Below are 70,974 nucleotides of genomic sequence, written 5' to 3' on the forward strand. Positions count from 1 at the left end.
AGTGCTGCCCAGACAAACCAAAATGTTGGACACCTTTTGATCTAAAACATCAGCAGACATCTACTACTGATTGAACTGTACTTTCTTAAATTTACCTTTGCTTATTTTATGTTCATCAAGAACAGGCTTTCCATTTCTGGAAACTTAAAAACAAGACAAATTAATATTTATTTGTAGAATAGTGTGAGATATACGATAATGTGCCGTATCTACCGAAAGCAGAAATGCTTTCACAGTAATTCTTTCAATTAATGTGGAGATGCAGTAAATAAGCATGCATTTTAAACAGTATTTACTTGTTTCTGTTTATTGCTTTTTGTCTACAAACATGGAGTAAAACATACACTAATATTTAACATTAGTAAGACTCTGTTGTTACTTCTGTGAAAGTAAAAACAATCAAAAAAAAAAGACCCCAGTCTTTATCTCACAATTGAGCTGAACAAGAGAATATAATGCTAACTGTGAATGATGCAATCATTTGACTTGTTAAATGGTTTATCTGATTACAATATAATGTTTTGCAGTCTACTCATAAAATCTTAAATGTATCACAAGACAATATGTCCATTTAGCATGTTGTTAACATCTTTGTGATACAGACAAATTTGCTCTTTGCTTGCAGCATGTAAAAATGCAGCTTTCTTATCTATAGCCTCATCTGCTATACACAGCAACATGCCCAGACAACAGCAGAGTAAAAATTCTTTTGCTAAACATGTCTAATAATCCACATTTCAAACATGACCACTTGAAGTCCACTGCTGAAATAAAATTTACTTTACTTTCAGAAGTTCCTCTTCTTATGCCGGAGAAAGTTATGGATAGAAGTGTTAAATTCCTTTAATTCTGGTCCTTCTGTTGTCTGCCTTCAAGTTTGTGCAGCTGTTAACATACACTTCTCAGTGAGCACAGTACACATACAAAAAAGATTTGCTTTGATTCCTAAACTGCCTACTAACAACAAACTAATGGATCTGTCTAGTCCTTCCTCTGAAGCAGATAAGAAATCCAAAGATCTGTGTTCTAAATGGAAAAGCAAAAATAGCAAGGACAAAGAAAATACTGTATTTGTCTATCTAGCTTCCCTAGAAGATGCTGAATTTGGTTCTCTCTTTTTTTTTTTTTTTTTTTTTCCCCACTCTAGTAGTACAGAAGCAAATGTCACATATTGAGGTTCCCAAAACTCAATTGTTTAAAAGTCACAACAAACAAAGCCATATTATGAAGTAAGCAGTTATCTTAATTTCACAAATAGGCTATAACAACTATTTTGCAAATAAGAATTATTTTTGGTAAGGGGGGGCAGGAGGAAAAATAAAACTTTTATCTCATACAATAAGACTTTTAAATAATAAGACTTTCAAATATCATTAAAAAAAATCTTTGACATTTCTTTCAAATAATAAATTTGTCTTGAGGCATCAATTTTGATCTCAGGCATGGTTTGCATGAAATGTATTTAGGAAAAAAGCTTAAAGAAGTCAGTCATTATCAATACTGGGCAAGATTCTGGAAACTGTATATTCTAGCTATATCTTGAAATAAATTAAGAAATTCACTATTGTTTCTGACACGAGAGTAGAATGTTGCTCTAGGAAACCTAAATTACACAAGTACAGTGCACTTCACAGTGCAGTTTTTGAAAAAAAAAAAAGTTTTTTATTTTCCAAATCAGTGAAAAAAAACCCAGAATCATATAATTTCTACAATGTTAAAAGGACTTCAAATGATAAGCCTATAGATACCATGTAGTTAAAATCTAATATTCACTGAAACTGTGTGAACATCACAAGTACCTACTAGCCAGAAGAACCAAAGCAGACTTGTTTGTCCATGGCTACTATGTAACAAGATCATCAACAAGGAAATCTAGCAACATTGCTCCAGAAGCAACTGATATTAAAAATTCAATAAAGAGTAACTATGTCTTAGTGATACTACTTTTTGTCCATTTCAATGGAATCTGGAGCAATAAAACTGACACCAGCTCCAAGGCCTGAACGCCTCAAAGATAATTCAGAGGGAGGGATATGACGTAACTCTCTCCGAGATAGTTTTACAGGGGTTACTCCTTGAAACTGTGTTACAGTCTCTCTTCTCTGGATGACAGAAGGTAGAAGAGAATGAGGCTTCGAAAGCTGAGTTTCATCTTCTCCTAGTCTGTCATTAGCAATGCTTGACAAGCATTCTTTGTTGCATCCAAATTCTGATATGTCTTCTCCAAGCTTGTACAAATTCTGCTGTGCTCTTAAAATGTTTGTTCTCTCTGCTTCTTTTATTTTTCCTGCTTGACTATTGGTTTTCAGCTTGAATTCTTCAGATGCAACTTCTGCTTCATCTTGACTGGATGCCTTGTCACCAGCATTGTTATCTAAAACCAAATTTATCAGGAGATATGTAAGTACAAGTCTGACTCTTCCGAGTACCTGACATCAGGAAAAGTTAGTGAACTGGTATGGTTTTACACTATGTGTAACCTGTAGCATGAAGGTCATCTAAAGTCATATTAATCTCACTTTTTGTCACAGAATAACAGCAGTGCAGAAGTGGAAAGGACCTCAAGAGATCACTGAGTCCAACCCTCCTGCTAAAGCATACATAGGTCACACAAATAGGTGTCCAGATGGGTCTTTAATATCTCCATAGAAGGAGGCTCCACAGCCTCTCTGAGCAACCTGTTCCTGTGCTCTGAAGCTGTTCTGCATATTTTTATGGAACTTTCTCTGTTCAAGTTTTAGGCCTTTGCTCCTTGTCCTAGGTGACACATCACCGAGAAGAGCCTGGCCACCTGTACCTGCCTCCCATCTACCTTTAGGTATCTATAGGCATTGATAAGAACCCCCCCCCCCCCTCAGTCTTCTCTACCCCAGGCTGAACAGACCCAGGTTATTCAGTCTTTTCTCATACAGGAGATGCTTCCATCTCTTTATCATCTTTGTGGCCCTCTACTGGACTCCTCCTAGGAGATCCCTGTCTTTTTTGAACTGGGGAGCCCAGAACTGGACACAATATTCTAAATGTGGCCTCATCAAGGCAGAGTAGAGGCTAGCCACGACCTGCTGGCCATGTTCTTTTTAATGCATCCCAGGATGCCATCTTGGTCACAAGGGCATACTGCTGGCTCATGGCCAACCTGTTGTCCACCAGAACACCCAGGTCCTTCTCTGCACATCTCAACTCCAGCAGTTCATTCCCTAACTTATACAGATCATGTAGTTAATGCTCCCTAGGTGCAAGAGTCTACATTTGCTCTTGTTAAACCTCATCGGCTCCTTTTTCTTTAAAAGCTTGTCATCTACAAAAACATCAGAGGGAATTGCTTTCCTCTCACTCCATTACTTTTCTCTGACTCAGTGCCTGTAATACAAGCTTTCATGATTCTAACTTGCAATGTAGGCAGTCTTAAAACAACTCAACTATGACAGTAAAATAAAAAAAACTATTTGTGTTTTCAAAAGCAGTATGCAATTAGACTAATAGAACATAGAAAATATATTCTGCGAATATGACTTTAAGGTAGACATGGAAGTTTTAAATTATTTTTAAAGTTCATCAACAATTTTTTAAAATTACAATGTATAATGGCTCAAAATGTACTCATATAAAAAGTAACTAAAAATAATTACACAAAAATACAGATCACTCCTTACAAATGTTGCAAACATAAGTATTTGTAAAAGTTGGAAGTTCAAAGGGATCTTCCCTTTCCTTTTGCACTTTGCAACAATTTGGCTAGGATGTGTGTCTCTCCTCAGAGAAACATGTCTAGAACTACATGCTTCTTTGTGAATTAAATACAGAATGATATTTCTCATGCTCAGTTATAATCTAGCCTCAAGAACACTCGTGTTCACACCATCACAGTGTACTTCAGAGTAATTAACCTTATTTTGCCTTGGGGGCTGAACCTGAGAGCAACATGTGATCAATATCTGTGGGCTAGAAGACATAGCATTATCTCAAGTGGAAAGCAACAGAAGCATCAGCTGAGAGGAAGACCCAGTTATACTGAGCTTTGAAAAGAAATACAGAGCCCTTGTGCATATGAGGTGTTGGTGGTACCATTGTGAGGTGTGAAATATCTAAATTGAATCTTTTTTTCCTCATCCTCTCAAACAATGTTATTGCTAGTCAGGTTTTTTTTTTGTTGCTTTTGTTTTGTTTTGTTTTTTACAAAGCATAGAAATCACATTAGAAAGGTTATCTTTTTATTACAAAGGTTTTTTAGCCTTTATAAAGAGTACTTTTTAAGTTACTTTTGAAAGTATGGAGATCCTCACCGACAATCTCCCAATAAGTAACTTCTGTGAAATCAAGTGCTAGCAGCAGAATTAAGTTAATTAAGGTCTTAAAATACTGACATCTGAGGTGTAGCATGCTACAAAGCTGTTAACTACCATGTCATTCACAGCCATCCGGGTAGCAAAATACCATTTTCTTCATCACAACAGTGATTAATATATATTAATATGTATAACTGCTGAAATTATACTAGAATACAGAGAAAAGCAAACAAGAATGTAGAACACTGATTGATAAATACCATTACTGCATTTACAAGCCAGAGTTGTCTCTCCTTTGAAACTGGAGGAGATAGAGTATATTCCTGGAGAACAGTAAGTTCAGTGAAAATACAGTTTTTATGTCTATCTGATGTATATCGTGTTTTCACAATGGACAATTGCAAAAGCATTTTAAGATAACGTACTTACATTTAGAGGGTGCGAGTAGTTGGTGGGATGACTCTCCAAGGAAGCTTTTCAATTTTTTCTTCAGCTCTCTGCTGGTTTTCTTGTAGAAAAATAACTCCTTTTCCAGTTGCTGGACTTTCATTTCATACTCTTTCAAGGTTTCTGCAATACCTTCACCATCTTGTTCTAGGACAAGTAAAATTAGTTTCAGAATGAAACACCTATTCCTCTGTGACAAAAATCAAGATGCCCAGCTAGATAGAATATGTCCTGCATCTTGCTGATACATTTCTTTCTGTGTGTGCATGTAAACTAGCATGACACATGATAAAAAGGCCACGTCAACCTGATTTGTAATTTTAATAGGAGTATTTAGAAAACAAAGATAGATGGATAAACTTTCCAATATCAGCAAATTCCATACGAAAATATGACAATTCTGATATTCTTTTTTAAATACTGTTTTTTCTTTTATGCAGGCACCGTGTGTCAGTTCAGCAGCATACTATATAATATCAGAATAGTAACAGACAAAATGTATCCTTGTACCTCAGATAGGGTTTTTTGTTGTTGTTTTTGTTTTGTCTTTTTTTTTTTCTAGTGAAAATACAGTATTTCTCAATAGCAGCTAAAGATAATGCTTACTGTACCATCCCTTTTTGAAACCAAACAAGCAAACACACACCTCTGAAATGATGCAGTATCAATTGTAGTTTTTTCTCATGTTCTCTGTGTTGTAGAGTCAGCTGCCTATCACACTGCAACTTGATGTGTTCAAGTGCAGATTCTAATTCACGTATTATGTTTTCCTGTTCTATGACCTTCATTTCCTGTTCTTCAGTCTGCATTTGTAACTTACGTTCAGTCTCACGCAGGCAAACAATCTAAGAAAGAAATACATTTCATTTCTCTAACCATTTTAAGAAAAGCATTTATAGTCCTGCTTAACAGGCTAGTGCATAAAAAAGCAATTGTCTCTATGAGCTGTGATCTTATACTGGAAACAGATTTACCTGTTGCTACAAGTTCATTCTTTAGAAAGAAGCTCAGCACATTTTGATCACATGGACTAATGGATTTTTTAATGCTCTGTGCAGAATTTAAACTGTTATAAAAATGATTTCCTCTTTCTGGAAAACTTCCAACTTGTGTACCACCCTTGGACAATTTCACAAAACCACCTAAAGTTCATCCAATATCACAAAGACACACCATGTCCTAGTGTATTTCATTTTATTTCCAAATTCCTGGGTCTGTGCACATGTCTGCAAATAACATGGTGTTTGCAGAGATTTAATACCGAATTTGGAAAAAAAAAAAAAAAAATCCATTCCAAAACTAGCTTGACCTTTACATAGCCTACAAGTGGGAATAATTTTAACATAACACCAATATTTAAGCATATTCATGCTTGAAAAGTTAGCAATACAGAACAGTGGAAAGGAGCAAGGAAATTTCCAGATTTTAAAGATCTTTTAATCTGGTGACCTCAAAACAAGATATATGAAATTAACACACAAGCATCCTATTTATGTTAATGTAAGGATTCGAAATACCTTGAGATGATAACAAATGTATGTAACCTGAGTGGACTTTCTCAAAAAGCTTGTTAAATTGATTTTTGCTAATTGACACCATTTCATTTCATTAGCTAGAACAGCAACAGATAATCAGATAAAATATTACTCATTAGCCAGTGCATACCTTATTAAAATATCTGAAAAGGATAGCTCTAAGTTCAGCAGCAGACAAGGAAACTAGTTTTCCTATTATGTTATCCTCACTCTGTGTAAGGATTTGTGAAGAAGACCTAAGCAAGTGCTGTCGACTCTGAATACTTTCATTCTTGTAATCAATAGCAGCCTCCAGAGCTTCAATTCCTTCTTCTAACTGGAAAAGGATATGCTCTTCCTGCAGAGAAACATGGAGTTAAATCTTCTCAAAAAGTGTAAATTTAATCTTTGTATACATAAGACATTAACTTCATTCTTAAAAGTGAAACGAAATTTAAGAGCAAGGCAAACTAGTAGCAGTAGTACAGAGAATGGAATGGGAAAAGTAAGAGGAAGAATAGAAATCTAGAAATTGTTTTTACTTCTGCCCTCCAGAACAAATATTTCAAACAATTGATTTATCACCATAAAAGCATAAATTTTATCCTCTCTTCCTTCTCCCTCTCCACAGTCTGACTTCCACTAATATTTTTTCGGTTGCAGCAGTTTTCTGTCAGATTCATAAATGAATCAGATAAGTTAGGAGTTTTGTGACCATGAACTGTTCAGAGAAGTGATAGAATCGAATAGCCCGAAGTACTGCCGAAGATTCTGTGGAGTGAGATGAATAGGATTCTTTTTAATTCATCATCAGCTCATATACAGGCCCACACTGCTTTTCAAGACATAAACCAAATCTGTATATTTTATATAAATGTACGCTATACCTTCAACTTAATTATACTGATAACTCTAGTGTGGAACATCCACACAATAAGATTTATTTTCAATGTGATTCTATGGAGGCCTTCAGGTGAAGTTTGCTTTTTCACAAAATTCTTTTAAGAGAATCAGGGAATATCACAATTGGAATTCTTTACTTTGTCTGTGTCCTGACATTATAATCATTGCTTAGGATAAACATGTATGTCCAGTTTCATTACTTCTAGTTTGATAATCCTTAGGGTAGTGGAATTTATCAAAGCACTAGGTAAAGTCTCTTTGAATATAAACTTTTTTAACTTGTATGAAAATAGAACTACATAGCAGTATTTCAGCATTATTATTAACCAAAATAGCCAACTTAAGTTCCCTGGTTCTAGCTTACCTACTGCTGGGAGATTTAGGCCATGACTGGAACATTTTATTACCGTCTAAAACCTATAAATTTATTTCAAGGTTGCCTACTTACTTCAGCTGACAACACTTTACCCTCTTTCAATTTCTCATCCACACTATTTCTTCTTGTGAGCAGCTGATCTCTTTCCTTCTGAAGAACCTGGATTTTTTCCAGAATGTCTGTCCTGTCTTCAGTAGTGCTGCCCTGAAGCTGCATACTTTTATCACACAATTCCTGGTCCAGCATACTTAAGCGAGAAGACAATTTCAGACTATCTTTATTTAAAGCCTAAAAAATACCCAGAAACAATAGATATAAAATTGAGACACTCCTTCCAGAGGAAACAAGATGAGTCACTTTCCACAGTGAAAGACTTGCTTCTTGCAATGGGACCCCATACAAACTGAGTAGACAGTTATAATAAAATTTACCAAGAAGGTGAAACAGAACCACTCAAATGCGCAGTTTTCTACATACATTAAATAAGTTTGATAATTATACTTCAATTACTATTTCTTTTGCTACAGATAAATAAATAACGTGAAATTTATCTACCATGTTCTCTAGTTTGCACAAAGATTAAATCATTTTTAGATATCATTATTTAATGATCTGCAATAACAGTATTCCAGTATTCAATTTTTTGTTTTATTGTTGGAATCTGGGGACAAAATGTGAATAAAAGTGATTGTTCTGTATTATTCACATTTAAAATGTTGATTTCCTCAAGCCACACCATAATTTAATGTCACTACTAGAAGCTCAAGCCACATGGCTTAAATCTCTCCTATTATCTGGTTGACCTCCTTCTATAGTCTTTCAGTAAGTGCTACAATTGTGACGAGTTTCATGTCTTTTTCTTATAATTACCTGGCTAGATCTCAGTTTCCTGATTTCTAGGTGGCTTTTCTCTTGCAATAGTGCTTCTTTTTTTGCTACAATGGCTTCTCTTTTCTTTAAATCTTCTTCTAGTTCTGCTAATTGTCGGTGCTGTTGGAGAATTCTTTCCATTTCTTCGTCCAGCCATTTCTTTTGCTCTTCTAATTTCTGTAATTTAAATAGGGATACAGAGAGCATTAATGAGGACTTCTTGGATCAGAATTTTATGATTCTGTTTTTTCATCTTTTAGAATAACCAATAAACTATATAAGGAAATGACATTTCTAATTTTAACATTATATCTGCAACAAAATTTTGATTCTGGATAATACAAAAATTGGGCTGATTTAAAAGGAGGCTCAGCAGTGTTATATTGCTACATCTTATTTAAACATTTTTTTTACCAGATGCCTTTAATGAAAAATACCCTTTTCCTGTGATCTGGTATATAAATAAGTGCCATATATATAAAGAGACCAACTAGGTTTGGAAGGTACCACGAGAATTCTGCTAGCCCTTCCTCACTCCATTATAGTTGCCCCTAGGACCAAATATTTGAGGAAAGACATTTAGTGAAGAATCTAAAATGCTGAAAGACAGAAAAATGAGAGTTCTGATCCTGCTCAGAGAAGTTCCTTCTGAAGTAATAGTCTATCAGTGGGTATAATACATGTATGTTTAACAAGCTACCATTATTTCACTTTGTTTTAAAATTTATTTTCATCTTCAAAGACTTTTGATAATTCATGAAATTCTCATATCCCAATGTCCAGATCTGAAATTATGCAGGTACCACTGTTACAGAGAACACCTACTTTACCAGAATGACTAGGGATGAATAATTTGTTTGTTTGTTTTTAATTTTCGGCACCCACACTGGCTTACAGAATATTAGCTACCTCTGACTTCTGTGAAGCTCCTGCAGAGTTGTTATTCTTTTTAAATGCAGCAATCTCTTTATCTTTAAGTGTAAGAATCTTCTGTTGTTGCTCCATCTTAAGCTGCAGTTCCTATAAATAAACAAATAAAAATAAACAAAAAAACCCCCACCACCAACAAAAAGAAACGCAAAAAAATTCTTTCTGCCTCAGTCAGCCTGTTTTTAAATACATTCTATGGTAGAATCTACACAAGTATGTAAACTGAAATATCAACCCTAATTTACATGTAAAACTGCAACTCAAGACTAGACATCACACAATAGCATTTCTTTAAAGAAGCTGAGGAAAAGGGTGAATAGAACATTTCTGTCAAAATATTTATACACAATTTCTTCAGTGAATTTGTCAATGAAGTGATTATGTAGAACTACTTAAAATTTGGCAGCATAGTGCATTGTTTTGGGGAAAAAAGAGGCAAAATTGGCTAATCTCATTCTTTGTTACACATAAATAGTCCTACTTTAATTTGTTGCTGGTCTCGCTGAATCTCTGTTTCTAGTTGCTTCTTTTTTTCACTCTCTTCATGCAGTCTTTTCTCTAGCAAGGTCTGCTGATGCTTCATCTGAACGATGTTCTGCTCAAGTTCTGTTGCTTGTTTTTCACTTTGGTTAGATAACGAAGCCAGTTTCTTAGAGTCTTGCTTCTTTTTCTGTAAGGCCTGAATGTTCATGGCAAATTTCATCTTAGTAGCAAGAAAATTTAAAACTGTAATGTGACTCAGGTTTATTCTTTATTTCACTGAGTTCAGACAGTCACCAAAACCTACTAAATTTTACCACAATAATCACTCATTATTTCTGTGGTTTCTAAGCCTTCGGGTAAAATCAGGAAAGGCAGAACTAATCTGAAGCAGCATGAAAAGGCACAGATACAGTTCATACTTGGTAACACAGTGAAGGTAGTGAACTCTTCCAGAAGCAACAGCTCAGGATAATGTGCAGAGATAAGAAGGTTTATTAAGGTTCTGATCCTGAACTCAAGTAAATAAGTCAGAATTTGATGTTCAGTGCTTGTCTGGCCCATCATTCTAGGACCAAGAGACATGGAGTACTTAAGCTGGCCCACAAGAGAACTTAAAATTAGTTACTGGCTGGTATCGAATCTTGTATTACAAACACATAATCACAAATGATCATGATGACTTGCTCAAAGATAGAACTTATACACTTTATACATTTCCAGAAAATAGAAATTTTATTTACAGCAGCTAATAAACTTGAAGTAACCTACTTGTGTACATTCTTGTACGATAGAGTTGTATCTAAGTATTTAATATTATCCAACTCTTTTTACCGGGAGTGTATCTAACTACATATTTGTTAAGTAGCATTAAATATAATTGTGCTAACATTTTCATTGGCTACTTTAATCCAATCAACTTTAGCTGTGTAAGGTTGGTGAGAATTTCACAAGCAGTAAAGATTTTAAAGACGATATTTAAACAGGCATTTGTAAATCCTAACGGTCACGTCAAAAATACCTGCGCTTTCAACTTAGCTGCATCCATCTTTTTCCGGAACTCTTTTTGTAACCTTGCTTTCTCTTGAATGTCTCTCACCTCCTTACTTTCCAGCTCTTGAAGCTGCTTTTGTGTTTCAGCCAGTTCCATTTTGGCCTGCTCAGATTCTTGCTCCAGCTCAGATATCTTCAGAGTATATTGTCTACTTACAGACTGTGCATCCTTACCTTGAACCATATCCAAATAGTTCAAAAACAGCAAGATCATCAGTTGAAATTTCTTAATTAAACACATAGTTAATCATTATTTACTTCATTCTGGTTAAACTGAAAATTTATGAGATATTTTTCCAACCCAAATCAAACAATTCCTTTATAATTCTGAGACAGAGATAAACCAAGGAATCTTAAAACTGATTTCTTCAATGAGTCATCTGATGTGACCAAATAAAGCACCATTTAAGTGCCAAATAAAGTTCTTCTGCCTATTTCAGTCTTTGACAAAATGTCTACCTTGTATTTCATAGATTATCAATTTTCTTTTTCACAGAAGATTACACTGTTTATTTATTACTCAACTTCCAACTTGGTAATCAGTAAACAACTTTGGATTGTATTTCTGCCCTCTAATTTTCCGTGTTTGGGCAATCTTCCTCATGGTATGATTTTCTGGGGGTACAGAATCTTCCTGAATGCCAAAAGACAGCCTTGAGAGAATCTGTACACAGAAGAAGACTGTGATTAAAAGTAGTAAGGAAAGACCTTTAGAGTTTTCATAATGCTAGCTTCTACCAGGTCAGAGGCTTAATGGTATAAGCTAAAAGGGACACTAACCTTTTCCACTTCTGATTCCTGCATCTCTACTACTGTGATTGGAATGCATGCATTCCCTACACAGTGTCATGTCTTCTTTCCTATCCCAGACACCATGTAACAAATACATGCCCACAAAGCAATCAGCAATTCTAAGCTTACAAGGAAAATTACACTGTTAGTGCATAAACTGAATAAGCGGCAAAGCACAACAAATATTCAACAAAGACATCTGCATATCATAGCAGAGTAGGCCATAATAAAAAATTACAGCCTTCAATGCAGTCATAGCAAGTAATCTATGTAAGTCACGAATTTTCAAGTTACCAGAAGTATTCTTGCATAGGAAGGTTATATACAAACTATGACATACAGGATGTCAGAATTTTTTTCTTCTTTTCTCTTTCTTATTTCTGAATGTCTTCATTTCATTTTGTCCACTAGTAGCCACTTACCTGTTCTTACCAATTCCTTAATTAGTTCCTCCTTCATTTTGATATTAAGTGCAAGTTCTCTAATTTTCTGCTGGGCCTCAGTGAGTCTTATCTCTGAATTCTTTAACTTCTGCATGTTAAAAACATGACTTTTCTGGAGACTGTCAATCTCTTCACCTTGAAATATACAAAGCAATGTGGAAATGAAGGATGAAATGGAACACACTATTTTTCAAAAAGAGAGTGCTTTGGAATACTGTATGTGTAGACATCTAGCATATGAAGTGAAAGAACGAAATGGAAAGAACAGTGCAAATAGCCTTTTCCCTACCATAATCCTAAACAGAGAAAGAAACAATAGGATGCATGAGCATTTCAAGACCCTGATTAGAAAATAGAATAGTATTTAAACCTTTTCAGTGCATCTGATAAAATAACAGCATCCATTTCCTTTCCTTGAATGAGCACTAGAGATTTATATCTAAATAGCTCTTGAACGTGAAACACTTTCTGACCATTGACAATTATTCAAACATTAAGGCAACTGCTGTCAGTTTCAGAAAGAAAAAAAAATATGTTTATGTTCAGCTATAACAAAAAATATTTGTATCAGACATATTTTATGGGAAAAATAGTTAAATGTGATAAACACAATTTTGCATATTATGATGTTATAATATCTAATTTGATTTACTCTCATAACTTCCATTTTACCTGTGTGAGTGTCATTCTGTAGTGCAGATTTGTTGGATAAACTTGAATTTTCTACTTGACATTTCATGTCAATTAAGTCAAAGGGAAAGCACAGAGAAGCTTGTTTTCGTGTCCATGTGCGGTTTATTGTACGCCTAAGGAACAATGGAAAGCATTTCAAACACAAAGGATTATTTTTTTCTGTTAGCTCCATGCTAAGTACCCAACCTTAAAAGAGAATACCAAACTGAGAAAGCTCACAGAAGTATTTGTACCTTCCTCCTCCCCCTCTAGATATTTTTGGTGAATTCTGGCCCAAAATAGAATACATGCAATCTTTATTACATTAAAAAATACATATATTTCTTAAACTAATCTTTCTAACATGCCCAGCTCATCTCATAAGTTCACTTTAAGTAGCCACAAAGATGGCTTCACATTCTAGTAGGATTAGGCAGTAGTGTTTCCTCTGTTGTACAGTGGTCTGTAACAAAAAATAAAGAACAAAAAATTACTTAAACGAGCTTTTCTTTTTACTATGTGTATTTTCTTCCTCTCCATCACTCTCATCAGAGAGGTGGCAGCGAAGGACTTCATCTTGATCTTCTATGCAGCTCAGCATCATCTGGCTGCGAGCACGGAATCCCGCCATCATCCGAGCCAAGGAGAAAGCAGGGGGACTGGTATACACCTGCCAAAAACCACCCAAGTAATACTTGTAATAATTTAGTAACTCATTACTGATATTCCAATAGTTTTTCATTTCGGCAGTCTGACTGCCTGAGTTTGTGAGCAAGATTACGGATGTTTTCAATAGCATTTCTGAATTACTTTGTAACAGAAGGTTCTTCAAGAGTTTAGAAAAATTGCTCTAAGTGCAGAAGAAGATGCCAATATCAACTAATTATTCCAAATATTCAATGAATAAATGCAGAATAATCATTCAGTTCTGCTTAGGTTTCATATGTGAAGCCTCAAAAATCCCAGGAAAAGACCAGAAAAGACAATAGTTTTACCACTCTGACAAATTTTGAAAGTTTTCAAAATCAGTTTAGATGGGCTCTGAGCAACCTGAAGTTCTGAAAGATGTCCCTGCCAATGGCAGGGGGTTGGACTAGGCGATTTTTAAAGGTCCCTTTCAACTCTAGCCATTCATGATTCTAAATACTAGCCCATACATTTTGGACAATTGTGGCATACAATCTGTTGCAATGTTAAAAGTAATTGTTCAGAGTCTTCAGTATCGGAAACTGAACAGCAGTTGACTGTTACGTCTAATCTAACTATTGAACTATAACCATTAAAAAAAATGTAACATTTAGGTAGATCTTACCTTTCGGGTCTCTGTCCCTGAAGTTGGGTGAAGTGAGTGCAGCAGACTCTTTGTAAGTGGGACACTGTATGGCCTCCTTGCAGATGCCACAACAGCAGGCTCATCTTCACAAGCACTTGAGATGTCCAGTGTTTTCACAACTGTAAACTTCTCCAGTTTTTCTTTTAGCTGATCAATAAGGATCTGCTGTTCCACCATTTTCTCATTCTCATTAGAAAATAAAAGCAAACAAACAACAACAAAGAAAAGCAAAACTGTTGAGCTGTTGCTGATCATCAGGTTACATCATACTCACCTTTTCAAAATTCATTACAAAGGTCAAGAATCCTGTAAATTGTTTATTGACCTTAAATTCTTCTGTAGTGCATAGCCAAATTCTGCAACAAGCTGAAAATTATCTGGCATATCATTAATGTTACCTACTCCCAAACTCCAGTAAATGCTATTAGAGACATTTTTGTTTAGAAGGACCCTATCCTAGTTAAATTAGTTTATCCAGTCATCTAGTGAGAAGGTGATGACATGCTTATTAGACGCAGATTGCTTTATTTATACGTTTATGAAGAAATAAAATGGTAATTCAAGAAACATGCTCAAAAGAAACATATGGTTCAAGTTTAAATAATTAATCACGCACAGGCTTCCTCTTCAAGCAGTCTTACTTTAAAGATCATTTTTATTAGTAAACAAAAGCATACATAACCCAAGAGACCAACTACTTCATTCTTTCCTACTCAACTTCAAATGTTTGGTAATGTTACTTTGAAAAACTTACTCATCTGCCTTTCCTACACCAGTATCTGCACACTGTTCAAAATTACTTATCTCCACTGAAATAATTCATTCAAGAAGGCCAACACTGTATCGATTTTCAACTCCCTTTGTTCCTTTTAGAATACCTCTAAAGTCTGGCCTGCCAAAAACAGGGAATCTGAAGAACAGCTGGTGGTAGTCAACCACATGTATGCGTTCTCCTACTTTGAATCATGTGTTTTTTGTATTACCATTTACATCTGGTTGTCTTAGACTGCAAGTTCTTTCCACATACATAAACAATACTCTACAAGTTGACATTGGAATACAACGCATAATGTTCTTGTGTCATAAAAAATAGAATATACATACAAATACCACGCATTTTATGATTCTGGATGAAGTAAACACCAATTCCACCTTGCAGAGTTTTTTTTTTGTTTGTTTGTTTGCTTGTTTGTTTTTAACTCTTTTAAGATCCTTTATCCCTGCTACCCTTGTACCGTCTCAACACATCATGTTATATAAATACGTGTGTGTATAAACATTTACAACATGCTACATTCAGTACTCCGTGTATCACCAAAATGCACGTTCCCGTGAATACAATTCTAAACCATTTGCCTCAAACACTTGCTTTTAATTATAACACTGTTTTTTCATATGTTTTTAAATAAAAACATCAATTTAGTGCATTGAGTACATAAAACTGGTGGCTGGGAGTTCTCAGCGTCTCTCGTCTCTAGTACTGAAACAGCTGTGATTTTTTGCCTAAAATGCAGCTGTTTCTATACATAAATTATATCTTGCATAATCGAGAATTAATATTATAAGCATTGTCGTGGTGCAATACACTGACACTGTGTTGAGTGGGATAAAAAAAACAACAAACCTATTCAGAGATGACAGAACAAAAAAAGTAACAAATGGTAGAAAAAATGATGATTAGTATACTTACCTTTCATTAGTCTACTCTCCCCAAGTCATGAGTAAGGAAGAGGAAAAAGGAGAAAAAGAAGAATAAGGAGAAGAGCACTAGCCATATTTATGTTGTTCCCTTTCAAAAAATCAGATCTATCATCCACATGACAGGCAATGCTAGGAGAATATCACGGAATCACAGAATGGTCAGGGTTGGAAGGGACCTCAAGGATCATTTATCTCCAGCCCCCCTGCCACAGGCAGGGCCATCAACCTCCCCATTTAATACTAGACCAGGTTGCCCAGGGCCCCATCCAATCTGGCCCTGAACGCCTCCAGGGATGGAGCATCCACAACCTCTCTGGGCAGCCTGTTCCAGCACCTCACCACTCTGTAAAGAACTTCCCCCTGACATCCAACCTAAATCTTCCCTCCCTCAACTTAAAACCATTTCCCCTTGTCCTGCAGTTATCTACCCTTTCAAAGAGTTGATTCCCCTCCTGTCTGTAGGCTCCCTTTAGGTAATGAAAGGCTGCAATGAAGTTACCCTGCAGCCCTCTCTTCTCCAGGCTGAACAAGCCCAGCTCCCTCAGTCTGTCTTTACATGGGAGGTGCTCCAGCCTCCTGGTCATCTTTGTGGCTCTCCTCTGGACCCTCTCCAACAGCTGTCTTTCTTGTACTGGGGCCTCCAGACCAGGACGCAGCACTCCATATGGGGCCTCAAAAGAGCAGAGTATAGGGGGATCAAATGTTCTTTTTATGGTCTCCTAGATCTTGAAGTACTCTGAACTTCCTACCCATTACAATTTTTTTAGCAAGTGAGGTCAAGAGAGGGAAAGAGGAAAGCAGTGTTTCCACTATGTTACTCAGTTTTTGATAATAGTAAACTCAGAAAATAAAGACGAAATTCTGTCTTAGTAAGTAAAAAAGCAATAATACTTTACTCTGACACTTAAAGACATCACAAAATATGTTTCTATGCAGCCTTTCAGCTAAAGTACTCAGAAGGTACTTTGTAAGTCTTTTTCATATTCTAAAGAATTTTTGAAGGTCTTTCAAAACCTACTTCATGAATTGTCCAGAAACAGTTTATCAGCAATACACATCCAGAGAGAGATGTACGTGGTATGTTTTAAGAAGCACAGAGAAAGTAAACGATTAATGTAATGTTCTACAGAAAGGCTATGGCACAGCTAGGCTGATATATAAACTTTAGGAATCACAATATTGGGCTTCATCCACCAGTTGACTTGCCTCATTAAGGTATACAGCTCTGATTCAAACAAAGTGCTCATAAGATTTGTAGACATATATGCCCCCAAAATATCCTGAAGGGTCTGTCTTAAAATAATCATTCATTCATACCATGGAAAGATGGTTCAATATGGATATATGTAATATGTACGAGAGGAAAAATACCTGTAATCTTTGTGTTTCTACAGCCTTCTTTAAAGATCTCAGGTGTTCTTTATTTTCCCGTATTAATGCCTTTATCTGATTCTGTAGTATCATTAATTCATGATCCTTCTGGCTAAATACTTCTTCATCCATGACTAAAGCCTGCTAGATAATAAAAGGAAAGTTCAGCTTGGAAAAAGGAAACATATATACATATTCATTTTTTGTTCAAAGATGTGATTAGAACTGCAAAGCTTTTTATGTATGTACAGGAACTTCTCCAACCACAGGATCACAGAATGAGTAAGGTTGGCAGAGACCTCTGTAGTCCATCTGGTCCAGCCTCTCTGCCCAAGCAGAGACACCCAAAGAAGGGAGCCCAGGCCCATATTAAGGCAGTTTTTGAAGATCTCCAAGAAGATTCCACAACTTTCCTAAGCAACTTGTGCCAGTGCTCTGTCACCCGCACAGTACAAAAGTGCTTCCTGGTGTTCAGAGGGAATGTCCCATGCTCCTGTTTGTGCCCACTATCTCTTGTCCTGGCATCAGGTACTACTGAAAGGAGCCTAGCTCTATGTCCTTTGCACTTTTCTTTCAGGTATTTACAGACATTGATGAGAACCCCCTTCAGCCTCCTCCTTTCTAGGCTGAAAAGTCCCATCTCTCTCAGCCTCTCTTCAGAGAAGAGGTAGGTGTTAGTCCCTTCATCATCTTTGTGTTTCTACATGGGACTCCTTACAGTAGCTCCATATCTCTCAAGTACTGTTGGCTTCAGAATTGAACAGAAGACAAAATGAATAGAAAAGTTCATTTGAAAGGGACCTTCAAAGACCTAGTCCAACTGCCTGACCACTACAAGGCTATCCAACAGTTTAAGCATATTTTTGAGGGACTTAATCAAACACTCCCCAAATCCTTCCTCATAGGGCATCAGTCATCTCTCTAGGAATCCTGTGACAGTATTTAACCATCTTCACAATACAGAAATGTTTCCTAATATCCAGATTGGGCCTCTCTTTCCACAGCTTTGTGCTGTTCCCACATCCTGCCACGGGTTCCCAGGAGCAGATCCTGGCACCTCCCCCTGCTTCCACTCCTCAGGGAGCTGCAAAGAGCCATGCAGTCACCTTCTGACCTCCTCTTCTCCAGGCTGCACAATCCTCTATCCTCAGTCATCACTGGACATGTCTCCCAGCCCTGTTAGCAGCTGTGTTACCCTCTAAATACTTGCAAGGATCTTAACACCCTTTTTATATTAAGAGGCCCAGAACTACATACAATATTCACAGTATGTGAATGCTACATACAGCAAGAGAATCACCTCTTTTGGCCGTCTGGCTACGCTGTATTTAATGTCCCCCACAATATGGCTTGCAAACACAACTAAACACAGTCCTCCAGATACAGTCCCATCAAAAAGGATTGCTTGCCTTGACATACTGGCATTGCAGGCAAGGATACCATTGGCTTTCTCAGCAACAATGGCACACTACTGGCTCATGTTCATAGGTGTCCACCAGGAGCCTCAGTTCCTTTTCTGCAGAACTGCTTTTCTGCAGAACAGCTGTCAAGATCCCTCTGGTTATGATACCATGGCCCTCTGGTGAAAAAGCTGCTCACCTATAGCATCTGTGTTTTTTTACCAACTATTTCTTCACTTCTTGTTTCGTATCTATTGATTTTCTCCAGACAAATTTCTTTCTCCCAAAGGAAATAATAATTTTATTAGTTTATTTAATAATTTATTAACATTATGACACGCATATTTAAATCCAACTATTTTCTTCAGTGTGCTGTGAGATGTGGCCACAAGTCTCAGCATCAAAGATTAAAATGCTTCTTGAATGAAAAAATAAGGCCCCCTCATTTTTATATTCAGAAGTCTGCCTACAGATTAAAGAAACTGTAAGAATATTCCTTCAGGTGTTTTTATGAGAAGATAATTCAATACTGATTGAAGGAGAGTTGTAATATAGTTAGTCCACGAGAAAACTTGCAGAAACTAAAGATAAAGTATGGAAATATCATATCTCACCATTCTAAAACTGGATATATCTGCACAACTAGCTTACCTACATCTTTCTTCCACAAAAAGAGAACTCTATTTTTAAGAGCTTTTTAAGTGCTTCTAAGAAAGCACTGAAGAACCTGAATTCTCTTTAGGGGATAGAACTTTATCCAAAGTACGTGTACCCATACAAATATTTCTACTAAGCTTAGTTGACAAGTATATCCTGTCTGACAATGGGGCTGTATCATTACTCAGAACTGAGACAACTACAGAAGAAAAAAATAAAGGTAGTAGTAAAGATTATACAGATGATGGTAAGAGTGAGGCAGAATTAAATGACAGAAAAGTAAGCAGCTGTTGTGATTTAACACTGGCAGTACCATGCGACTGCTCTTCACTCGCCCTCCTCCAAAGGATGGTGGGATAGAAAATGAAGTGGAGGAAAACTTGAAGAGTTGTTTATTTGTTTGTTTTGTTGTTCAGTGAAAGAATAGCAAACGCCACATGCAGAAGCAAAAAGAGAAAAAAAATATTCTCTACTTCCCATAAGCAAGTAGTGTTCAGCCACCACTTGGAAAGCCAGGCCTTGATACATGAAACAATTGCTCTAGAAGACATGCTTTCATAATGAGTTCCCCCTGTTCTCCTTCTACTCCAGTTCTACCCAGCTTTTAATGCTTATATGACATCATATGGTGTGGCATATCCCTTTTGTTGATTTAGGTCAGCCCCTTCTCATCTCTTACCCATCCCCAGGCTACTGGCCTTCGGCAAGGGGGGGAGTGGAAACAGCCTTGATACACTGCCTAGCAAATAGCCAAAACATTGGTGCTGTTCAACGTTCAATGCTGTTATAGCCACAAGTGCAAAGCACAGCACAACAAGGGCTGCTGTGGGGAAAGTTAACTTCATCCCAGCCAAAGACAGCACAGAGGCATAAATGCCATTTATTTACTTGCTACCTTACACATTTGGCTGCCATAAAGTAGTATATCTGCATGCAATATATAGCATTATGCAAAGTGCATGACAGTGACTTTAAACAAGGAAAGTGAATTCACCTACAGCCTTTGTCATGCACAAACATTCAAAGTAATTTCTGATGGAGAAAAACATTCCAGGGCACAGCTGAGACTGCTGTCTACTGAGCTGCTGTCATCTCTGTGATAACATATTTAAGCAAGGGCAAGAAGATCAAGGAATAAAATGAAGTAAGAATGACCAGAAAAAACACCAAAGTCAGAGAAAGAGGTGCTCCATGGCAGAGCTGATAACTAAACTATACTGCAACACAGGAAAACCCATGCTGGAGTAAGCGGATATTCCTGGAAGAACTTTTGCCTATGGAGACCCCATACCCAAATCAGAAAGCGTGAAGAGGAGCAACAGAGAAAAACTGCTATGTACTGACCATAAACCATCCCTCAATACCCTAGCATTACTTAGCAGTGTGACAGAGAAATCTGGAGTGAAAGCACAAAGTGAAACCTGGAAAAAGGTGGGGGAAAGGTGTTTTCTTAATCTTTATCTTTTTGTATCCCACTTCCCAAATGAGTGATCAAATGTTTATTTACAATAAATTGTATTTTCTTGTCTGTTTGGTAAGCAACCTTCTTGACTTTATGCCAAGCTGCCTCATTCCTGTTCGTGCTATTTTCTCTTCCCTAGTCCCACTGATGGAGTAGCTGTGAGTGCAAGGTTGGGTGTGAGTTTGGTTGTTACCTAAGGCTACACAGTACTTTCATTTTGCTCAGCATTATTCAGGCAGTCACACCTGTGAGCAGAGAAATACATTTACACACACAAGAATAGGTCAACTATTTGCTACTACATCAAATAGTATATAGGAAAGCCCTAGTCAAGAGTCTTTACTGTCTATTTTAGTTTCTCTCTAACCATCTCTTCTAAGCTGCAGATGGCATACTCACCTATGAACCCTCCGGTTTCAACCCAGCCCTTATACTGTTTTGAACATGAGAATCAGAGATTTGAAATAAGCTACAGAAGAAATAAAACAGCTGTAAGTTAGAATGATGGGAGTCAAGAAAAGACAGAAGTTGTGTATGCAATTGGTAGATAACAATCCACAGGCCTACCAGAACTCAGTGTGAAAACTGCAAGTGTGTTGATTATATAACATTCTAACTTCGGGGAGCACCATCTCCTTCTATGAGACAGAATCAAATCACCTGTTCAGAAGGAGCTCGCCTTAGAACTTCACTATGTTTCAAATTAGCGTACGGATATTTTAAGTCACAAAACTAATTTTCAGTTGAGGATGTATTTATTGTACTCCTCATATCTGCATGATTTAAAATGTTTTGTTATTCACAGTTAACACTTCAACTCAGTACATCCAAAATACACACTTCCTGAATGTATATGGGGATGTTAAAATATTATTTTTGTTTGATCATTTGTTAGTTCTGTGAGGAGATACTATCATGTTTGAGAAGGCTGAAAGGTCTTCTCCTATAGGTCATCACTTGGAGCCATCAGCTACTGACTGTAACTCTGAACTATTCATAGTTACCAGTGACAGGATCCTCATGAGATATCTGCAAGATATCCCTTATCTTGCTTTGGAATTCTCAGTTCAGACAGAAAACTGTAAAGAACTGTATCGCCTAAAAGCAGGGAGTGAGTAACAGTAAACATAAGAAAATGATAACAAAGGGAAACCTGTAAATTGTTCAGAAACATAGTAAACTAAAGGCCTAACAATGAAACTGAAAAAGAGGAGTTCTAGTTAAGAAGATTGTTGAATGCCAGAAAAGATACTTGCAACTTTATAGAATCAGCTATACTAGTATACTACATACATAGCATCAAGTAGCATTAGATGTAAGTTACAAAATTTAGCCCAAGTGCTGTCTTCAAGTACACAGGTATTTGTGAAAATACCTGCATTACATTTGTAGTGCTTCTGATAAGCCCACTGATCAGCAATATTTAAACAATTTCTGGATTTACAGGACAGCTAAAACTATCATAGCTAAAACCAAGAATCTAACAGATAAAAAGACTCAATCTCATAGCTTTATCTTAAAACCGATTAGCCAGAATATAGTATTACTTTACCTAGCTCTATCAGGATGAAGATGACAGTCCATTCAATTATCCATTAAAATAAAACTCTGTTCCAGAGGATTAGATAAATAAATTGGTAATATATAGTCAAAATTAAATACCGGTTAGGTGTAATTAAAGTTTAACAGTTTTACACCTTTCAAAACTGAATTCAAGTTTTAGCAGACTTCTCATAGTTACCGAATGATCAGCTTAAATACCTGGCATTTCTTGAGTTCCCGCTTTAGCTGAAGGACTGTGATATGATGAGGCTTGTGGCTGGTCCCAGTCCTGGTGTCAGCTTGCTGCATGGTGAGACCTTCTTTCCTTATGTCTTGCACCATGGTGATCCAACTCTGCAATCTGTCCCGCTGACTTTTTTTTAAACTAACATCATCATTCAAGTCAACCAGGAATGGGAAGGCTTCATCTATGCAGTTTTTATAACTGAAGCACTGAACTTGAAGCTGGGTGAGCTGCTGTTCTAGCAAACTGATTCGAATTCTTTCTTGATTTAAGTCATGTGAACACTGATTACTGACTTGCTGATTCTGCAAAGCTTCTCGGAGCAATCTGATTTCAAGTTCCATTTCATCAATCCGGTCTTGATCAGGGTTGTAGTTTACAACTGGTTTATTTCTAATGTTTTTGGCTCTGTTGGCATATTTGAGTGAATTTAAAGATTCATCAAAGTCTGATGAGGATGGACTTATACATGTTATCATGACAGTCTTGGCATTTCCTCCTAGAGAGTCTTTCAGAATACGCGTGATTTTAGCATCCCTGTATGGAATATGCACACTTTTCCTTTTTGGGTCTCCAAGAGCACTGATGACATTTCCCAAGGCCAGCAAACCACTATTGATCTGAATTGATTCTTTGAACCGTTCACCAGTATTTCCAGTTTTTGTCACTCTCTCTGATCCTGCCAAATCCACAAAATGGAACTTTGAAGCAATCATTCTGACCGATTTCCAAGATGGATTTTGCGGAACATCAGCATTTTTCTGAGACTCTGCAGATTGTTTCTGACAAATACTGATGGTAAAAATGGCGTGAGATCGACTAGAGTGCTCATTCATTTGTGTTGTGCCTGTGTGACGAGCTGCATTGCCACTTTCCAACAGACTCATTACTTCATCGGCAGATTCCACTTGGAACTCCTTAGCACCAATAATCACTTAAACACCAAACCAAAGAAAATAAGAATATTATTTTCAGCAACAGTTCACGGCAATCTATAAACACAAATCAAAGAAACGCACAAGTCTGCATAATAAGGTCACAGCACACAGCTAAAGAAAATAGTATGTGGTAACCATGAAGTACAGCACATCTGAATCCCACACAGATCTGTAGTGTTGGTGTATTGCCTCACAGCATTTGTAACAGTATCCTAAACAGAACACACACCTCTAGGCATTTACATGTAGACATACGCAATTTGAAGTGAGCAAACTCACTCACTTTGTAGGTTTAAAAAAAGACAGATAAAAGTTCATAATAGAAATGATTCCCAGCCTATGTCCATTCTGTATAGATCAGGTAGCTAGGCCTTTCAGAGAAGTATCTACTGTTTGAGTAGCCTTATAATGTAGAAATGATAATAAATGTTCCTACCAGCTTATTTTTTAATGCTTTGTTTTAGTAAAGGATGGACAATACCACAGCAGGTACACGATCAACTAAAGACTCAAATGGTCCTGATGCAGTAGTTTAAATACTACTGTGCTTAAATACTACAACAGTATCATGCTTATACATACACATATATATATATGAAGCAATGATACTGTTCGCAGACTAAGCTTTGTATTAACTGCATTTGCATGTAGTGCCTTTTTCCAGCTACAGAGAAGAAAGCCATACTAACTCATAGCAACAAAAATAGTAATACTGTAAAGAATAAAAAAATGAAAATATGAAGAATAAAGGAAAAAAAAAAACAACCAGAACACAAATTACAGTTTCAGAATAAAAAGACTCTGTAGTGGATTCTTCTAGCATCTTCCTGCAGAGACATGAGAACTATGGGATGTTAATTTCAGATCTCCTAACAATATCAGATGATACTATTCTTTGTTCCACTCATTTCAGAGTGAAATGAGTGCTGATATTTACAGTGTAAGAAGCTCAACAAATATAACCTTAAAGTGAGAATGCTTCATTTTAGAATATTTATTCAACTGAATAACCAGGTACCATTGTGTTTCTAAGCAGAATTTGCAGAAGAAGTAACTGTGTTTCTACCATAGCACCTGATGCTATTTCTCTCTTTTCAAGATAGAAAGAATAATTTGGGCACACAACTGAAACCATATGTATCAAATTTTAGATCCAAAATCCTACCTGTATTCCCCTTTTCATCTTCTCGGATATGCAAATCCTTCACAGAGGTCTCCAACTCCAATAAATCACGAAGTTCTTCCTTGTAGACTTCTATATAAGATACTTTAACACAGAAGTCAATGTTATGGTTTTCAGAAATATGCTGAAATAATTCCTGAATAGCCCGTGGGATTATGCCCTTTTCATCCTCTGCAATTGAGGCTAAAATACAAAGAAAGATATCACAGACACTTGTAGTCATTCTGCTGCATAAATTATAAAGACTGAAGCTAATGAGAAGTCTGTGGTATTTACTACTTGATGGATTAAGTAATCTGAAGAGCTCAGTGTTCTCTAGGATTTATGGAAATACTTGCTTTTCTATTGGTCAGAATATTTGTTTTAATCCATTAATAGGACTTAAAGTTAAGTTCTAAATTATTCCAGAAACTTCAGTCTAGAGAAGGCTTCAGGGAGGCCTTATAGTAGCTTTCCAATATTCAAAGGGAGCCTAGAAGAAAAATGGGGAGGAATGCTGTCGAAGGGTATAGTGGTAGGACAAGAGGGAACGGTTTTAAATTAAAAGAGGAGAGGTTTAGGTCAGATGTTAGGAGGAAATTCTTTACACATAGCGCGGTGAGGCAATGGCACAGGCTGCCCAGAGAAGCTGTGGGTGCCCCATTCCTGGAGATGCTAAAGGCTAAGTGGGAAGGGGCCCTGGGCAGCTTGATCTGGCAGGAGGCAACCCTGCCCATGGCAAGGAGTTGAAACTGGATGGAATTTAATGTCTCTTCCAAGTCTAACCATCCTATGATTCTATGAATTCATTCTGCAAAACTTAAACATGAAAATAATACCTTTGCCAGATTTCCAAGAGAAGCCAATAGAGAGTAAATAAACTACTGCCTAAAGCAGGTATTTTCTCAGTAAGGTAAAAGTATAGAGAATTTCTAAAGCACTGCATGTAGTTATAATTTCAGAAAGGAGTTACAGTTTAAGTTGCACGTTAAAATGCAATAAATAAATAAATAGCAACAAAAAACAAAAACAAACAAACAAAACCAAATTGTTTCTTTCTCCAATACTTTTCTTACAGCTTAATGTATGCAGAATTTGTGTTTAGAATATTACAACTGTTTCATACACTTTGGATATTTTTGTGTTTTCTTTTTTTTTCTATTACACCAATTTTCATGACCCCTTCATTCTCCATCTCCATCCGCTATGCATTAATTACTTAATTTGTACAAGTGCATTGTACACAAGTAAAAAAAAAAAAAAAAGAAACACAACAAGACCTATAACGTACCAATGTGACCACCTCCAATGGTGTAAGTTTTCCCAGAGCCTGTCTGTCCATATGCAAATACTGTAGCATTGTATCCCTCCGTTAAAGACAGTAGAAGAGGCTTAATGCAAACTGTATAAACTTCTCCTTGGGTTGAGTTTTTGCCAAATACATAATCAAAAGTGAAGGCACGGTCTTTCCCAATGATAATTTGTTGTGTATTTGGAACTGATCTCACACACACTTGGTGATTATGAAGTACTTCCTTGGAAAGGAGAGGTCGGATCCTTACTGCAACTTTAACTGGGATTTCCTCCATGCCAGCCTCCATTTCTGTGTTCCCCACTCAGTATTCACATAGTCACTGCAAATGTTACAGTTTGCGTGCTCATCTCATTCACTATTTTCTGCAACAATAAAAAAATGTTATCCAAGTTACTTATTAAATAAGAATTAATTCCCTGCTGAGACAGAAGGTCAGAGTTTCCTAACGAATACAAAGCGTTTTTAAATACTGAAAAATAACTGTAATAGAAAAGCAACAATATTAATAACTGTTAAATGAATTCATAACTTAATTTTGTTACTATTAGTTTCTGAGCAAACTTAAGTCTGTGTATAATCAATGAATATACAGATGGTATAGTATATCCAGGAGCTTGGCTGATGTAATTGTTATATTGGAGTAAGAAAAGAAAGACACCCTATCCTGGGCTCGCAAAATAGACTCCAGTGGAACGGATCTCCAGAGAGATCCTTACCACTGGCTGTCAGCTCTTAAATGGGTCTGGAGAGGTGGAGCCAGGCTCCACCCCTTCCTGCAGCGCAGGTGAATTGCCTTCACCTGTGCTCCCGTGGCTGACTCATTGCTTGCCTCAGGTGATTAATCAGAGGTTCAGGCCATGATTCAGCAGCCCCATACAGCCTGGAAGTTGCCTGACTTTCTCCATGAACTCAATAAAGCCAAATGAAGAAACAGCATTGCAAGGTCTCATTCACAAACATTGATAAGGCACATCCTTATGAGGAATCTTACTTTCCTACTGCTACATTCCTGCTGCATAGACAACAGAAATTAGTCAAACAAACCCTTTTTCTCCTGTTATATGTATATACATATATACATCATAGAAGCCTCTTCCACTTCAGAAGGACCACTCATTTGTAACCTGAGAAATGCAGAGCAGGCTGTTGTGCTGCCTGTAAGGCAGGGATGGTTTCACACATAGCCAGTTACTACATACAAAGCATTCATCTGATTTAATCTGCCTCTTTATGTAATATAGAGGCATATATGTAATTAACTTCTATTAATCGTATATTAATAATATATTAATATATATTTTATATTAATTATATATTTTAGCATGCATGCTTCCTGATACTGTCCCCTGCACGCTCATTCTTAACATATCAGCACTGCAGAGCAGCACAAAGAAAAGCATCAACAAACAGCATTTCCTTAGAGCTGTCTGTTGGGAACATTGCTGGACCCTCAGCACAGCTTTTGGTTAAGCCAGTTCTCAGCAGCTTTATGAGGTGAGGGAAACTTGCAGAGCTCCTGCCTAGCAGAACTCATCTGCTAAGCACATGAAACTCAGGTTTCCCGATATATTTAAAAGTGAGTTTTAGAGACGTGGTCTTTTGTGGTTGCAAAAGGAGGAGCTTTTCCACCTTACTCAAGTCTTATTTAGTTTGGAGCTGAGGAACTCTATCCGGGGGCTGAAGAAAAGCCCCATTTTGTTAATCCGAGCAGCTGGAAATCAAACAGGCAAAGCTGGGTTGGAACTGTCCTCATATCACAAAGGACAGGGCAACCAGGAGTGACTGTATGACCTACTGCACACAGAGCCAAGCCACATATTGGCCTACGTCTGCTTTTAATTATCTGGGGGCCCTCTTTTTATCCCCGGCAAGGACAGCAGCACAAAGCTGCACTGCCCCCTTTAAAGTTATTCTAAAAGAAAAAAAAAAAAGGAAATAAAAGAGGTCACTGCAAGACAGAGAGGGAGAGAGCCAGTCACCCTATGCACTATCCCCTATCAACGTGCGAACATCGAAAGGCACCACCGTCAAATCACGGAACGCCGCGGTGCCGGGAAGCAGCGGGCGGGCAGCGCTGCGGCAGCGGCCCAGCCTCTTTCCAAACCTGCTAAGCTCGGGACCGGCCGCCTCCAGGAGTTCTCACTAAGGAAGAACTGCGTAGGCCGGCGACACCGCCAAGCGGAGAAGAAAGCACGGAGGGCGGCGCGGCCGGGAGGCGGAGACAGCCCGCCGACTCCCGTTTCGGCCGTCGCTCCCGCGCTGCCCGCTGTTGAAAGAGCCTCGCTAGGCAACGGCAGCAACGTCTGGCGCTGCCCCGCGGCACAGCCCCGCCGCATGCAGCGCCACCCTGCGGCAGGAGGCGCGGCGGCCCCGGAAGGACGAAGGCGGTGCCTGCTTACGCTCTGCACGCTTTATTACAAGAGTTGCGCTGATCGCTTAATAATAAAGCTTAGGAGCATAAGGCGAGCTTTTCTCAAACAAAAGGAAGGACAGGTCACTTCAGCGTGGTAAGGTACATGCTGGCACGGCATCGCTGCCACCCTAGGGCTCCATACGCACCCATGTGCGTTTTTGGGTCTGCTCCAAAAGCAACACATCTTATTTTATTACATTGGCTTGTGCTATCAGAGGTGAATGCTGGTGGTACAACAGTAGAGGTTGAACTTTTCCCCCCAGCATAGAAGGAGAGGGGCAGCCTGACAGAATGGTGTCTGACACAGAAGCATTAAGCAAAGGGGTAGAAATGAATTCCTCCATGCAGAAAAAGCAGCACCCAATGACATTCACCAACACTTGCTGAGCATTTCTGGCAACCAAACTGTGAATGTGGGCACAGTGAGATGGCGGGTGGTGTGTTCCAGCAGCAGAAACTGTGCCAGTGGGCCATCTCCTCTGGTGCGGATTTTTACAGGCATGGCATGCTGACTCTTGTTCATTGCTGGCAAAAATGTATAGCTACCTGTGGCCACCTTCTGGAAAAAGTAGTACTTTGTTGCTGAGAATCTGCTCCATTAAAGGTGTCATTGAGTTCTTTGTACCTGCTATAGTTTTCATGGAAATAAACAGGAGGCATTACTTTCAGAGCAACCTACACTTACACATGTACACATACATGACTGTGTGTATGTAGATACAATGTATATACCCATACACAAAAGCGAGAGTAATAAAATCTCTATCGCTACAAATCTACAAATTTTCCATCAGTTTTATATTATTAACTCCAATTTCAACCAGTATGTGACTCAAAGAAATCAAGCAAATTATTCATATGTCATCAGAAAGTGTTTGTTTGATTTAGCAAGTTCCAAACTAGTACATGACAAATCACAGTATGAAAAAAGGAACTGTAATTGAAAAGGAAACACAACAATACAGTAGCTATCCTGCTGGACTTAGTAATATATAGACCGTACTCGGTGAAATGGAATATCTTTCATATCTTCCCTGTGATCCCTGGCATAGTCCCAGAGATAGTAATCAAGTAAAACTGCATTGATCTGATCACGCATGTCTTGACCCTTCTTCTCATAGAGCTCCAGCAAGTGTCTGCAGATTAGCATGCAGCACCAAATTGAACAACCACGGATCTCCACCTCCTCTCTGTCACCAGACTTGAAAACAGTTCCTGTAGGACAAGAGACAGCAACTCAGTTACGCTTACAGAATCCCCAGATGTCCAGGATTCTCTCTTTTTGTTTCATATTTAAGCTATTCCGGGACCACAACTTTCACCCTTATACTGCAACTACTATGTTATTGTACATTTTCTGTGGATTACTTCAACATTACTGTAAATATTTGTTAAGTTCACCTCCCTTTCAACTAAGAACCCATCCTGTATTCTAAAAGACTGAGTTTGGGGTGAGAACCAGTGGCTGGGCTATACATATATGATTATTTCATTTCTGGTGTCAAAAGGGATACTCAAACATAATTCCAATAGGGTATTTTCTGCAAGGGGTAATTCTACTCTTCACTAAGATCAAAGATCAAGCAGATCACAACATTCTACGATACATTTACCATCAAAGAACAATTTATCTTTTGCATGAATCTTGGTATGGTCATTTCCACCACAGCCATTCAAACATATGAGTCATTTGTCTATCTTGCCGTGCAACTTGAAAATCACTAACAATAGTCCTACCTACAAAACAATCATTGTGCAGTGGGAAAAGGACTGGTTTATGTTTTCATTCATTCAAGCTCCTAGTTATTACAGTTACTTATTAGTACTGTAAGATGGAACCAGACCCGTGCAATCATCTTCTTTATAAAGGTAATGGCTTGTTTTCTTAAAGTGGATGTTTATCTTATTAGCTTGTTTGTTGTTCTTGCAAATAGCAAGTCTGGTTGAGTACAAACAGGAACCCCCATGCTTTTCCAAATTCTTTGAACTAATGAAGAAATCACTGATTCTACTATCTAAATCTCAAAATCACAACCACAATCATGCTGCAAAAATGCTGCTGTTGACAGTGCCTGTTTTGAAACTCTGCAATCAACCTCTAAGAATCTCTTTATCCATACTTTGCCAGTGTTTAATCCCAGAAACAGACATTAAAAACATAACAGTATTTTACAATAGTAAGGAAAGAACAAACCTTCACGTAGCTTTTTCATTAGATCTTCAGAATATTTCATGGCTTTTAAATGAACAAGAACTTGAGGAATTCTGTAGTCAGCAAATATAGTCAGGCTAGAAATGTCTCCAAAAAAGCCATCTCCCTTGCCTTCCAATACACTCCATGTATCAGCCACAAGTATTTGTGCCCGTTTGTAGAAAGACACCTTCTTTTTCTGATGAAAAAAATTCAAATAATTCAAGTGCTAGGGACACTTCAATAAATACAAAAAATGAAAACAGAGGAAAATAGGTAAGTTATGTTGCTCTAGAAAACACAACAAAAGACGTATCTTACTAAGCAAATATTAACTAAAACAATAAATAAAAGTGCAATGCTAAAAGTACCTTAAAATCTAAATACTGAACTGCACACAAGTGCAATCCTCATTAAAAACAGCAGTGGAACAAAAAATTATTTATATTTAAAAAATGCTCAGATAACTGAAAATTAATGCTGGTTTACTTCTACTTCACAAACAGCAGTCAAAGTCCTGCAAACACTTTTTCTGAAGCCCTAGAGCTCATAGAACATTGGAGCTAAGTAGCATGTATCAAACAGTTCACATATTTCATGAACTTCCTTCAAGAAAACTGAAGGAAAAAGAATTTTGCTGAAAACTATAGCACATGATTCTCAGTTTTGTCTAGTGTATCTTGCTTATTGAAGAGGACAGAGAAGAAAATAATTTCAATAATTCTGGTATTCACAAGTATACAGTTTTCTTAAACACTGGCTGGGTCTATTACTGTTACATTCTTTTTAGTGCTAGTGTAAACCCTGCAAAAATTTACATACTTTTTTGACTACTCACAAGGGAAAAAAGTAACAATGTGCTAAAATCCATATGGAGTTGAGATTTATTTTATGATAAACATAACGTGGAACTTCAGGAAAAAAAAATTCTAATACTTTTTTTTTTCCCCCTTCATTTTATAGACCAAATTTTCAACTTTTGAGATATGGTTAACTATGTGATACAACATTTCACAGAACACCTTCTGCAAATATTCTGAAAACAAACCTTCTCTGTGCTTCATTCCCCACTCGACACAGATGCACTTTTCCTTCTAGAGAATTATACATTTCCTCTATTAAATAATGAAATACTGCTCAAAACTCTCTAGGGCAAATAAATAAAATAATAATAGAACAAATTCCATCACAGCTCCCAGTGTCCTGAAGCTAATGAAAACCATGGTCATTGCTCTTTCAGTAGTGTTAAGATTTTTCCAATGTAATAAGCAACAGCACCACATCATTTTACAAGAGCAATATTGAAGAGAGACTTTAAATTGAACTTTCCGTCTCATGCTGCAGTTAAGCTTGGAAGAAAAATACCGTTTGGGACTTCTTATAGATTTATATTTTCATTGTTTTAGTTGGTAGTTTTTACGATGCTCAGATCTGAAGTTTGCAAAAATTTTCTATATGGAAAAGACAATCAAGCTTTTATAGTAAATTTTCCCACCATTATTTTTAACAGAGAGCAAGAAAAGCACTGGGTGAATGGTATTACCTTTCATAGACAATGTATTTCTCCAAAAACTGAATATTCTACCTGATGGTGAAAAACCTACACTTATTTTCCTCAATTTTTCTGCCCTTATGGTCTAAGAAAAGCTACTACTTCTTCTCATTTACCACTCCACTGCCTTCACAACCTGATACTTCAAGAAGGAGACAGAGCTAATTCAGGCCTGTGGATACTAAAAGAAAGAAGGCATACTGTGTCAGCAAATATGTAAAGGTGATAGCACAGCTAGGAAGAAAAGCAGAGAATAGGAAGAGCAAATGAATCTATCCAGCTCCATAAAAACAATGGGAAACAAAAAAGTGCATACATGCAGCATTGATGACTGGAAGCTTGGAAGGACTCAAACATATGTCAGAACATGAAAATCCTGATGCATAATTTCGATTTTCTGCTAGTATTTAAAGTCAGCTCAATGTCTAAATACGAAATACCCATAATAGGACAAAAAGATTTCAGGGGCTTTGGTTTGCACTTCACTGCACTGGAGCAAAAGAGCATAGGCAATATGTAATGACATTCAATAATGTGTAAGTATGACAAATTTTTAGCATACAATTTTGGTAAGACATGCAGCCAACAAATTGTCTTTATTTTACACGTTCCTCCAGGAGGTCAGATCATGGGAGAGCTGTAATAGTCTGTGATAGTATGATTTACTGCAGTACAGAATTTATTCTCATACACGTTTCTATTACGGAGAATAAGTGAGAAACACCAGTATGTTGTCCGATACCTACCTCTAGTTCTCTTTTTAATGAAGGCAAATCTTTACTTGTGAAATCTCAACTGGCTGCACAGAAATGGTGTTGATAATACGATCCGTCTCACCTCATATTATGTTTTCTTAAAAAATTTATTTCAGAACAAATAAGGCGTAAACCTCATCTGCATTACTTCACACACCTTCAAAACACACAGCTTGCTTAGTGAAAGTAGAAAAACAGCTTTTGTGTTTATGCAATAGACTTCACTACTATGTCAGTGCTTATGGGCTGGATCATTTTTGGAACAGCTTTTTGTTCTATAGTTCTAGCCTGTTGCTTCTTTTAGAGAGCCTTGCTTTATAAAGCGCTCAGCACCATCTCATGAAAGACATTACGTCAGTGAATAGTCACTATAAAGAAAGAAAATATTCTATTTATCACTTGAAAAATGCCTCATTTTTTGGTCACAAAAGTCATCATAAAATGACCTCATATGTAAAAATCTCAATAAATTAAACCAGTAACATCACTGATAACTTACAGAGAATCTCCGATTTTTCAAGTTAATGTGGTATCTTCATAGTAGGAGATAAAGAAGTAAAAAATGATGCCACCTAGTTAACATCACAGATAAGTGAAAAATGCAGTTGGTTCAGAGGCACAATGAACACTGCTACAGGGCACTACTTCCAAAGGCCTGTACGAGCTATTACTTAGACAGGCTGCAATGGAGATACAATAAGGTGATGTAATGTCTGAATAGTACCACAGATGGAACAGAGGACAGGAGCAGCTACATGTCACTGAGACTTAAAAAAAGTGTGCTTGTATAGGGACAACTGGAGACACCAAACACACTCTATTTACTTCCCATCTTTCAGAGAAACTGCTGCAAAAAGATTATGTACTGTGTCAACTCTGACATAAGTAGTATGACATTTACAGTTAATTCTGACCTGTAGCCGTTCCTGCAAGATCTATTGAATAACAACAGCTATAGATTCCTGGTAGTCAGTTGTACATTTTCATAATACTACTGGAGTCTCCAGTTTCCTCCATTAGATGCAAAGATCCTCTTGGTAAATGAAGAAAAAGAGAGGTACAAACTTAAGGAAAAAAAGATAAGAAAAACAAAGATTCTGATTTGTTAGGCAAAAATTATGTTATGCATTTATAAGACATAAAATAGAATTGTGCTCAAACTTGGAGTACATCAAAATAGATTACAACAGAGTGAAGAATACAGACAGCTCACAGAAAAACAAACAAACAAACAAACAAACCTGGTTCTACACTAGGGAAAGAAAAAAAAAACAAAAAAACCCTATAATTATGACTAGATATATGTTCCTGGCCAATTCAGTATTTCAGATGATGGAGATTCATTTGCTGTTAATAAATGGCATGATTTTGTTTTCAGAGGTTTAGACTAATAGAGAAATGGAATCTCAATACCAACCTATCTTTAGAAAAACAAATACTTTGGTCCAAGAGTATTTCAAAACCTATCTTTCCCATCTGTATTACTCATAACAATTTACATAATTAGATAACCTGATTCAAAGTCTGATTTTCATTATACAGACTAATCCCTTTACTGATTTGAAGTGGCATATTAAAATTATGCCATATTTTCCTTCAACTTCCCTTGAATTTTACTTCTGAATTCCACAGAAATCATTATAGAATCATAGAATACCTGAAGCTGGAAAAGACCTTAAAGATCACTGAGTCTAACCACAGCCTCACCATACTACCCTAATTCTAACAACCCATGTCCCTGAACACCACATCCAAATGGTTTTTAAACACATCTAGGGATGGTGAATCAACCACCTCCCTGGGGAGCCTATTTCAGTGCTTAACAACCCTTTCCGTAAAGAAGTTCTTCCTGATATCCAACCTAAACTTACCCTGGCGCAACTTGAGGCCATTTCCCCTCATCATGTCACCAGTGAGAAGAGACCAACCCCGCTCTTTACTGTAATCACTCAGATATTTGAAGAGAGCAATAAGTCCTCCCCTCAGCCTCCTCTTCCCCAGACTATACAGCCCCAGTTCCTTCAATTGTTCCTCATAGGGCACATTCTCCAAGTCCTTCACAAGCCTTAATGCCCTACTTTGGACCTTATGTTCAGTTTCCCTTTTTCCATACTAGAAGCCATGATAAATACACAAATTTTACACCAATTCTGAACTGTTGCTCCAACAAATAAACAAACAAACAAATAAATAAATCACTATCTTTTAAAGCCACAATCAGGAATAAGTTCAAATACTTTCATACCATAAAAAATTCAGTGTCCCAACTAACTTACCTCAAAAACAGCTTCATCTCTGTAAGAAGGAAAGTTTTCCACCACAAGATGTAGTAGTTTTTGAGCCCTGTTCTCACTCATTTTAACACAGGTGAAGAAAGAGCCTCCAAACTTCTCCAACAGAACCGTCCCACTTTCATTCAGCACCTGGTGCCTCTCTTCAAGCAGAGGCATGGGCACCTCTGTGTCGGAGCGGAACACATGTCTGACCTGGTCCAGCGTCATGGTGGCATAGTATGAGGCACTGGTAATGGGTATTCCTTCAGAAGAGCAAAAACAAGATGTCAGGCTGCCACACTACACCCAGAGACCTTATGCACAGACCCACTGCAAAGGTAAAACTTGGAGAGCCTCTCAACTCTTAAAACTGACAGTGTGCAGTGAAGATCACACTCAGATAGCTGCTTAACGTAACACCACACGCACTTGGTTGGTGTGCTCCCTGCTCTGGTAGGAACTTCTGACACCTAGCCATGTTTCATTTCTTACTTTCTGCACATGATTTTCCCCCACTGGTTTGTTTCCATCGTTTGGCATGGTATATGCAATGTTCTCCAGCTACATACGGCCATTCCTATCCGTCTTTTTTTGCCTGAGCTCCTTACTGTTACGTACTTACAAGAAGGACCTTATCATGAGCTCTCCTTTAATTAAAAAGGAAATAAGCAGAAATGTTACTAAAGTTTCCCTCTGCACATTCAAATACTTCTTGTTTTCTCCGAATGAGCGCACCCAGACGAGGCGGAGCGCCGTACAGCCCTGCACAGACATGTGCTTTTCAGACCCACGGGGCCAACCTAGATGGCTCACAGCTCGGCGCGGCCTCCTCGTACACTCGAAGGCACAACGCGCCGACCGCAGCCACTCCGAGGCCGTTTTCACACGAGCGGGGACTTCCCTTCCCCCCGCGGCAGCCGCCCACCCACGGACCGCCCCGCCCGCACTGACCGTCGTCCAGCGCGCGGTTGACGGCGGCGCAGAGCGCCCAGTAGCCGCTGTACGCCTTGCCCTTGTAGCGCACCAGGCACTTCTGCTCGGCGCTGTCGGACCAGAAGGAGAAGTTGAGGGTGTCAACCAGGAACACCCAGCTCACCGCCTCCTCGCTGGCGGCCCGCGGGTTCAGCTCGTGCAGCGCCTTCCATCCCGACAGGCCGAACGCCGCCTCCGACGCTTTATCGAACAGCGACTCGGCTACCTTTCTCGCCCCCTCCTCGTCCACCGACACGTCTCGGCTGCGAGCCGCGATGAACCGGGCGGACTCCAGCGGGGATAGGAGCGCCTCCATGCCGCCACCTCCCGCGAGCGCTTTCCGGCCGACACGCCCCGGCGGGCCCCACCTCGGGCGCTGCCCGCCCTCCGGCGGCGGAGCGCCGCTTCCCACCTCGCACTGCGCAGGCGCGAGGGGGCAGCACGGGTGGGGCTGTCCCCAAGGAGGCGAGCGGGCCGCGGTGGAGCGGCGTTGTGGCCACATCGCTGATGGCACGCACAAAAAAGTGAGGCCCACAAACGTCCTGCTTCCTTCGCCCTCAGTTATCTGAAAGCCAGCCTCGTTTCCTGGACACGAAGCCGCTCCGTAATTGGCTCCAAGGCCGGGCCCGCGAACCCTCCCATCCTACCAAGGCAGGAATTACACCCCGATAAAAACAAAAACAAAAAAAACCTATAAAAGCAAAGCGTCCTACCTGCAGCCGAAGGGAAACAAAGAATCCACTCATACGTATATGCAAATCGGTTTGCAGTTTTTAATTTATTTTTGTTATTTATTTAGGAAGTGAAATTTAGACTCAAACTATAAATACAAAGGTATTACACAAGATATTCAAGAGGCTTTTTTTTTTTCGTTTTTTATTTCTCACATATTTTCTATGGCATTAAACATACAGCAGGGAAACCAAACAAGGTTAAATTTTGTATACAACAAAAACAAGTTACAGAGTTATATACTGTTGCTTTGCCAATTCATAAGAATGTCTACCTCATACAAATGAAAGCTCCGAGAACAGCTAACCAACTGCCATTTCTAAGTGTTGTTTGCATTAAGCGAGCTGTCTAGAACCAGTGTGCTTTACCACTGCTTACTCAGTGACATCACAATGTTCTTAAATATTTTATTTATATACTGTCACCAATATATAGAGGTACTGCAAAGAGGGCCAAACGCTTGCAGAAAGTCATTTTACACTAAGTTCACATGAACGTTTTTGCATTTTATCCCCAAGGAGCAAAGCAAAGCTGAGCCATTGCTTCACACAGTCTCATTGTTAAAAAAAAAATCCCACATAGCTCCATCTATATCAAAGAAGCATAAAAGCAAGCTTAACAGCAAATTTCACTTACGCATTTTCTTGTGGGTGGAAATAAAAGGGTGTATTGATTTTAGATATTACCTTATTTATATCTAAAGAGAGATGACTACCAAGAATAGATTCACTAAATTTATTGAAAAATCAAAAATGTTTCTTATAAAAGAGCATTACATTCTGCACACTGCTCTTGAAGGATGCCAAGGACACGTGGACTACCAGTATTCTCCCCCTTCAAAAGGTACAGTGTACATAAAAGCAGGGTGTTCACAACAGTTACAAAGAAACGTTACAATTTACCACCAACAGTGAACAAAAAGGATATTCACTCTCTCTGCTGTTTCAAAATTTCAATGTTAGTCTCACGCGCCCTTTCCCTCCCCCAAAATATTTGTAAGGAACTAAAACATTACATCTGGTGGACAGCAAAGATTCCACTACACCTCAAATGCAGAACACCTATGAAGCAGAGGAATGTTGGCTTTTTAAACAGAAGCAGATAAAAAAAAAAAATAAGGTTGCAGGACTCCTTCAGTTCTTCACTAGTCTTAGAAAAACTTTCCAGAATACTGCTTCACACTATAAAAAAGAAAAAATAATCTTGCATTAGAATCCTTCAACATCTGCATACTGCTTCACACTATAAAAGAAAAAGAAAAAAGCATGTATTAGAATGATTGACCATATATCTTGCATCAACATTAACAATGACATTCTTAAAACAGATTACATTTCAAGAACTTGTAATACATTAAAAAATAGTTACAAAAGATTAACTGCTAGTAATTATATATATATATACATATATATATATATATATATACACACATATATGAATATTTTAGGCACACTTAAGAATTAGTGATCTGAAGCTGAACACTGAAGTTAAACATTAAATGATAGCTAACATGTTAATAAAGCAAAACTTAGCCAATTGTACCTGAAGCTGTTATTTGCATTTGGCAGAAATGACAAAGTAACACTAGCAAGGTGTGAAATGCTGCTTAACAGCACCAAATTGTCCTGATTTCAACTTGTCCTGTAGAGGCATGATCTGTGCCATATGGCAGACTGTGATTTGTTGTCAATTTAATTATCTAAAAACAACAAAATCACTAGTCTTCCACACAGAACTAGACCAACATCCACTGAAATCTTCTACATTTTCTACAGGCTCTATGTAATTTATTACAAGTAGTTTGTTTGTGTTTTTTTGTTTGATTTGCAGCAGTTTTCACCAAAAATGAGAGGACTGCTTGGTTAAGATGTCTTCCAGCAAATTAGTTTTGAGGGTGTCTTCATTTTAGTTAGAATGGAAAACAGAGGAGAATCAAGGCAGAACTATCACTGGAGAAGTTAGGTTCAAACAGTTACTTAAAACCTGCCTTCGAAGAACTCTATTACAAAGAAGAAGCTTAAAATGTACCAGGAAAAAAGAAAAATCAATTTAAAACTGACAGTGAGAACAACATTAAACTTCAACTTGCCTGTTCTGCAGTAAATATTGTGCATTTTGTATCTGGTCCTGTGTTCCCGTAATAGTTATAATCCGATCTTCTGAGCCTTCTAGTGGTTCATCAATTTTGATTGAAGCTCCAGACTCATGCCGTATTTGCTTGATTCTCTGGCCTCCCTTTCCAATAATAGATCCTGCCAGCTAAGGGAAAGAGCAAAGCGTTCATTTACTGATATATCTTGACATAACAACTATTGGAAAAATCCCAGCAGTGTTTGCATGTGAGTTTAATTTTAAGAGCTGCAATGGCAGCTTCCTTCTTTACAGTCTCAAAACATTCCCCCCCCCCAATACCAAGTACATAAATGCAGAAGGGATAAAATTGGAGAACTGGCATTTTAAAAAGAAGTCGCATGGACCATTCCTATTATTTGATATTAACTATTAAAATTGCTCTGAATATCTCTGTGACTTTATCTTAAATAAACAAATTAAAAGCAAGATCACTTTACTTACATCTTTGGGAATCGTTACTTGTGTTGTGATGATAGGTCCTCCAAGATCTCCATATGAACCACGTCCTCCTGCATAAGAATAGTCTGATTTAAATGTATGTATCAAGCCCTTTGAAACTTCATAATTAGTTAGTATCAAGGTTCTGTATAAAAACTTACCATATCCAGAGCCACCCTCAAACTGTAACAGAAAGAGAAAGATACTGTTCATTACTTACACGCTTCATTAACATGTTTACAATTTAAGTAACACACTGTTAACTCTGAGCTTATTTTATACATAAATCTTAATACCCCCTTCCCCGTACTCCCCCGTTACTAGCAATATAGAAGTGCTAAAATATAACAGTCTTTCCCCAGTAAACCTCTAATGGCAAGAAGAAACAAAAGAGGTGCAAACCTCATTAACCTCTTGTCCTGCCTTGTCAAAAACTTCAAGAAGGTGAGACAGAAAATGAGATTAACGATCTAGACAGAGCAGTTTATCAAGCAATCTTTCTAATTCATTTGCTGGTAGACAGCTCAATGCTTACCTACTATGAACTTTCAAATCAAGAGATTTGAGAACAGCTTCATTAATACTATCAATATAGCTCAGGAGAGAGAAAAGCCTCATTTTGGTCACCAAAAGTATACCAGTGACTGTCAGCCCTCCTACTCCATTCATCTATATCTTAAAACATAACTCTAAATACACCTCTGTAACTTGCCTCTCAGTTATGCTATAGTCCTTTCTTTCTTAAAAGTCTTTCTTCAAACATGACATGAGTTACTTCTGTTCTGCTAAAACACCATATATCAAATCCAAACCACTGTAATAAGCACTCCTGGCATATTTTAGGATTCAGACTAGTACTTGATATCGAAGTGTTTCATTTCATTCAGTGCCTTCTAAATGCACAAAACCTTATTTTATTCTTTTCCTATAAAGGCATTTCTTTAGAATTTAATTTCTGGAATTTAGATGCTGAAATGGCCTCTGTGAGAAGAAACCAGAACTGCTTCTGTGCCCAGATACAGCCAGTTCCAGCTGACTCCAAAACACCTACAACCCACTGCTGGCAAGAGCTGAACCTACCAGCAGATTCTGTGGCACTTCTGTGATGCCATATTTAAGAAAGGGAAGTAGGTAAGTAAATAAATGCCATGTACCAGCTGTGAGAAAGAGGAATAACAAAGGAAAGATGCAAGAGAGATTACTGCAGACACCAAGGATAGAAGGACTACAGTATGGTACTATGGGCAGGAAGTGTTCTAGACCACCAGAGCAGATTCCTCCGCAGTCTGTGAAGGAGATCATCGTTTACTTCACTACAGTCTACGGAGGATCATGTGAGAGCCAATATCCAAACTGCAGTTTGTGGAGGACACCATACCACAGGAGGCAGACATGCCCTGAAGGAAACTGCAGGGTGCAGAGAGCCTGCAAAGGAGTTCCCCCTGGCAGGAACTACTGCCCATGTCAGGAATTCAGACAGAAACACGTTTTTCTGGTAGGAACGTGTGTCCGGCAGAGGACACATACTGGAGCAGTCTGTTCCCAAAGGATTGGTACCCCATTGAGAAGTCTCATTCTGAAGCAGATCATGAAGAACTGCCTGTGCAAAGGACCTGCCTTGCTGTAGTCAAGGAAAAACAGTAAACCAGTCGAGGTCCCATATTATGGAGCAAAGAAAAGTGAGAGGAGGAAGGAGTGGCAGGGAGGAACTGTTAAAGAGGTGACTACCACCCACCAAAGCCCATCCTCCCTGCACTGCTTAGGCCGAGAAGGAGGTGAAAGAGACAAGAATGAAGGACTGAAATTAAGTCTGGAAAGATGATTTCAGAGGGAAGGTATTTTTAGTTTAGTTTTTCTTATCTCACCATTCTTGCAGTTTCAAGGCAATAAGCAACATGAATTTTCCCCAAACTGGGTGACAATACTTGATAATTTGTCTCCTTGTCTTTATCTCATGAGCTTTTTAATCTTAGTTTCTGCCTTTGTCTTGTTGAGGAGGAAAAGTGAGAGCACAGCTGAGACAAAGCCTAGCAGCCAGCTAAGGTCAACCCATCACAACTACCAGACTGAGAATGTTGTAATGCAACCACTTCTCTCAAAAAAACTATCTTCTACTTTCTTGGAACACCAAAATTAAAGCTATTTGTACCAAATTCTTCAGCTTATCACAAAATGGTTGTGGTTGGCAGGGACCTCTGGGTCCACCAGCTCCAACCCTTGCCCAGCAGGAACATCCAGAGTAGGGGGCCCAGGAACACATCCAAGCGGCTTCTGATCTCCAAGGAGACTCCACATTTTCTCTGGGCGACTTGTCCCAATGCCTTGTCACCAGCACAGTAAAGAAGTGCTGCCTGGTGTTCAGAGGGAACTTCTTGTGTTCCAGTTTTTGTCCACTGTCTCTTGTAATTGATCCAGGTACCTTTGCAAAGTGCCTAGCTTCATCCTCTTAGCTTTAAGTATTTACATACGTTGATGAGATCCCTCCCAAGCCTTCTCTTTTCCAGTTCAAACAGTCCTACTTCCTTCACCTCTGTAACTGTTTTAGAGTCATCTATATAGTGTAATCATACTGTTTAGCAGCACAGATTATAATAAGCGTATCAGAGCTTGTAATAAGAAATACATGTAATAAATAAGAAAAGAAAGGGCACCGTTTCAGACTTAATTCAGAGAGCAATCAGATAGCATGCTGCAGATTTACAAACACATCTCTGCTGCTGTTTAATACACAAGCCCTTTCTTAGGCCAAACTGCTATAAAGAAAAATCTTCATTTCTGCTACTCCTTCCAAGACTGTGGGACAGCAAATAAATTTGACAGCAGTTAAGTAGTACAACTGCAGTGTCTGCGTGAGCTAAGAACTGATGTGTAACGTCTACCATCACTTTTGACAATTTCTGGACAGTACAAATACTTGATGAATCCTGTCAGAACTTTCCTTCCTAAAACCTGTTGTTCAAACTGAGTATTCTCAAGTACACAAACAATAAGAGGCAACTTTTAATATTTCCTATTTGATAAAGGAGAAAGCAAAAAACAGAATCAATACAAAATACATATCCTAAATATTTGCAATTATAATGCATCAGTTATGGATTAAATATTACTGTTTAAAACACTAAAGCAGGTTATAAAAGATACAATGGAACAGAAAAAATTCCTGTCTTCTGACTGTAATGCTACATACTTTCATATTTCTATTAACAGAACATGTATATGACACACTGTTAGGACAAGTTGCCAGAAAATTCTGAGTCAGAAGATTTACTATTTTCAACAGATGAAAACTGCCACTGACCATATTCAAGCTCAAAAAAAACTTGTTATCACTTAGCAAATTCAATGAAAATTCTTGGAAAAAAAGACCAGGGACACTCACCAGCTCTGGGGGCTGCATGTCATCACAGGCATCTACATGACACTGCATCATCTTCCAGGCAAAACATAAGAGGAAAAGAGGAAGAACATGTCTAAGTCTACATCTCAGAGACTTAAAGGTTAGATGCAACCAAACCCAATATAAGCTGATACCAAGGAACACTTTCCTGAACTACCTGTAGTACAATACAGACAAAAAAAAGTACGAGGCTTAGACAAATTACAAGACTTGTTACCTTTTACTTTCAACTTTCTCTCTCACTTCTACTGCAGTGTAACGTATTTTCCTCTAACATAAATAGACAGACAACTAGCAGCAAAGCATGAACAGACTTATTTTTTGTTTTTTTTCTTTTTTAAACCTCTTCTTAAAGTACTAAATTTATACATGAAAAAGTGTTATTCTGATATAAAAATAACATTTATCCTGTATGTTTTTAAAAAATGTTTATTAATGCTAAACTATCAGAGATCACCTTGATGCCAAGAGCAGGTCAAGGACACTGCTTCTCATATTCTACTAATTAATTTCTATTTACCTAATATAACCAATATTTTAGCAATATACTGCTTCCTATCTACATACATTACAGAAATTTAATTTGTTTTTACAACACACAATATATAGAACTTTCAGAATTATATAGAAAGGACTGAAAAAGATTAACAGGAGATTATAAAAATATAGTTTCCAAACTACTATTAAGGCATAGACCTTTGCAGAGTTAAAAATGACGCGTAACACAGAACATAAGCAGCATACAGATAGAAAGTTCACCTCACAATTTAAAACAGCTTCTAAAACCCTAGCTGCATGTCTTAAGATACATAATCAAATCCTCTAGTCTATAGACTTACTGGTGCTAGCAACTACTGGTACTAGAATGGAAATCAGATGAAACATTGGCTGGGCAAGGCAGTATAAGTGCCATATAAATAATAATGTATTAACTCTTATTGCTTATTACAGAAGATGCATGCAGTCCTTGTGAATGTCAAAACCTGTTTTTTTAACTTTTATCCATTCTAGAATTTTTCATTTTTTCCACTACTCAGGTAAATAAAAGAGATGTAAAATATTCTTCCTTTACTGATTTTTACTGGTTTGTATCAAATGTCTTAAACATTAATAGTATTTGCATTCAGAAGCGTATGAACTTTTACTGCAGTGTTTACACAGTAAGTATATACACATACCTAAGTTAAAAAAAAAAAAAATAACTAGGAATCATCTGAAGGAGCAAAGTACCTCAACAATGGAGATACACTCCATGAAAGTTTCTGAAGACGCAGCCCATTTAAGAGATGTATTTCATTTTAATTCTCTATAAACCTCAATTTATAATGTTTACCACTATAAAAATTATTAGTTAAGCTAAAAGGGGGAGAGCGGAAACAGAGCAAATAAAGTGGCTCTTCATGCTTATCCATTTTTCTACCAGCTTGAGCTGAGATGGAGCTAACAGTATCATACAGTAGCTTGTATGATACTATGGCCTTAGGTTTATGCTTTAGGTTTTTGGTAAGAACAACCTGATAACTATATTTTTTAGTGACTAATGAGCTGTGCTTACAGAAACAAGGTCTTTTCTGATTTTCACATTGCTCCTCCAGTGAGCAGGCTGGAGGTGCACAAGTAGTTGAAATGCAGCAAAACCAAACCGACCAAATGGAAGGATATTCCACACTATACAATACTGAGCTCAGAAACAAAAGCTGGGAGTGGACGGAAGTGAAAGGAGCATTTCCCAAAGTCCTCCTACTGGTTTATCTTCCCAAGAAACCATTAGTTTTGATGGAATTCTGCTTTCCTGGAAATGGCTGAATATCTGCCAGTCATTGGGAAGCACTAAATGAATTCCTTAGTTGTTTTTTTTTTTTCGTGTGTGCAGGTTTTGCCTTATCTATTGAACTATCTTTAATCTTTATCCACAAGTTCACATTTTCACCCTCCCAATTCTCCACCTATCCACAGCAGAATGGGAATGAACAAGTGGCTGTGTGCTACTTCCTTGCCTACTGGGGTTCATCCACAACCATTGCTGATAGGTTTGTGTGTATTTATGTATTTGAAAGAGCCACGGGAATAGCAGTGTTAAAAAAGAAAGAACATACTCAATTTTTTTTTTCCAATTGTCTGAATAGTTCTCATGGTTCTGGAGTAGTTACAGCCTGCAATGTATAGTTATTTAGGATAAACAATACAAACCTGTCCTTCAGAAAAAAGAAAAAACCTTCAGAACACAGGTAGTATGTCAAATGAACCCTTGCAAAAGCAGCACACAATTAAACTGTAAGCCAGGCAAGGAAAACTAACATTATTTTAAAATGAAAATTATTTTCATCTCAAAATCTATAAGGCTGTTAATGTCTTCTCTCAGCATCCCAAAAATCAATGGTTCAACATTCAGCCTCAGTGGTCTTTTAACTACTGCAAATTTATTCCTTTACTAGAAAATGGAACTGGCAAAATACAACATTTCACATTGCTAAGATTTTGGAGATGTCTGCCTGAGAAGAGCATCTACTGTTGCCTATTTGTTTTATCTATACAATACACGAAAGCAGTGTTTTTGGTCTATGAAAATGAACGGATGTGATTCCACTTTCTTATGGACATTCAAGTCAAGAAGGTAAAGGCCAACTTTCAGATTAACAGACCAAACAGGAGTCCATACAGTTTTTCTATTCTAGCTGAACAGGGAACTGAACTAGGGAACAAAGCTAGAACACATTACCACTTGGAAATAAAGCTAAGCAAGACTGCTGAACCAAATACCCAAGAAAGGGCAAGCTGCCATGTTTATATGTATTTGTGATCAGCTTCACGAACTGTAAATATGAAAACACAAAAACTCAGCTTTGACAACCTATGAATACATGTAAATAATTATTTTGGTTATTTCTTGATTCTTCCGGTTTATTAGGACATTAAGTAGTGCAGGCAACACTTCTCAGTGTCTGTTACGTGCAACACTTTAATTTCAACACTTCCAGTGAGTACCTAGCATCCCTGTAATATGTTCATCCAGTAACTCTTACTCCCAGGAGGAAGAGAGTGTAAAAGCCACTTATTGATATTTCCTCTTTATTTCTTCTTCATTCATTAATTTGAAGAATATTTTTTAAAAATCTGAAAAAAAAAATCTCATCTCTGTCATTTGTCATTTTAAGAAAGGTACCTAACAAAGCTAAAAAAAAAAAAAAACGTTACCACAGACAGCTATGATTTTTCTTCCTATTACAAGTAGAGGAATCTATTTCAACTACAGATGATTGCTGGTGAAATTGCATGTCATGGTAGTTTTAAAAGTTTCCATAAACTATAATTCCACCCTCCTTCCCCCTCCCTCCCAAGCAGATATTAGCACTAATATGGTCAAACGTACTTAACTTACTATAATAAAGTTCAGTAAACAAAATATAAAATACTATTGATTTTTAGTTGCCTTTTTAACATGGGTGTTACGCCTTCCATGAATAAAATAAGGTAATTGTTTTGACATGCATTCTTTACTTGAAAAGCTTAGCATCTCCTGCTTCTGTGATTTTCTCTAAAACGAAAATCTAAAAGTCAGTGCATGATAAAGCACAGTAGAACTTGCTGTGACACCGATGGCAGAAGGAAGCAACAAGGGAGCTTAAGGTTACTGTCCTACATAGTCCTTATCTTATAAACACTCCTTTGGAGGAGGGACTGCTTTTATAGAGAAAAGACTATGCAAGTGCTTGTGTTCAGCAACAGTACCTTCAGACAGTCATGTGCTGAACTCTGCTTATAAAAATGTAAGAATGTGAATTTTAAACTCCTACCATTCCATCGTAACGGTCTCCTGGTCTGCCTCTTCTGTCGTAAGACATCAGATCTCTGAAATGAAAAAACATCACATAAATCACATCATAAACTGGTTTCCTACATTCTCGTTCAAATTTTCACATTCATAAAATGTAACTACTTTAGCAAGATAGTGAATGACCTAAAGAACCCTACAATGGTCACTGTTCTAGCAGCCTGCATGCTACAGTACAAAAAAATAAATTCCAATACATTTCAAAGTGCCTCAGAGGACTATATACACAATCTTCGCTATGAACACTGGGAACCTGAACACAATTCAATACAACTTGACTTTTATAAAGTGCATTTATGCAACAACTCACCCGCCACGAGGAGGTGGAGGAGGAGGAAGGGGAAGATTACGAGCTCTGCTGCCGCCTCTGCCACCACGACCTGGTGGAGGTGGTGGAGGTCCTCTACGAGGGCTCATATCGTCATAATCTCTTCTTGATGGAGGCATAGGTCGACCACCACGGCCAGGAGGCATTCGATCAAAACCTCCTCTCCCACGCATAGGAAAACCCACTGGGCGTCCCCTTCTATCATCAAACATAGTGAAGCCACCGTAGTCATATGTTTCATCATAAAAGTTGGGATCATAAGGCTGAGCCCGTCCTTTTATTGGAGACTAAAATAAAGAAACAAGAAGTTAGCACCATTATAATGAGCATATTTAAATATATTACATGTATAGAAGTGAATTTATGCATTTAGATCTTATTTTTGATTTCACAATGCTTGTAAGAAAGGAAGAAGTGATGAGTTTCCTCTAAATTTGATGATAGAGGAACTGCTATTACTTATCAGTTGCACTGATTTTCAATTTTTGCATTAATGTTAAGTGAAGCATGAATAATGTCCCACTAGTATAGAAACTGCTTAAGTGCATCCCAATTCTGGAAAACAGCAACTACTTCAAAACTTCACATTTCAGCACTTAGCTACTGCAAAAGTAGGAGGTACAGAATTCAACTGAAACTGAAAGATCTAATGTTCCAACCAAGTGATTCCTACTGTTTTCAGGAATGCCAAAAGAAGAATAAAATCAAATGTAATAAACATTACCTCAGAGATAAGATCCAAAATGATCTTGATACATTCAACAACTCTATCAGGTTTTCCACCAATAAGCACCACTCTGTCAGTTGAATGAGGGCAGCACTCTTGGAAGAGCTTAATGGTGGTTTGAGTGTTCTATTGAAAAGAAAATACAAGACTCAGAAATAATATAAATTTTATAAACTCCTTGACAATAAAATGGTTAGAATGTCCACTAAAGTGCTTTTAAATAAACAATTCAAAAGGCAACTGAATTTCTAGTTATTTTAAGTACTTTCTACTTTTGAGTTCTCACAATAAATTTAAATTTTAGCAATGTATGTTTTAAAGCTCTGTAATTATATATTTCATTATTTCCCCTTTGTTTTTTATGGCTAGTGTATACCACTGTTAAACTACATACTAACATAAGGATCACACATCCACTGCAAGATTACAGGTTTTATTAACTTTCAGGAAAACATGCTTTGGATACAAGACACCGATGCTGCTAGGATTACATGCCTAACCACCTTGTCTTTGTCAGCATACACAGAGAGTTGTCAGCTTATACATGAACTGATCTGAAATTGCCTCTCACACAAACCAAGAAAGGACAGAGAACAAAGGTCTTTTAAGTTCACAGAAACCATTAGCTGTTTTGAACAAAACCTTCATTCCTTCACTGAAGGAAAACAACAGTCTTCAAGTTTTAGATAGATATTCAAACATCTACTGCATTATCATAATGAGAGTGTGTAGACATGGATTCATCTTAAATCATTCTGCATGTCCAGCCACTCACCCCAAGGAATCTAAGCCTATGCAGTAGGATCCTTCCAGGAGTGATGAACTTTTTAAATTTAGAAGGGTCCTTTATAAACACTATCCTACCAGTAACATTGCTTAAAAGCTTGAAGAGAAGTACGAGGCTCTATTATTAATCATCTCTTTACTTCTGAATGTTTCCAATAAAAATTCATCTCAGGATACAGAAGTCACACACATTGTGGTAACAAGGAACTATCCACCAGAGGATACCTACATTTGCACTTTATGAACACAAAACACACAGAACAAAAACCAAATCTTGGAAGAAAAGGAAGCAGTACCTCTCTGAGTTCTTTGATTTTAGCACCCTTGACACCAATAATTCCTCCTGCCAAACTCTGGTGGATAAGAAGTCTTAACTCGCAGTCAAAGTCGCTGCCTTTGTAGTGTTGATACTGTCAGAAATATACGTTAAAGAAGGAAATAAGAGACAATTTTTTTTCCTCCAAAGATGATAGCATGATTTAATCAATTGCAGAATTGTAATCCTTTATTGCCTTTGATATGATAGTATCTTGCCTCAACATGAACTGATGCAAAGATCATCTTCCTTACTTCTTTTGTGACATTGCAAAACTTTCTCTAACAATTTCAGAAGACAGCAAACAGTGCAACAAGGTTACAAAAGCAAGGCAAGGTACAAATGAGAATACAAGTACTTCAAACTGGAAACTAAAGAAAGTTAGGAGACAAGTGTTCTGGAAACAGGAGGAAGGGGAAAGCTACTCCAAATACTCATTTAGTATTTAGAGACTGCTCTTTCTGTCACCTATCAAAAAAAAAAAAAACAAAAAACTAACACATAGCTTGAGGGTTGTGCTCCTTTTTTAGAAAACAAAAGTCTTTTAATTTAATGTATTAAAAAGCAGCATATCTAGAATTATCTCACTCTAAAAGCAATCCTTGTGGGTATAAGAACAAAAATGTTAAGAAACTTACCTCTTCTAAAGTAGGGATAATCTTCTTCAAGATTTCTCCAATTGTCTCTATATCTGCACTTATACTCAAGATGCTGTCAGAACCCACAGTGCCAGACAATATGGAGAAGGTGAAAAGAACAAGCAGAAGTAAATTTTTTATCCATAATGATACTTAAGATTCTAACAAGATTTACTGCACTGCAGAACTTAGTCAATATACCCCAAATAAAGTAAACCTGTTTTCTGAATTCAGAACACATGCATTTTTGTTTATAGCCAATACATATGCATGATAAATTTAAGATTAGGTAGGTCTTGCAGAGAGACAGAGAGAGATAGAAAGAGAGAATGGGCTTTTGGAAGGGCTCAGATTAAGTGGGCAAGAAATTGACGCAGAACTGAAAGCAGAAGTGAATATTCATGTTCCCCGCCACCACTAATTTAGGATACCCTCGCTGTTACATTGGTAAAACTGGCACACCTTCTCGTAGTATAAGTGGGGATATGCAAGTGGTGAACATCTATCTGGAGTAAGATTATGATACCAGTTAGAAATCAGATTACTAATGGGCTCTGCAAGAAAACAAATACAAATGCAAGACAAAAAAGGACAATACAAATGAGAAGTGAAGGAAAGTGAACCAGAGTTAGCATTTCATCAGAAATAATTATGAACAGGCAATGTTGAGGGAGCAAGGTGGGCCACAAAGACAGAGCGAGAGACTACTTTGAAACAATTTGATTTACAATGCAGCGAATATGCAACACTTGAAGCTGTGCTCCTTCCATTGAAATAAAATTAGTGGATTGTTTGGGTGGGCAACTCACGTAAAAGTTCAGTGACAAAAAGACTTAATGGGGAAAATAAGACAGAAAACTTGAAAAAAAACAATACACCGTCTATAAGGGGATACTATTTAATTATATAAAGGCAGGTAATAAAATACATTTCTCTCTTTCTAATCAGGCAGTGAGGCATAAACTGTTGGGACATACCGCTCGGGGCCACTGCTGTCTGGGACTGAAACACTGGCATTGTACTGCATTGGTCATTGGCGTTCGTGGATGTTGGCATTGGGCATGGGTATTCAATCAGAAGTTGTCAAGTATGGTACCCGTTTGGCAACGAGCACATTTTTGGGCATAGCCAACCAGGGTTTTCACATGGGCGTTCAGGGGCGGATGGGCCAACGTCATGGTGGGCAACGCAGGGGCAAGACGATCCAGTACATGGGCAACGGAGATATATGGCCAAAAAAACAAGGAGAGGGAAAAGGGGGAAAAGCAATAAATTTTAATTTAATACAAACTATACTCATTACTCTCAATTAATGAAACAAGCTTACGTTGTTCTGAAGACTAACACAATAACGGATTGCTACAATGACTGTGGCTTATCAGTGTGGACCTTAAAAATGAGTCACTCTATCTGACTGAACTAACTTTTAACATACGACGTTTCAGTAGCAGGCTGGCTCATGAGGGTAGACACAAAACCTGTCAAGACTGATACTACGAAGACCTTGGGCAAATAGGGAATGTTAGTTTTCCAGACCAGTCTAAATTATCTGGACTTAGGTGATCTACTAATTATTTTAAAAAAAAAAAAAAAAAAAAACCAACAACAACAAAAAAAAAAAAAAAAAACAAAAAAGAAAAAAAAAAGAAAAACGAGAAAACCACTAGCTGCCAAAGAGAGCATATGTATGATTCCTGACCATTTCAGCTTAAAGCTACTTGCTGTATTTATGACCTTAGGTGGAACAGATTTCTACTGAGACATTGCCAAATACTGTGTTGAACAGAGTTTTGCTTGAAAAAATTGTTGAAATTGTAGTTGATGTTAAGTACAGGAGTGTAAACAAACAGAATTTAAGAAGCGTTGCCAAGTTTTATAAATACATAACATTAATGTTGAACATGTGTTTAATTGTAAGAGTCAACCCAATATAAAATATGAATAAGCATATAAGTCATGACTGTTGTTTCCAAGTAATAGGATCGTGTTTCTCTACTGTTCTATGCCCATATTGTAATCAAGTAAACCTAACATTACTGTTTTTGTGTTTCACGTGCAAGCTGTTAAGGAATGGACAAACCATTTTCATGTTTTGTTGCGTGTGTTTGTTCTTGTCTTTTTTTTTTGAAGGAAGTTAAAGAACTCCTCTATCACTGGGTTAGGCCAGCCACCTGCAATGATTTCAGCAGCACTATAATTGATTCACACATATGGGAAATGGTACAATTAAGGGTTTTAAGTTTTATCAGCATTGCTCGTTAGGATGTTAACTCACTTGAAGTGTGTAATTTAGTGGAATTCTATTCAAAGGAATAGAGGTTTTAATATAAACCTCTTCTCTCACATGAGTCAAGCTGGGCTTTAATTACTAAGTTTCCTACTCCAACCACCTACAAATAGCTTGTAGCTAGACTACTGGTGTCTAGAGTTGAATTGCTCCCATTTCTAAATATGAATGCAACCAAGCTTTCGATGTGGTGCTCTGAAAGAATTGGTGTTAAATTAGTTCAAACTCGTGTATACTCACGTCTGTACGAAGTGCCTTAATATTTTTGCCACCTTTTCCAATCACTGCTCCAGCGTTCTAAAAAAGAGTTTTCAGAAGTCACATTTTGGCAACAATTCCGAACTTCAGAATAAGAATTATGTATCTACTTTCATAGTATCCTGTTGGCAGGGGGTGAAGGAGTGGGAGTGTAGTTGGTTTTGCTTTTGAAAGGTTTGGATCAAATAGAAACAAACTAATGAAGATTTTCCATAGGAAAAATACCAATAACTCTAACTTAGAATTCTAAGGGAGAAGCATTTCGTTTTACAACTAACATTATTTCAATTCAAAATTTAAGTCTAGACAATTCTGCCTATGTTAGAACTCACATGTATGTATCCGCAGTTAGGACTACAAGTTTAAAAAAGAGGATTCCATGAACATCAGCAGTTTCCCTAATTTAACCTTTTTTGTTGTTTTTATGCAATGTTCACAAATTTCACTCTTGCTCTCCAAACAATTCTTGATAACTGTAAGTGTTTCCTTTGGTTTACATCTATTTAAGTCAACTGACTTTTCAGAGGGGTGCATTTGGCAAAAAGCAAAGACAACATTAACAATCACTAACTTTCTAAATGTTTCTAAAGAAGCATCAGAAGTAAGCTAGCAGAGCTCAAGGAAAAGTAACTGCAAAACTACATTTATTTTTTTTTTTACCAGGTTATTTCAAAGACTACATGCAGATCATACCTGAGGCTAACAGTACACAAACATTTCCACGTAACTTGATTACTGGTCAGAAATGCTGCACGGAGTTCAGATATTTCCCCGTGCCAACACAAAAGACTGAGACGCTTCAGACAACATAAATTATCCTTAACAACTGTAAGCAGAGGAGGAAATTCATATATAGCAAGTTTACAGCAAGAATTTACGGTAGTGCATGAAGCTATTGCAATCCCTAAAGCATTATTCCCACATTTTTTCCCATTGGTGCATTTGAACAGATTTAGGAAATTTGTAAGTGAAAGTTACTAAAATCTCAATAAGATCTCAGCTCAGCTCCCACACAATTAACAATCACTGGCTGACCACTCTCTGAACTGCTTCTTTTTTGAAGACTAATGCACAGTCACATACCCTTTTCCCCCTCCTCTGCTCCAAAATGACAATCTACTCAAACACAAGAAAAACAGCTGTTCATTTCTACTGCTTTATTTCTTCAGAATTTGTTTTCTATAAATAAACCAGCAGATACAGAAGAACTTACCCTCTGAAAAAATTACTGAAGAAAACTACATCCCAATAGTCTTACTACTATCCATGCACACTGAGAAATACTTCTATTTACTGTATATTAAATAAAGCATGTTCTTTCTAAACCTATGTCCCAAATTACACTTTGTCCAAGCTGTCTTGTGTAATACTATAAGCAACAACAAGAGCAATAATAAAAAGATAGCATACTTTGCTTTGAAGCAGGATACGCAATTCAACCATCTCATCTGTATTCCGAGATCTTTTGAAGGCCTGTTCTTCCTCCATATCTTCTGCAGGACGTTTGCCTGTAGAAAGGTCCATAGGGGGGAAATACAAACATTTATTTAACTTTCTAAGTCAAAACAAAATGAAACAAATTCCAAATTTATCCTCCTCCTCACACATTACTTCCTATGAGCCCAACACTAATTATTGATGTCCAATCTCAGTATCCATAACAGGTCAACAGTTTTTTACATTACCAGCCTGCATTAGTTATTGAGATCCCATTTAAAAACCTAAGAATCATGATTTAAATGTCAATGTTACACACTTGTTTGGTGACACATTAGCAACATGCTGTTTCAAACAATACAGCATCACCTGCCCAGTATTTCCTCTTACAATTTACATCTGTGAAAACCTCTCAACCAAGAAGTTCAAAGGTAGCTTGTCCAACACTGAAATAATGGTGAAATAACAGGAAAGCAGCATTTCAAACACTGTTTGGAAAAACTGGCATGAATCAACTCAGCACTACCTCCCTAACTTCCTGCAATGCAAAAATACTGTTAAGACACATTACTGGTATTTTTACACAGTTGCAGCCATTTAGGCAATCCCTAGAACATTTAAAGAAAAATCACACTTTCATGCTTCAAAAGTCAGACAGGGCACAGAAATTGAAAGATTTAATGCAGAATGCAAAACGGGAGCTGATAAATGCTTATTTTATACAATTAAAGCATTACAAGATGTTTAGAAACAATTAAATTATAAAAGACTGATTCAGAAGAAAAAAGTAGTCCTTGAAAAAATTTACCATTTGTCTCTGTGTTGGTAAAGGTCTCCTCCTGTTGTTCAGTCTCCATCACCTTTTTTTCTTAGGCTGGCAGATAAAACCTGTTGAAGAACAAGAGTTAGAATACCTATTTCATAGGAAGGCGAATTGTGCATTATATTGAAGAGAAAAAGAAAAGATCAATACCTGCTTCTGGGACTTACCGCTGCTATATATCCTTGTGGAGACAAACCTCAAGTATTCTGGGCGGGATCAAAATCCAACAGCCTATCACCTCCAAAACCTATGAAAACAGCACAGATGAGCTGTGACTTGCTTCTGGCTATGATTCTCATTACAGACAGAAAAAAAAAAGAGGCTTGACCCAAGTTTTTGCTGTAACGCCCTTCTTTATAAATGAGAAAACATACGAAGGCCAAAGGCACCACTAAGAGGTGATATTAAACAAATCTATAACCTTACAAATAAACAATTATCGTCTTAAGTATCATCGTTGCCAAGCATTTGGTCATTTTAAGTAATCACTGTTATTAACTGTGATTTTCAGATACTTAAAAGAATACAATTCCTCTACTTCTACTGTTTAATTCTGAATAATTTCAAATAAAAACCAGTAAATTTTTGGTAACTGTTAACATTATTTTTTATAAGTCTTGTGTCAACTAACTAGCAGGCATTTTAATATGCCTTCTTTCATTAAGTCCATCTGGAAATACTCGCAAGGCCAGACAGGAATAATTTCGTAACTTAATTTCTTCCAAAACATAATTTCTACAGATAGCACCACCACACAATCGACTCATCTCCCTGGTAACTTATTGTTTAATTTCCAGCAAACGTCTGAGAGTCTGGTTTCCACAAAGGAAAGAAGGAAGGAGAGCTCAACTTTTTAAAGGTAGACCCAGCCAGTTGTTAACTTGTTACAACCGCACTGTAAGAGACAGGTGGCAGCCGTGGAGCAGTGCCTTCCTGGGAGAGGTTGGTCTTTGCCTTGTGTGAGCTAATGAATCTCAACCAGACACTGCTAAAACGCTATTATGCGGTGAAAGAGATTTTTACAAGGTTCAATCAGCCCATCTGAACACCGGTTATTCCACTTCCGACCATTCCAAGAATTTCAGCACCGCAGGGAAGGGAATGAAATATAATATCTTGGTTCGGGGCTTAATCTCCCCCGGCCTCCTGCACTGATCACCCACAGCAAATCTCCCTCGTCACGTGTACTTAGGGTGCTCTGCGTTACAGTGCCTGTTCTTCATACCGAGCGGGTGGCACTAATTTGACGACGGCAACGTTCTTCTACAAGCACCAGGAGGACAAAGCGTCCACAAGCGGCCGCAGCCCCGAAAACAGCGCCGGGAAAGACAGACGTGGTTCCGTCTCCCGCTTTCCCCTCGCCGCCCGCTTCCCGAGCAGCCGCCGTTACGTAACCCGCAGCCCGAGCCGCAGCTCCCGGCGGCGGCGGCGCGCAGCAGAAATGGCGGCGGCTGCAATGGCGCCTGCCCGCTGCTAGGCGGAGCCGACGACGGAGGAACCTCCACCATGCGGCCGCAAAGAGATCTCCCCTCTCCCGCCCGGGGGAACACAAAGAAGGGCGGCTGGCGGCTCTCGCCTCGCCGCCAGGGACAACCTAGCGGCAAGAGGGGCTCCGCAAAGAAGTAGGCGGCGGCGCGGGGCGCGCCGCTCCGTACCGGCGAGGCCTCTCGGCTCAGGCCGCGGCCGCCAGCGCCCTCCCCCCGCCGCCATAACTGCCGACAACTCGCCCCGGGCGCGGAGTTGCCAAGGGCGGGAGCAGAGAGGAGGAGGAGGAGGAGGAGGAGGCGGCGGCGGCCGCTCCCCCGCCCTCCTGAGCAGCCGCTGTAACGCCGCCGGTCTCGGCCGCACCGCTCGTGCGGGGCCTCCACCGCTCTTCGCATCCTCCCCTCCTCGCCGGGGCCGCCCCGCTTTCCTCCTCCTCCGCACCGCCTCACCGAGCTTCCCGCGGGACCCTCCTAAGTCCCGCGGTCCGCCCGGGCCTTTCACCTCACCGTGTCACGGAGGGGCGCGGCGCGGCTCCACTCTCTCCCCCCCAGTGTGGCCCGGCCTCCCCGCACCCACCGCCCCCAGCCCGGCGAGCATGCTAGGCCCCCCCCGCCACACCTTGCCGGGGGGCCAACGTTACCTGCAGCCGCCGCCGGCCCCCGCGCACACAGCAGAGAAAGGGGTGCAACCCCAACGCCGACGCACACCTTCACTGCGGCCCGGCGATTGGCCCCGCCGCGCCCCCCCCGCGCGGCCCTGCCGCCGCCTCGTTGGGGGAGAGCGCTGTCGATCAGCGCTCCGCTCCGCCCTCCGAGTGCGCCACGGCGAGGCCGGCCCTGCCGTTCTCGGGACAGCAGTGCCCGCAGTGCCCGCCGTCCCGCGCCGCCCCGCCGGTCCTCCTACCTGCCGGGCGGAAAGCTGCCCCGGGAGCAGCAGAGACAGCGGGAAACGGCGAAGGAGACCGACGGCACCCCAGTCGCGCGCAAAGAAAATGGCGCCTAAGAAAACCCCGCCTGCCGCCTGCTGCCCGGCGTCCAGGGGCGGGGCTCTCGCGAGGCCTAAAACGGCGCGCGAATCGCGGCTGTGATTGGCTGCCGCGGTGCGCGGGCTCGGGATGACCCCCCCAGTGGGGCTGCGGTAAGTGCGGGATGCGTCGGAGATGCGCAGAGGTCTCTGTACGCCCGCTGGGAGCCCTCGAGCCCGGCGCAGGCGGTCGCACGTCGGTGGTACTATGGTGGGACCTTAGGCAGTGTTGAGGCAGGTGTTCGTTTATGTTGCTGTAGGACATAGCGGCTAAAACCAGGTATTGTGTATTTTGGGTGTTCTGGGGGTGAAATAGTTGTGGGCACGGTTATACAGCCTGGATACACACAACTATTCCCTAAGCTAAGCAAAAGCTGCGGCCTTTTAGCCTCCGGTGATCGTCAGGTGCTGACTGCCGTGACGTGTTGCCGTCAAACTCTGCCCTGAGGCTTGAGATAGCAGAGGTATTTCCTGTGGTCGGGCCCGAAGCTCTCAGCTCCGGTGCCACAGGAGTGAGCAAATCTGTGTTGTGGATGGGGCCTTCTGCTTCTGTTCACGAAATGGGAGATAATGGTAATCTCAGGTCAGTTCCTGAAGTAAATTCAATGTTAACAGCGGCACTCAGAAGAAGATAACAAAAAGTAAATAGGAAAGTCTATTTTTGTGTGTAGCTCTGGTCATGAGATTTGTTTTGGTCTGGTCTTTCCATGCACAGCAAGGGGGAAGCAGTTGCGTACTTCTGATTAAATCATTAGGAAAGAAGGACTCCCCAAGAAGGGTTAGGTGTTGAAGTCTAAATACTGATCCTCCATGAGCAAGCTGCATGCCAGCTGAGGCTTACTTGTTTAAATGTTAGAATTGCATACTTATTTTTAGTATCTGTGGAAGCGTTTCTAGTTGAAAATGCTTCTATGTTGTCACACTTAGAATAGCTGGGCTTCTAAATGAGAGCAAATTGCTGTATTGTAGGAGTGAAAGGTATGTCACAAATTCAGCTGTTGTCAGAAGTGTAAATATGTCTTTCTGGATTTTGTTTTAGCTTGAAAGAAAATGTCTACGCCTAATGTCACAGCAAGAGTGGAAACCTGGCTTTCATCTACATGGCACATTAAAGTTCCTTTGACATGGCTGGAAGCATGTATTAATTGGATTCAGGAAGAAAATGGTGGTGGCAACTTAAGTCAAGCTCAAATTAACAGGCAGGTGTTTGAGCAATGGCTGTTTACAGACCTAAGAGATTTGGAATATCCTGTTTTGCCTGTTGGTATCTTAGATGCCCCCAAAGGAGAGTTGTCTGGCTTTTACTCCCTGCAGATTGACTCATTGCTTGATGTTAGCCAACCGGCATATTCCCAGTTGCAGAAAATAAGAGGGAAAAGTACTGTAAATGAAGAAGTAACAGCCAATACTCAGGCATTCCAGAAGCCCTGGGAAGCAAAGCCTACCCGAATGCTGATGCTGCAGCTAACTGATGGGATACATCAAATCCAGGGCATGGAGTATGAGCCAGTGCCTGTCCTCCATAGCAACCTTCCACCTGGAACAAAAATCACCGTGCATGGTAATGTTGCATATCGTCTTGGAGTCCTTTTGCTTAAACCAGAAAACGTAAAACTCTTGGGTGGTGAGGTGGATGCTCTTCTGGAGGAGTATTCTCAGGAAAGGGTCCTTGCTGGATTACTTGGAGAAGCTGAGAACCCTGATTCTGTTGGACAAGCAGGTCATGAACAAATTGTTCTAGGTCCTGTGGATGAATTAGGACAAACTCTAGGCCCTTCGGATGAAGAGCTCTTGGCCAGTCTTGATGAAAATAATGATTTTATTTTAAACAATGAAATATCTTTAGAAAGTGGATACTGGAGTAGAAGCAACAATTTTAGTACAGCCTCAGGTTCACTCACTACACACAATGAAAATACTTTGCAACAGGAATCAGTAAGTCTTTTGCCTCATTCAGATGAACAAACTCCACCTCTTATGGAGTACGATGATGGCTTTTTAAATGACTTTCCGTTGGAAGATGACATTCTTTTGGAAGAAGAGATCCAAAGAGAACTAGAAGTAGTACCATCAGTTGCCAGGAATGGAAATGTAAATTTAAGTACTGAGAGAATTCCACATACATACCAAAGCTCCCATGGTTCATCTTTAAATGAAACTTCTGAAAAAGATGATGGATATATAAGGGAGAAGCCTGTAGAAGTTAACAGCAAGCAAAAAAATCTGGGAGGAACAGTATCTACTGGAGATAGAACTAGTATTAGTGGCTTTTTACAGTGTAACAGTGTATCTCAGGCTTGCAGCTCAGCGACTGTTCTTTTGGAAATTCCTTATGAAGAAAGACAGAATGATTTAGGCCTGGATGAGAGCAGCTGTCAATCCCGTCATGCTCCTGACAGCAGGCAGTTGAACGAGGATCCTGTATCTTTCTCAAAAACTGATCCAGAAGCAGATCAGCAGGCCATTCTTTGCAGACCAGAAAATGCATGCGATCTCGATTTAGATTCTCCGCCTTTCACATACATTTCCCTTCTCCTTGCAAAAAAGCCAGAAACTGTTACAGTTGTGAAAGTGAAGTGTTTTATTGTAACTCTTACTGGAAATCTCACAAGCAGTAATGGGTCCTGGGGTATAAAAGCTAAAGTCTCCGATGGCTCTGCTTACCTTGAAGTAGATTTTGCTGATGATATTCTAACAAGTTTGATAGGATTTTCAGTGCCTGAAATGCATATGTTGAGAAAAGATCCAGCTTTACAACCAAAGCTTAAGGATGGTTTAGAAAGATGTCAGAAACAATTGATAGATCTCTGTTGTTTGATGACTATAGAGTTTAATCCATTTCAGTCTAAAGCCACTGTCTTAATTCTACAGGATATTGATGCAAGACATCTGGAACAATTGAAGAAACGTTTAAATAAAGAACATGTACAACGCTACTGACCTAACAGAAACATTTAGATTAATATTTCCTCCAAGAGCTGAAAATTTAACATTTTGAAGTTAAGTGGTATGCCTCTTCTTTCAGAGAAAGTTGTAGAAAAATGAGAAGAGGGGATGAATTGATGGGAAAAAATTTGTCACTGTGCTTCTTAAGTGACAGCATTGAAATACATTTTTCACATAGTTCTGGCTTGATTTAAAATGTTCATGTATTGTTTTAATTTAGCAAAATCTTCTGTGTTCTTGACTGGTATTCTGTAGGAGCAGATTTTGTCAGGAAATGAATAATAAAGAACAAACCTGCTTGTTCTTACTCTTTCACAAGGATGAATTCTTACCTGATATTTAAAAGGTAGCTGTGGAGGAAAGCAGTTGAGTAAATCACGATAGAATTATTGTTCACTTTTGATCACTTCTGAATATGCCAGCTTGAAAACTTGAGTGGATAGTGTTTGTGCAAGAGCCTGAGGTATAGAGAAGTGGAAGATTTTCTTCTAAATATTCAGGTGTAGAAAAATCAAAAAACCTACATATACATAAATGGGATTAAAAAAAAAAAAACCAACTGTATGTAAGAGGTTTGGCAATTAAAAAATATATATTTTATTAGCAGAAAATAATTATTTTAACAAATATGTTTCTATGTTTTGGCATGTTAATCATTGCTAATATTTTTGAACTCAGGCAAACTTATTCATTAGCTCTTACAGTGTTTATTAGTCTAATCTCTCCACAGAGTTGCTAAATACTTGTGCTACAAATCTCCTGTATAGTAATATTGGCCTTAATTTTTGTTTTGTATTTCTGCTTTTAGAGTGCATAAAAGTAAACATTAAACTTCTTTTATAAATTTTGGTGAAAGCTGTTTTGTCACCTTCAGAGAAAAGTTGTAAGTCTTCTTGAGTGTATAGAGAATGAGAAATATTTTTGTTTTTGTTCTTCCCTTTTCTTCTTCCCACCCTTTAACCTTCATTTTGCTGTTTGAAATGAGTAGAATTCTGAATTCTTCTAGGAGTAGGGTGATGACAGCAGAAGTCTGTGCAATGTTGAGAGAGCTTGCAGAGAATGTAAAATCGGTAGTGAAAGAGGGATTTTTCATTTGGGTTGTCATTATTTAACTTTTTCACAGCCTTTTCTCTTTCTAAACCATGGCTGCTATAACTTTGGAAGTTGCTGTGAGACTCTGTCAGTATTGCTTCCCTGCTTTGCCCCCAATCGAGAGTTTTTCTTCAAGACTCCAAGGTACTTAAAGAAAAGTAGGGATAATTTGCTAAATAAGATAAAAATGGCTGCAGGTGGAGAAAGGAAAAGTTCTGTGAGGCAAGGGCCTTTTTATGCCTTTTTGTTTCCAACAACTTAGAAATTTATGAATTCCTGTGTTCCTTTTTACTTCCTCTGCTTACCTTTCCCCCTCCAATCTGAAGAGAATCTGAGCAAACCATAACCCTGTTAGTTGTCTGTTTTTTATATTCTAGTCTGTTGAGAGTTGTGTGTCATTTAGAATTGTAATAGCAAAAATTTAGATTGCTATGAAGAATCTATTTTTGAAGCAACTGAAGCTCCAGCATTATAATGTGTTTGTTAATAGGGAACTGACCAAGCTTCATCTCAGGCAATCCCCTTAAAATGTAATACAGATGACTAATCTAGTTTTATGGTAAACTTTTACATTTCTTGGAGTTGCGGAAATTACTTAATTTCATTTGAGATGTTAACTTTATCGTGAAAGTCCTTTAAGTTTGACCTAAAGGAACAGTCCATGCATATTCTACCAGTGAAATGCAAGAGCAAACCATTCAAAGCACTTAAACAAAATAAGTGTTATCATTGTCAAAGCTGATCACCTCAAGTCACACTTTCACTCTTCCTGCATTTGCGTTTTTTTCTGCTGAAGGAAGTTCGTATGCTTTCCCCCCTCCCTTGGCCTTCTGCTTGCTGGAAAGAGACAATGTTACTTGTCAGATCTGTTCCCTCTCACCTCCTGCCCTACACATAAGTCTTCAGTTTCTGAATGTCCTTTTCCTGGAAGGCTTCTATGGGTGTTGTCAAGTGTATGCAACAACGTAAATCTCAGTACTGCTGTCTGCTCAGCAGTACAGTTCAGTACAATTTTCAGGCATGTGTTGATTCCAGATCTGAGTTTAAGAATTAATGACAAATATTATGTTTTGTTTTGTTTTCAGATAAGAAACGAAATAAAATTTCAGCATACTTAATTAACAGCAACGTATCAAAGAAGCAGTGACGTAACTTGTTGTGTGTACCAGTTGGTTTGTGCACAATTCACTTTATTGGCGATCAGAACCAACTTCGCTATTTCTGATCCCGATGCTTATGTGCTGTGAGTACATATGATGTATGTATGTTGCCTTTGCATGCCAAGCACTGATGCATGTCTGTCTTTCAATAATCAGAATTCTTACAGGTCAAGTAAGCAAACAGGCCGCAACCCCCCATCTGTGTTAGTGATCAACAAGAGAGGTGCGAATGCACTTTGCTTAGAAGTGGTTCAGAAATCCCTTACAAGCTGATGAAGATGATAGTCAATGTAACTCAAAAGCTGCATGCAGCATTCTATCAGAAAGCAGCTCCTGTTCTTTCTGTCCTCTCTTCTCTTTCTCTCTTCCTTAACTGTGCCCTACTTTCTTTAAGGATATTCACTCTCACAGTAGCATAAAGCAGTAGCTAGACCAAAGGATGTGGCAGGTTTCCAAATAGACTAGGCTTCAAAAACAGTTTGGGGACTAACCTAATCCTATTGGATATAAGTTTTTCCATGATGATGCATGTCACTGTAACCTGACAATGTGGTCTTGTTGAATGTAGGCAGCATCCTAAGGAAGGAAGCAACAGCCTGTTGTGATAATATCATCTTGAAGTGCCAGTTAGTAATGGTAAAGCACTTCCGAAAGGATGCACATAATAATTCCATCTAAGAGCATTTCAGTGACTTCGTGCTGAAAGAATGATATTTCAGGTCATATCAGTAAGAGAAGTTCTCATAAAAGCTAAATGGCGAATCATAACATTTGGTATTAGGCATATTTCTTAGTGTCTTGTTATAGTAATGTCAAGTATTTCTGTTTAGAATAAAAACCCAGTAACTTCAAGTCCTTCTTGGTAGGTAGTTAAGAGTGAATTACAGCAGAGTGTTTCTGAGTTATCCTAATGGGTAGCAAACTTTACCTGGGAGAAAAGGGCAAAAAGGACTTTAAAATGTAAATAGTACTTCTTATTTCAGATCCAGAATTCTCTGCATTACAGTCCCTGAAGAAATGGAACAGCAGAACAGCAACAGTGACAGAAATGGGAAGTAAGGTCAGCCTGACACTGCAATTTTGTTAAGCTCCACAGAAGAGGCACCAGTTTCCTATATATCAGCTTCTGCTACCCGTGTACCAGACTTCTATATCAGTATGTCCCTACTTAATCCTTTTTCCTTAAGGGTTGTTTTTTTTGTTTTGTTTTGTTTTTTCCTGCTTACACTGGGTTTTCCAACATGGCAAAGCTGTAGTGTGTTCCTGTCAGAATCTATCTTGCTTTTGTTTCTTAGACTGAACAAACTTACTTATCCTCTTCAGGGAGTGATGTGTGCTCTAGTCCCCTGACCACCTTGGCAGCCTACTGCTGGACATGCTCCAGAGGTTTTCTAATGCTATTGAGCTCAAAATAGGACACAGTGCTCCAAATGTGGTCTCACAAAGCACTGAAAACAGGAAGGATTATTTTCTTAAAGTTGCTTTCTGCTGTCCAGTAAAGCTTGGTATACGATTAGTTACCTTAAGTATAAAGACACTGTTATATCTGTATTGTCTTCTGCAGTATGCAGCGCTGCCTTTCTGCAGATCCTGATAATAGAACCGGGGAAGTGTGAGGCAGGAAGCAGACCTTAATCCTCGAGAAACAAGACTTTAAAACAAACAAATGAAAACTACCTCAATCTTTCCCATGTAATTTGTCCTCTCTCTTATTCAATGGCTCCCATTTTTCATCATCCCTGAATATACTTACAGAAATCCTTTTTGCTGCCATGCTCATCCTTGTGTACTTTCCTAATGTCCCTACAGTCTTTCAAAAGTTCCTTCCATGTGCTTCCCTAGTCACACTGAGCTCAGGCAGGGTCTGCCTGCTCAACCCTCTGTGGCACCTGCTTGGGGTTTAGTGCTTTTTCAGGCCTGCTTCAGAGAAGTTGTCCTAGGGAAGCAGCTTGTGGGCCTGCCCAAGCAAGGGGCTCTCACTGGGTCCGGGTAGATCCCTAAGTAAGTTTCCACCTGATTTCCAGAAGCTCAGAGTTATAACTCTGTTACCTTGCTCACTACTTGAAGTATTTTAAACCACCCAATAGCAGAATCACTCAGCCTATCCTTAGTTGTGCCCACCTTGAGGTCTTGTCTATGAGGCTCAGGTCACTCGGAGTATTGCTTGCCATCCACTCATTTTTCACATGCATCTTTGTACCTGTATGGCTGATATAAGCTGTAAGCTATTTAGAGGAAGGTTTTGTATTGTAACACAACTCACCATAATGATGGATTTAAACTAGCTTTTGTAGTGTGAGTAATGGAAGAACCTACCACTGAACAGCAAAAGAATTTGCTTAAAAGACAATGGCAACATGCAATTTATTGTTTTGTGCTGGATGAATTTTTAGAAAATGTAACTTTTCCATTATTTTCAAGGACAGTCAACTGATTTCAACAAAGTTTTTAGAATATGAAAAGGGTCAGGATGCAGGCAAATACCCTTGCATCAGTAATGCAGCCTGAATGGATAAGCACCTGGAAAAAATGTTTATAGGAGGAATGATAGGCCTGAGACTTTTACAGGCAAAAGAATTTCCCTAGTTCCTGAGGAAGTTCTCACAAGTCCATTTGCCAAAGAAAAGAAATCTACGTCAACTTGGTGGCTACTGAAAGTGAGGTAGGAGTTTGAATCTGAGTAGCTGAGTGCATTAAATTTTCAGCTCTTAAGCACTTTATCTGCAATTGGGGTGGGAATTTGGAGATATTTGGTATTTAGTGCTCTATAGATGAACTTCTGTGCCTGTTTCAGAAGCACCTAACTCCTTGAAATGGTTCTGCTGAGAGCTTGTGCAGTTAACCCGGCTGGCATGGACCACCCTGACACATTACACAAAAGAAAAGAGGCAGGTTATTATTTGTGCATAAAGGGTCAAGGTTTCTTTTAATGATGTTGATAATTACAGAACAACAGTGAGGCAGTAGATAACAGCCTGATCTTAAAGTACTGGTAGAATCATAGTCTTCACAGAGCATCCTTTTAGATTAAAAACAAAAAATCCTAAAACATTGAGGTGAGAATTTGCACGTATAAGAGAACCTGTGACAGGAAGGAATGTGATTTATACTCATTATACTCATTATGAGTAAATGTTCTACACCAGCAGCAATGAGGAAGAAATAACTGCAATTACAAGCTAAACATTTACAGCTGACTTTTATGCATATTTACCATTACAGTACAATTATCATTTAACAAATGTATAGTGTGTGTATAAAGTACACATGGCAGATATGACTTCAACAAGTGCTCCTAAATATTTTTATTATGCTTGTAAGCTTTGTCTGCAAAAACTTAAAGATATTGTGGGTTTTGTTTTTTACTGAGGATATTGTCTCACCCAGCATGTTTGAAACAAAAATGTTCATTCTATGGGGAAGCCTGCAAAATGGTCAGCTGTCTGGGATAACCTGATCCATTCAGTCTATTCAGTCATGGAAACTGGATTGGTTTGTTTTCTGTGGGTGGTGGTTTCAGTGCAACTGCATTATTTAAGGTATTGTCATAGACCAACAAAATCAGCAGATACTATTTTTTTCTGTATAAAGATGCTTAGGCTGCTAGCATTTGTGCCAGTTTGCAAAACCCTAGTCAATAAATTTCCTTTAAGGTTTATGTGGAATTTAGCTCATTGAAAAAAATAAATGAGGAACTGATAATTTGATGTGATATTTCTGCATTTGCTTTAGATTTATTTGAGCCAGTACAACTACTAAAAGAAGCTGTCAGACATTTTACGTCCCTGTTTTCATGCTTGTACACCATCTTTTTATCCTGGGTTTAAAACAAGGAAAAATCATTGCAGTGCTGCTGCATTTAAAAACTACCTTTGATTCCTGTTGCTGGGTTGGACTTTAGCCTGAATCAGTCCCCTGAGGCACAAGGAAGTAAATGATGCAAGATTTGGAAGAAGCAGGGTGAGGGAGAGCTGCATGGGCTGGTTCAAGGTGTATAAAACTTTGGCCACAGGCACAATCTTGATGATGATAGCAACAGGCATCCTTGGAACCAGCTGGAGGAAAATAGGATGAAAATACAGGAAGAGGCCAAGTAAAGGATACAAGAGAAGGAAGCTAAAAAGGAAGCTAAAAAGCTCTGAACGGAACAGCGAGAGAAAAAGATCACTGTGTCCTCTGTTTTCTTCCTTGAATCAAACAATGGTTTTCTTAAGAGTAGTAAAGAAGAAAAAACAGAAGATTGGGGGAGGAGGGTAAAGGGAAATTCTAAGCTCTCCAGGCACCTAAGTGACTGTAGAATGCCCAGTTTGGCTTCAGGAAAAGCAAAAGAAGAAAATCATTTATATTTGTACTCAACAAAGTAGCCAATGAAGGTATTCAACATAACTGGAAGAAATTGCTTAATTTAAGGATAATTAGTTATCTACATTGTGTTTCCTATTGGGATTTTCTAGTCAAAAGAGAAAGGAAGGCAGAGTGGATCACTGTTTTCCCTTAAGTATTTCATTGAATTTTAATATTTTCAGATGTAAGAAACTAAAATATAGACTGCGCTTCTGTGAATGCATGCACAGATAATGTCTGCATATGAATGTCTCTTCCTCTCTCAGAAGTGGTAGCACGTTAACATGTTATTTAAGCAGACAGAGTGGTAGTAGTAACTTCATTTTTAGTGGCAGAATTTGAGAAGGTAAAGAATACAGATATTTCTCAGCCGAAAGGATTTGTAGGTCTAGATTTTCTGTTTTTTCTTGTTTGTGTTTTTTCTTGCTTTTTTTTTTTTTTTCCTCAGAATAAAAGCTATGGGTCTCAGCAGATGTTGAGATATATCCCTGCATGCTATCTCGCCATATTACATGCCATGCAGTAAGTGCAGCACAAATGGTGGCAACTTATCCATTTTTATGTGGTATAGGACTGTACCTTTCTCCTGGTTATTTAGCATCCTAACTTCTGTAAGCTGCATTTGTAAAGAACCAGCTGCTTCTTTTTGGTAGACTCCTTAAAATGTTAGATGACCGCACTGAATTTTGTAGCATTATTTACAAATGTGAATAGTAGCTTGAGAGAGGGAGGGAAGGATGCTCTCAGTGTTGAGTGTCCCCCTGCTGCATTTTAAATGATGCATTTATCTGCTCTTCATTTTTCTAAGTATCTTCTCCAGCTGTGCAGTTGTAATTCAGCACTATGATGTACTGTCAGTTTTGCATTAGTAAATACTTAGGATGTGCTGAGTAATTATGAAATAACCTCATAATGAAATGCAGCAAAGAGTTCTAATTAAATTTTAAAGTTGCTTAACAACAATTCTACTTCAAATGGGAATTTCCAGCCACGTATCCTAATGAATTCTCAGAATACAATACTGTAAATATATAAACAATATGGTAAACATGAACTGATTTTCCAGGCCTCCAGTGTGTGGAAAAGCAGTTGTAAGAAACTTTAATAAATCTTAGTTTTATAAACAAAAATACAAGAAGCATGTATAGGAGAGCAACAAAGGCTTATGTAGTTCAATGTCCCTGAAAATCTCTTCTAATGCATACTTAGAGTAACGTGACAGGCATATAGCCTTGTTTCTTTCAGCAGTCCCTGGTGTGTAGATCCCCTAAGCCTTTGCAATTAATATGCTCCTTGGTGGAAACTAAGAAAATGCAGTAACTGAACTAGACCCACATTAGAAGGATTTCAGAACATAAAACACTGGCTAAAAGGATAATTGTTGCTTTCTATTTTCCATTCAGAGACTGCTAAAGTTATATTTGAACAAATATTCTGCCCATATAATCTGTGTTCCAAGTTTATTGACATTGCTTTTTCATTCTCCTACTACACAGGCTCTTTTATAAGATGTGATACGTGCACAAGCACTTGTAGAAGTGCAGCTAATGCCATCATCCACTTGTTTTCCTATATTACTGTGTTCCTATATTCCTACATATTATATGTGAACTATATAAATAATTTACTTTCAGTGTTAGAAAAACTCAAGAAAGAAAATAACTTAATCTATCTAAGCACAAAACCCAACCAATTTAAAATGCTGACTGAAAATTTAAAAGGAGGATTAGATTAATCATGATAATATGAAATTAATACTTATTTAGGAATCATAGCAATGCTGTATGAAATGGTAAGGACAGCATTCTTCTGAGAGGACTTCTTGAGAACTGTTAACTTCAATGATAGTAAACAGAGACCTTTGAAGGAAAACCTTCATTAGATTAAAAAAAAAAAAGAAAAGAAAAGAAAAAAAAAGTTTGAAATAGTTATTTTGCTAGAATCAAGTATTTCAGTCACATAGCCTTATTGAGAATTTAGTCTTGTCTGATTTCTCATTTTCTTGTTGTGTTTATTGTTAATAGATTTTTTTCTCCTTTATGTTTTGTTAGCTTGAACCATAAATTCATTAGGATTTATATTTAATCATATCTTCAATTTATCATAATCAATTTATATCTTAATCATGTATTAACTGAAGTGTTTGATGATATTTGTCTTGTTCTCATTTGAGCATCATAGTACAAAACATACTGATTTATTTTTCCTGTAGTTCCCTCGGGTCCTTCTATACTCTGCTATTTCAGATCCAAAAAAAAACAAGTAGAATTAATTCTTGGGTCAGAAAATTGTCGGTTTCTTTCCTTTTTTTTCCCTGCCATTTATTTACAATCCTGTAAAGAATGGAGGCTGCTAATTTCACAAGATGGTGATTATCAGAACACACTCCCTCCTTGCTCCAGGCTCTTGAATGACAAATGAGAAGATGGTGGGAAGACAATAATGGAAGTAAAGTAGGGATTTCTATGCAGTCACATTTCCCAAGAAATGTGACTGCATAACTGTACTCTTTACACATGTCAAAAATATTGAGGCTTTTGTGTGTTCTTCCTGATACTCTTGCCTGAGGATTCATATTCTCAGACCTCCCTCCACAATAACTTTCCTCAATAATCAAGAGTTGTCTTGTTTTGCTAGATGGTGTGACGGAAAGGGACAGGGGGATGGGTGGGAGGTATTGTGCCTATGAGCATGAAGACATGGCAGCTGGAGTTATATTAGTATTTCTAAATCATCCTTTGAATCACTGGTAGAATAGCATGTTTTTTCCATCATCTTCTCAGAAATGACTCAACCATTCCTGCTAAAATATCTCGCAGTTTTACCTGCTGTGGGAGAAAAGCTCGAATGGTTAATTCAAAATTATCTTGGCAGATTTGATAGTTTAAAAACATTTTAAAAGGCCAAAAAAATGGCCCCACTGAAAATCAGTAAGAACAAGTATAAGATACTATAGTTCAGGTGAAGCAATCAACTGTACAGGTTTGATATAGACAGTAACTGCTTAGGAGAAGTGTGAGATCTCATGGGTCACAATAAAGACAGTTCACTGAGCAAATCAAAACAAAGAATTAATTCACTATTTCCCATGGGCAGGCAGATGTTCAGTCACTTCTAGGAAAGCAGTTACCTGGGAACATCCCTCTCCTCACTGACAGGGCAGCACAAGAAACAGGAGATCTTGGTGCTGTGTAAGCACCACTCTGCAACACTGAAAATGTCTGTGTACTACTACCGTTTTCACCACAAATCTGAAAGACAGCACTATAGAGGTTGCTGTGAAGAAATCTAACTCCATCCTAGCCAAAACCAGTGTGACGCACAAAATAGTTCTCCACCTGCCAGCACTGCTGACTTTATGCAGGTTTACTCTGTCCAGCTTTAGGAAACATGACGCAGGGGACTTGTGGACCAGACTGAAAATCCAAAGAGCAGGAAAGTTTGTCAGCAGAGAGGGTCAAGGGCCAGAGGAAATTGAGATGTTTACCTCAAAGAAGACTGGAGGGAGCAATGGGAAAACATGATAGGCTTCAAATGAGTGTAGGATTATTAAGGACAGAAAGCAATTAATCTAGTCTTTTTTGCAACAGGGCAAGAAATAACAGGCTTAAATTACTGCAGAAAAGGCTCAGGTTAGAAGTGAAGAAAATATTAGTAATTAGTACCTTACCTCAAGTAAGTCTGTTATAAGCACAGGGAGGTGGTGGGTCTCAGTGGCCATGAGGCTACTAGGACAGGTTAGACCAGATTGGTCAGGAGTGCCTTGAATAGTTATGTGGTTTGAAGGGAGAAAATAATGTCAGGCAATGTGGAGTCCCTTTAAATATGCTCTCCTATGACTGTTGAAATTTTAAGCATCTGGGAAATTTTTCTAGGATTAAAGCTCAGAGTGTTTCTCATTCAAATACCAATACTTGAAATATTCCTGAAGTTGTTCCTGGTGGATGCAGCTGCAGCTAGAAATAGTAGGCTTATCCAAAAGGGTTGTTTTTATCCTAATAAAAGCAAATTGAGCTCTGCAAATGTGTTATTTTCTCTGCACAGCCACTGCTGTGCTTTCCCTTTTGCATCTGCCATTTCAGATCGTCAATGCCATTTTGCCAGTGGAGTGCTATTTGCATGAGGGACCTCCGCTGGCACAGCCCTTGTTGCTCAGCAATTTTACCTCTTCACAGCTTGCAAGCACTCTGATGTAAACCTGGCTTATTTGGGTAATTGTAACCATAGGATTACAGCCTGTCTGCAAGAGCAATTAGCCAGAAGTGGTAAAGAAATGGTTCCTGTACCTGAACAGGAAAATGCTGTGATATCCTGTGCTGGATCCACAAAGAAGCTGACTGCTGATGACTAACCCTGGGAGTGAAAAACTTTGATTATCACATTCTGTTTAAAAACAAACAAACAAAACCCTTTTAACATTTGCCAAAGTTGCTTATTCAGTGAACTGTTGAAAAGTCCATTGGCAGAATGGTTACGTGAACCACACTGTGCAATTAAATCTGGCACCTTCCTTAACAGAATTCCTTATGTACTTTAAAGCAAACAGGGCAAGAAATAACTCTTGCTTAAGGATTTTAGGTTAATACTAAGTATATATTTGTATCTGATTCCTTTCCAAGTTTTGCTGATATAAATCAGGTTTTAATCTAACCAAGACAGTGAAGTTATGCTGCTACGACAGAGTTTGAAAAGAAAATTAGTAAATCACCATTTTAGGACACAGCTGTCTCTACCCAATATCAAAC

General features: G+C 38.4%; 4 protein-coding genes across 18 annotated transcripts; 1 reads left to right on the top strand and 3 right to left on the bottom strand.

The window, feature by feature from the left end:
* Window positions 1-291: 291 nt before the first annotated feature.
* Window positions 292-29,453, bottom strand: KIF27 (kinesin family member 27). Of its 9 annotated transcripts, none has more exons than XM_085213762.1 (18): window positions 29,308-29,453; window positions 25,868-26,253; window positions 24,580-24,780; window positions 22,452-23,410; window positions 17,172-17,315; window positions 14,079-14,285; window positions 13,261-13,436; window positions 12,767-12,900; window positions 12,074-12,229; window positions 10,828-11,033; window positions 9,808-10,005; window positions 9,306-9,416; window positions 8,397-8,573; window positions 7,599-7,814; window positions 6,399-6,605; window positions 5,380-5,578; window positions 4,716-4,880; window positions 292-2,374 (listed from the first exon to the last, which is right to left on the bottom strand). In XM_085213762.1, exons 2-18 carry the CDS (start codon window positions 26,175-26,177, stop codon window positions 1,941-1,943), a joined length of 4,200 nt encoding a protein of 1,399 aa, XP_085069888.1. In that variant the 5' UTR covers window positions 26,178-26,253; window positions 29,308-29,453; the 3' UTR covers window positions 292-1,940. The 9 variants fall into 9 exon arrangements, with proteins under 9 accessions (XP_085069888.1, XP_085069886.1, XP_085069889.1 ...); XM_085213760.1 differs by lacking the exon at window positions 29,308-29,453 and adding an exon at window positions 28,851-28,989; XM_085213763.1 differs by lacking the exon at window positions 29,308-29,453 and adding an exon at window positions 27,996-28,328 and having other exon boundaries at window positions 17,172-17,312.
* QNG1 (Q-nucleotide N-glycosylase 1) lies at window positions 28,473-36,449 on the bottom strand. The gene is made up of 4 exons (XM_085213775.1): window positions 36,027-36,449; window positions 35,079-35,338; window positions 30,499-30,694; window positions 28,473-29,519 (listed from the first exon to the last, which is right to left on the bottom strand). Exons 1-4 carry the CDS (start codon window positions 36,361-36,363, stop codon window positions 29,287-29,289), a joined length of 1,026 nt encoding a protein of 341 aa, XP_085069901.1. The 5' UTR covers window positions 36,364-36,449; the 3' UTR covers window positions 28,473-29,286.
* Window positions 36,450-36,806: 357 nt separating this feature from the next.
* HNRNPK (heterogeneous nuclear ribonucleoprotein K) lies at window positions 36,807-56,706 on the bottom strand. 5 transcript variants are annotated; one of them, XM_085213771.1, is made up of 16 exons: window positions 56,568-56,706; window positions 54,347-54,426; window positions 54,165-54,244; window positions 53,330-53,439; window positions 51,902-51,958; window positions 50,352-50,395; window positions 49,375-49,447; window positions 48,717-48,830; window positions 47,632-47,760; window positions 46,890-47,194; window positions 46,542-46,596; window positions 42,730-42,780; window positions 39,512-39,533; window positions 39,354-39,436; window positions 38,869-39,038; window positions 36,807-38,021 (listed from the first exon to the last, which is right to left on the bottom strand). In XM_085213771.1, exons 3-16 carry the CDS (start codon window positions 54,211-54,213, stop codon window positions 37,988-37,990), a joined length of 1,296 nt encoding a protein of 431 aa, XP_085069897.1. In that variant the 5' UTR covers window positions 54,214-54,244; window positions 54,347-54,426; window positions 56,568-56,706; the 3' UTR covers window positions 36,807-37,987. The 5 variants fall into 5 exon arrangements, with proteins under 5 accessions (XP_085069897.1, XP_085069900.1, XP_085069899.1 ...); XM_085213774.1 differs by lacking the exon at window positions 56,568-56,706 and adding an exon at window positions 56,305-56,431 and having other exon boundaries at window positions 36,807-37,960; window positions 53,330-53,427; XM_085213773.1 differs by lacking the exon at window positions 56,568-56,706 and adding an exon at window positions 56,305-56,431 and having other exon boundaries at window positions 53,330-53,427.
* On the top strand, window positions 56,663-60,482 carry RMI1 (RecQ mediated genome instability 1). 3 transcript variants are annotated; one of them, XM_085213768.1, is made up of 2 exons: window positions 56,663-56,801; window positions 57,727-60,482. In XM_085213768.1, exon 2 carries the CDS (start codon window positions 57,738-57,740, stop codon window positions 59,625-59,627), a length of 1,890 nt encoding a protein of 629 aa, XP_085069894.1. In that variant the 5' UTR covers window positions 56,663-56,801; window positions 57,727-57,737; the 3' UTR covers window positions 59,628-60,482. The 3 variants fall into 3 exon arrangements, with proteins under 3 accessions (XP_085069894.1, XP_085069895.1, XP_010724093.1); XM_085213769.1 differs by having other exon boundaries at window positions 56,790-56,921; XM_010725791.4 differs by lacking the exon at window positions 56,663-56,801 and adding an exon at window positions 56,808-56,967.
* Window positions 60,483-70,974: the final 10,492 nt, after the last annotated feature.

This window comes from Meleagris gallopavo, chromosome Z (genome assembly GCF_905368555.1).
Source record: "Meleagris gallopavo chromosome Z, MGAL_WU_HG_1.1, whole genome shotgun sequence".
Classification (NCBI taxonomy): Eukaryota; Metazoa; Chordata; class Aves; order Galliformes; family Phasianidae; genus Meleagris; species Meleagris gallopavo.

Bases quoted from the DNA above. Each gene is read 5' to 3' on its own strand.
- KIF27 (XM_085213762.1), bottom strand. From the start codon at position 26,177: ATGGAGGCTGGCATGGAGGAAATCCCAGTTAAAGTTGCAGTAAGGATC. The intron at 14,286-17,171 runs GTATTTTTCCTC...TTTTCTAATGAG, and splicing joins TAGAAACACAAAGATTACAG to AATGAGAAAATGGTGGAACA. The intron at 12,901-13,260 runs GTAATTTTTTGT...ATTGTTCCTTAG, and splicing joins AAAAAGAAAAGCTCGTTTAA to GCGTACAATAAACCGCACAT.
- QNG1 (XM_085213775.1), bottom strand. From the start codon at position 36,363: ATGGAGGCGCTCCTATCCCCGCTGGAGTCCGCCCGGTTCATCGCGGCT. The intron at 35,339-36,026 runs GTCAGTGCGGGC...GCTCTTCTGAAG, and splicing joins CAACCGCGCGCTGGACGACG to GAATACCCATTACCAGTGCC. The intron at 29,520-30,498 runs GTTTGTTCTTTC...CTTGTCCTACAG, and splicing joins AATGAAAAAGCTACGTGAAG to GAACTGTTTTCAAGTCTGGT.
- HNRNPK (XM_085213771.1), bottom strand. From the start codon at position 54,213: ATGGAGACTGAACAACAGGAGGAGACCTTTACCAACACAGAGACAAAT. The intron at 49,448-50,351 runs GTATGTCCCAAC...GGGTTCTGACAG, and splicing joins GACAGCAGTGGCCCCGAGCG to CATCTTGAGTATAAGTGCAG. The intron at 46,597-46,889 runs GTGAGTTGTTGC...TTTTCATTTCAG, and splicing joins CCTCCACCTCCTCGTGGCGG to AGATCTGATGTCTTACGACA.
- RMI1 (XM_085213768.1), top strand. From the start codon at position 57,738: ATGTCTACGCCTAATGTCACAGCAAGAGTGGAAACCTGGCTTTCATCT.